Below are 56,531 nucleotides of genomic sequence, written 5' to 3' on the forward strand. Positions count from 1 at the left end.
GGAATACGGCTCTTGAGGACCGGAGTTCCCTACCCCTGCTCTACTGCTTCCAGGTTTTCAGGTTACCTCCAATGAATATGCATGAGTTAGATTCACAGGGATCTCAAAGTCTCAATCCAGTCGGGTTTTCAGGATTTCCCCAATGAATATGCATTGAAAGCAGTGCATGCACATGGATCTCATGCATATTCATTGGGGAAATCCTGAAAACCCGACTGGATTACGGCCCTCAAGGAGGGACTTTGAGACCCCTGGATCAGAGGTAATCAAAGTGACCTATGCAACTCCAGCTCATTCATAAGCGTTGAAACCCTGTCCTGGGGCTTCCTCCCTCTATTAAACAGGTTCTCAATCTCCTGAGATTTTCACACTGAAATTAAGAATTTGTGCCTTTCCATCTTGTGCTCCACCTTAATTCTCAGGTCCCCCCTGCAATTTTGCTAATTAGACTAAACAACCATAATCACTCTAATAGTATCCCTCCCAGAACAATCCTGTATAAACAAACTTAATTACATAATTGCACATCATCCATTGAAATAATAATCTTCATTTTGTATATGCAAGAACTGATTGAAAAGTAATGAGACTGGGGTGTTGTGTTTTGTTTTGTTTTTAATTTATTCAGAATCAGATGACTCCACAGGATCTGAACATTTTTCTTTTCCAGAGCAGTGTCCTTCACATTCAGTACATTTTTTTTGCAGCGTTTCAAAAATGATTCAAAGTCGTGCAATAATAGACTGTTTTGCGATATCACTTTTAATGCTGCGGCTGTAGCATTTTTCACTTCATCATCTGAAGAGAACTTCTTTCTGCCCAGTTGACTGATGGACCGTAGCATGTGAGTCTGCATTTCAGTGGCCATTGCAGCTGCCTGAATCCCTCATTCAGATGGAAAATTACCGTACCCACTTTTCAACTTCATGCCCTACAATAATACAAAGTGATGCATCTGGGCACGAAGAACAGGGAACATGAATATAATTTGTTAGGTGTGACTTTGGGCAAGAGCGAACAGGAAAGGGACCTGGGGGTACTGATAGACAGGAACCTGAAGCCGTCGGCTCAATGCGCAGTGGCGGCAAAGAAAGCCAACAGGATATTGGGCATGATAAAGAAGGGTATCACGAGTAGATCGGCGGATGTCATAATGCCGCTTTACAGAGCAATGGTCAGACCACACCTGGAATACTGTATCCAACACTGGTCTCCTTACCTAAAGAAGGATATAACCCTGCTGGAGAGGGTGCAGAGGCGAGCCACGAAACTAGTAGAAGGTATGGGAAATTTGAGCTACAAAGAACGCCTCGGAAAACTAAGCTTGTTCACCCTTGAGAAGAGGAGACTGCGAGGGGATATGATAGAGACTTTTAAAATACTAAAAGGTTTTGACAAAATAGAGCATGAAGCTTCGTCATTCACGCTGTCAAACGTAACTCGGAGAAGAGGTCATGGACTGAATTTGAGGGGTGACAGGCCCAGGACGAATGTCAGGAAGTTCTGTTTCGCACAGCGAGTGGTGGGCGTTTGGAATGCTCTCCCGGAGGCGGTTGTGATGGAAGCCTCCATTATGGGATTCAAGTGCAAGTTGGATGCACACCTCCTTGCAAATCACATTGAGGGATATGGTTAAATAAGGTCTCCATCAGGGAACACCTAGATTGGACTGGATGTACCAAAGGTCTGTTCCGGCGAGGGCATTTCTTATGTATGTTCTTATGTTCTACCGCCAATGGGATACGCCACGGGGTACTGTTTATATTCTCTTCCAAAACTACTGGTCCTCGTTCAAGGAAAATATGTACAGCTTCATCCACTCTTACAAAAAAATAAAATTTGTGAGCACAAAAGCAGTAACAATGTGCTCAGTTTGTTTTATGATAAAAACTGCTGGAGATTCCCCCCCCCCCCTCAAGGCCAGCTTTGGATCTGGAGTCATAGATTTATTTATTTTTTAACAGTATCTGTGAAATGATACACAAAAGATTCTGAAGTTAATAATTAGTCTTGCCAAAGCCAAATAAAGATCCTACTCTAGTTTCAAATTACAGGCCTATTTCCTTAATTAATGTAGATGGAAAACTTTTAGCTAAAACTTTGGCTAAAGCTCTCCCTTTTCTTATTGGAATGCACCAAACAGGATTTGTTGCTCAGAGACATTCTTCTAATAACACTAGGCTTGCCTTGCATATGTTGAATTTGTCAAAAGCCTTAAATGATCCGGCTTTTTCTGTATCCCTCGATGCAGAGAAGGCCTTTGATCGTGTTGAATGGACCTTCATGTATCAAGCGTTGGAGTGGTTTGCTATAGGTTCAGGATTTATACAAATGATTCAAACATTGTATTGCTCCCCTGTTGCTAAATTGTATATTAATAATAATTTCTCAGATGGCTTTAGGTTGCAGAGGGAGGTTAGACCAGGCTGTCCTTTATCTCCTCTGCTTTTTGATATTGTATTAGAACCCTTGTTATTAGCTATTCAGCAAGCGAAGGAGATACAGGGTATTCCTCGTAGAGATCGGGAATATAAGGTCTCTGCTTATGCGGATGATATACTGCTATATTTGAGAAATCCTGAGGCAGCCATTCCTTGCTTACTTGAAATGATAGAGAAATTTGGAAAATTTTCAGGATACAAGATAAATGGGAGTAAATCAAAAATTCTTCCACTTAGTGTCCACTGTACAAAAGGTTTGTTTGATTCATTTCCCTTTCTTTGGAAAGAGGATGGAATAAAGTATTTAGGCATTTGGATTAAAAATACGCTGGAAGAAACAATGAAAATAAATGAAAAATCTTTATTACAGAAGGTCACAGAAATGTGTGAGCAATGGAATCCTTTACATCTTTCATGGTGGGGGAGAGTCCAAACTATTAAGATGATGATCTTGCCTGTGGTTTGTTATCAGATGGGTATGTTGCCGGTTTATTTTCAAGGGTCCTTTTATAAAAAATTAAATAGTATTCTCATAAAATTTATTTGGCTGGGTAAAACTCCCACAGTAGCCTTGGTATCTTTACAAAGGCCAATTTCAGAGGGAGGGGTACATTTTCCCAATTTTTATAGGTATCATCAAGCCTATATTTTGCGCCAGGGTATGTATTGGGTCCTCCCAGAGCTCATGGAAAAACTCCCAGATTGGTTGTGGCTTGAACGGCAGCTCATGTCTCCTTTGCGCCTTTGTCATGTGCTCATTATCAGAATATTAGCTGATACATGGAAAACATTGCGTTATGTAAGTAATTGAACAACAATTCCAATTCACAAATCTACAAATCAATCTATATGGCTGAACTCCAAGATTCAAATTGGCGGAGAAAGCATTGGATGATAGCAGGAATATGTTTATTAGATGATGTTATCTCTAATGGTAAAATGCTTGAATTTTCACAGTTGCAAAATAAATGTGGTCTTAATAAATCAGAATGTTTTAGATCAGGGGTGTCAAAGTCCCTCCTCGAGGGCCGGAATCCAGTTGGGTTTTCTGGATTTCCCCAATGAATATGCATTGAAAGCAGTGCATGCAAATAGATCTCATGCAGATTCATTGGGGAAATCCTGAAAACCCGACTGGATTCTGGCCCTCGAGGACCGACTTTGACACCTGTGTTTTAGATGGTTGCAACTGAAGCAAGCCATTCAGGCGGGGTTCCCTGAATGGAAAAACCTTAGTAATCATTTTAGTACGGAGTTCTTATGCTTTCAGGCGGACTTCTTAGGGTCACCAGGCCGCACAGTGGTATAAATTGCTGACTGGATTTATTAAAAAGAAACTAAACATTGGTCTGAGAGACATTTGGAGTATTGAGATTATACTGCGTCTCAATGGCCACGAATTTGGTCTTGGAGGATGAGATGTATAGTCTCGGCATCTATGAGACAAACTTGGTTTTTTCTGTTACATAGAGCATTCTGGACCCCTGTTCGGTTACAAAAATTGGATAGCTCTAAGACTAATAGATGTTGGCACTGTCATCTCGAAGCAGGGAAAAAAAACAACCACTTGTAAAGAAGGCCCCAGAGAAAGGCCAGCAAGAAGCAGAAACGTATAACTAGAGCGTGATGGGGGGGGGGATTCAGGAAGGGGCAGATGCCAGGCTCCCAGAGGAAGAGAGGGGAGTGGGACACTGCCACGAATGAGTGGTCTTGGGTGCCACAGTACAGGCACCGAAATGCAATTTTGTTCGTGCTTGAAACTAAGGGCTCCTTTTACTAAGGTGCGCTGAGGCTTTAACGCACGGAACAGCGCCTGCTCCATTGCCACGGCGCGCTAGACCTCAACGCCAGCATTGAGCCGGCGTCAGTTCTAGAAGCGTAGCGCCGCGGTAATTTCTTGCGTGCGCTAAAAACGCTAGCGCACCTTCGTAAAAGGAGCTCCGAGGATGTAGCGAATAGGAAATGCGCCGCTCAAAGCGCCTACAACTTTCGTAACCTGGGGTGTTTTTAATGTTTCACTGCGTTGTAAGCCGACGTGGCATTTTGTATATTGCAGGATATCAAGTTTTTCATAAACATACGGTAATACTGGATTATTACAGTGGCTAAATTTAGTCCTTAATGCTATATTGGAACACCACTGAAGAGTCAGGTTACTTTTTTTTTTTTACTAAGCAGAAGATATTTTTAGACATATCCTATGGTTGTGCCCTGGGGAGGGAGGGGGGTTAAGCCTACTCCAAAAAGAGAATCTGTGGTCAAAGGCTAAAAGCATGCGAGGGGGATCAAGGACTTAGCCTGCTCCTGTGTGGTCCCACCATATAAGGGACATCCTTGAGACAGAGTTCTCAATGCCATTTGCCATGTCGCAGTGTCACTCTGTCACCGTAAGTGCAATTGTAACTTGATCGGCTTCGCTTCGCTAAGTATTTGGCCTAGACTGATTCGTTCCTGGCTTCTGGCTTTTGGCATTCAAGACTAGAAATGCTGTGGCTGTGTTGAAACTGTTCACATCCGGCACAGCTCGTTCCGAGAGGGTCCACGTGCCCTGCTGAAGTATGACTACTATGTAATGTCACATGGCTCTCCTGGGCTGGAATCTGGTTGTTTACCTCAAATACATCCACAGCAAAAACATGCAAAAACAGCTTTCTGCTCCCTTGACACAGCCTTTCCCCCAAAACTCTGAAGCGGCAGGGGGGATCCAGTAGAGAACGTACTGCAAAGTATAGTCTGTTTGGGCAGTTTTTTTGCTTTCTGGTCCTAGAGCAGGGGTGTCAAAGTCCTTCCTCGAGAGCCGCAATCCAGTCGGGTTTTCAGGATTTCCCCAATGAATATGCATGAGATCTATTAGCATACAATGAAAGCAGTGCATGCAGATAGGTCTCATGCGTATTCATGGAGGAAATCCTGAAAACCCGACTGGATTGCGGCCCTCGAGGAGGGACTTTGACACCCCTGTCCTAGAGGGAGGGAGAGGCTGAATCACATGCTGTGTTTGGGGCTATGGATCACCCACTAGATGACAATCCCTTTATCCCACCTACTTTTATCCCCTATGGTTCAAGACAGTAAGAATTAAAAGCATAATAGCTGGGAAAAATATGGAATAAATTAAATACAACAAATATATGTTAAAAAACCCAGGATACAGAGGGAGGAGCCTAAGGCCCTGATTGACTCAGACTCCTAAGGCCCTTCCCAATGGGTGGTACATTAGACATCCGAGCCAATCAGGGCCTTAGGCCACTCCCCATGCATCACATGATGCACCAGGGAAGGAAAGCCCCACCATTTGGAAGCGGCCAGCCTACGAGCAGGACGGACTGAGCTTCCATCCTGCTCTAACATCTCTGATAAGGTACGAGGGTGGTTCGGGGGACGGCAGGGAACCTCTGGTAGCAGGAGGGGTGGGCACCCCTCCTGCCTTTTTTTTCAGGGGGGGAGAGAAAGGGTGGGGGGGCACCTGGCGCCTTCAGTGGCAAGAGGGAGTGGGCATCCCTCCTGCCGTATAGCTGCTGTGTGGGGGTGGGGAAGAGTTGCATTGGCAGGAGGGAGTGGACATCCCTCCTGCCAATTTTCTTTCACGGGGGGGAGGGGTGTCAGCATGCAGCATGGCAGGAGGAAGAGCCATTTTTGCTGGTGCGAGGGGAGGGGGCATTGTGCGGTGCTGGTTTATCGGGGAGGGAGGGCCATTATTGGTGGTGGGGGGTGCTTTTTTCTTTTTTTCCTATCAGCGTCGGAGCTTTTACCACAGTGGTCTGCAATTTTTTTTTAAACCATACTTAGCTTGATAAAAGGGGGCCTAAGTTTGGTGCCTATCTTTATCACCACTTACAGAATTTCCCCCTATTGTCTACAGGCTTTAAACAATGGTAATTTCTAACGAAAACCAAAGCTACTATGTTGGAGCAGTGGGGGCACCATCTTCCCATCCAGCTACAATGATTCCAGGTGAGAAAATCACCCTTAAGCTCCAGGCTGCACATGCTCATTTCTGGTAAAACAGCTTTTGGAGTCCTGCTTGCAGATATCTTACTCCTGTGCATGATTTCCTTAGCTTCTGTGCATGCCCATTTCTCATTTCACTAGCCTTTTGCCCTACACTCAGAATACAGAACATAGTAACATGATGGCAGATAAATGCCAAATGGCCCATCCAGTCTGCCCATCCTCAGCATCCACTATCTACTTCTCTCCTTAAGGCAGGGACCAATGTGCTGTGGAGGCCGATGGCAGCCTGCTAGGATCGCTGCAGCCAACTGGTGATCCTCTGCAGGCTGCTTTGAAGGTGAGACCAGGAAGCTGGGAGAGAGATGGTGGACAATGGGATGGAGGGAAGGAAGGAACAAAAAGAGTATTTTCTAGCAGGCCACCACAGGCCTGAGTTTGACACCCCTGCCCTAAAGGAGCCCACATACCTGTTCCATACTTTCTAGAATTCAGACACGGTCTTTCTCACCACCACCTCTACCGGGAGACTATTAATATAATATAAAATAACATTACCCTTCAGATCTCTGCGGTTTAGCAAAAGTAAAATACTGCTAAATAAATAAGTCTTTAATAGTTTTGTAAATTTTTGATATGATGTAGATGTAAAGAATAATTGACGGAAATCTGTATCCCGAGTAGCTGCTTGAAATGACAGCAGTTGATTATGATATCTTTCATTGGGCGATGGAAAATCAAAAATGGGAAGCTATCCGAGTAGAACGTCTATGATGGGAAAAATGAACTAAATAGGTTGTAGCCATATCAGATATTACTTTGGAGCACTAACCAAACTTAAACTGCACTCGAGCTTCCAAACATCTACCACCCTTTCTGTAAAAAAGTATTTCCTTAGATTACTCCGGAGCCTCTCACCTCTTAACTTCATCCTATGGCCTCTCATTCCAGAGACTCGACTCATGCACATTCCTCTTTCTTGATGCTTTTGTAACTTAAACTGTCCCCTTAAGGACGACTTAGATTCAAGAAAGGTTTCTACTTATTGTTCCCCCCTCCTTTTGGTTTTCCCCTTAAGTGTTCTCTTTCTCTCTATCAGTTGTAGTTCCAATCCCTTCTTCCCTTTTTGTTTCCGTTTGTCATTGTCCTTAAAAAATTGTCTTTTCCCTTGGTTTGTTCTTTGTTTACATTGTATTATAATTGGCGCATTGTTATGGCGTTTTTTGTACACCGCCTAGAAGGTTCGAGTGGGCAGTAAAATAACTTTTAAATAAACTTGAAACACATTTACATCACGTAGGTATTTAAACGTCTCTATCATATCTCCCCTCTCCCGCCTTTCCTCCAAAGTATACAGATTGTCTATCTCCATACGCCTTATGACAAAGTCCACGCACCATTTTAGTAGCCTTCCTCTGGACAGACTCCATCCTTTTTATATCGTTTTGAAGGTGCAGCCTCCAGAATTGTACACAATATTCAAAATGAGGTCTCACCAGAGTCTTATACAGGGGCGTCAATACCTCCTTTTTCCTACTGGTCATTCCGCTCCCCATGCACCCTAGCATCCTTCTAGCTTTCGTTATCACATTTTCCAATCCGTTTGGCCACCTTAAGTTCATCACATAGAATCCCACCCAGGTCCTGCTCCTCTTTCATGCACAAAAGTTTTTCATCCCCTAAACTGTACTAGTTCCTCTGGTTTTTGTAGCCCAAATGCATGACCTTGCATCATAGCTGCCACATTTCAGACCATTCCTCAAGCTTCACTAGGTCCTTGCTCATGTTAGCAGGTTGGAGATGGAGTGGTCAAATTTTGCTGCTTGCGTCGCCAGAAGGTTGTCAAACATCTTGCGCTGAGTGGAAGGCAAAAGGGGTCAGGGTTCTTCTTTGTCTTGAGGTGAGGGTCCGATTTACGCGGTTGTTTAGGTAGGAGGGAGCAGATGCCTGTGTGGATCACTTTCACAGGCTTTGCTAAAATCTAAATACACCACTTCTAGTGCTCTCTCTCGATCCAATTGATCAGATTTGTCTGACAAGACCTGCCTCTAATGAACCCACGTTACCTCGAGTTCTGTAATTCATCAGATTCCAGAAACGTTACTGTTTTAAAAGCATTTCCATTCATTTACTTACCACAGAAGTCAGACCTACGGACCTGTAGCTCCCTATTTCTTCCTAACTTCCACCAGAACGTCCGTAAGTTCATTATTCCCCTCGGATGCACGCCATCCGGTCCCGTTGCTTTGTCCACCTTTAGTTTCGCTAGCTCTTCACGGACCACAATCCTCTGAAAATCAATCAGGATCTACCGCACCTCCATCCTTATTTGCGTTCGTTGACCTTGGCGCTTCAGCTGCGAGCACAGAACAGAAATATTTGTTAAGCAATCCAGCCATATCTTTTATCAGCATTTACATGTTTCTCCCTTTCCCCTTTGACTCTCACAATGACACTTTTGCACTCCCTCCCCCCTCCCGCCCCCCCCCCCCCCCGTTTTACCATGTCTGATGCTTTTTTTCTAATTTGACTGCCAGCACACCCAATCAGTTTGAGATTTTGACTTTTGCTATCGTACGTCAAAAGAGCGCCTTCTGGATGACTCTCCATGTACCCTAAAACATATTTATCACACCGTACATATGCGTAGGAACTGCTGGAAAGCTCATCTTTACAAGTTTTGTGAATGACTATGTTGAAAACTATTTAGGAAGGGCTTAACTCTAATAACAGAACAGAGATTTGGAGCGTAGCATTCCCATCCATTCCCGTCCATCAATAATAACTTTTTTTTTTTTGTATACCGCCATACCCGGAAGAGTTCTAGGCGGTTCACATCAATTAAACAAGGTTACAAGTGGTTTACATTAGTTGAGCGGGGTTACAAGCGGTTCAATAACAATAATAATAATAACTTTATTTTTGTATCCCGCCATACCCGGAAGAGTTCTAGGCGGTTCACATCAATTAAACAAGGTTACAAGTGGTTTACATCAGTTGAGCGGGGTTACAAGCGGTTCAATAACAAATTGATCAAAGTTGCCAGGGGGGGGGGGTGAGGGAAGGATGTAGAGGGGAGAGGGGTTGTTAGATAGAAGGGGCGTTGGGATCCTGGTCTTGGAAGAGGCGGGTTTTGAGTAGTTTTCTAAAGCCGAGGTAGTTGGGGGCCTTGAGGGCCATTTGGGATAACCATGGGTTTAGCTTAGTGGCTTGGAAGGCGAGGGTTTTGTCGAGGAATTTTTTAGAGTGGCAAAGCTTAAGGGAGGGGTAGGCGAAGAGTTGGATTCTGCGGGAGTCCTTGATGCTGTGATTCAGGGCGAAGTGAGGGATGATGTAGCTTGGGGATAAACCAAATACTGTTTTATAGCAGAAGCAGGCGAATTTGAATAGGACTCTGGATTCTAATGGCAGCCAATGGAGTTTGTGGTAGAAAGGGGTGATGTGTTCCAATTTTTTCAGGCCGAATATGAGGCGGACAGCAATGTTCTGGATCATTTTGAGTCTCCTGATGTTTTTTTTTGTGGAGCTTAAGTAAATGATATTGCAGTAGTCCAATATGCTAAGGATGGAAGATTGTACTAGCAGGCGGAATGAAGTGTCGTCAAAGTATTTTTTTATGGTGCGGAGTTTCCAAAGCACAGAGATACTTTTTCTGACGGTATTGTCCGTGTGTTTGTCAAGGGATAGATGTTTGTCTAGTGTGACGCCCAGTATTTTTAGGTTTTGTTCAAGGGGGAAAACGAATCCTTTTACTTGAATTGTGGTGTCTTTGATTTTATCTTTGGGGGTTGCTAGGAAGAATTTTGTTTTATCCGGGTTCAGGTGCAGGTCTGGACTGCGCTCAACGCTCTGCATTCCTACTGTCTGCCGTTGAGTCTTACTATTACACAAGTTTGCCGAGGCTTTAATTGGTTATCGCAGAGGGCTGGATTCAGGAACTTTTCCAATGATGTTTTCAGTGCCGTGAAAGGAACCTCTCATTTAGGAACCCGATTGGCCAAAACTGTGCCTGGTTTTATGCTTCCTTCTGGGCCACCCCAGAAAGAAGGTGGGAAATGAAAAAGGTCAGCGCCAGAGAATTAGGCTGTGGCAGCTCTCAGAGCCTGCCCTGGGGACCCTACAGTCACTTGGGCTTATCAGGAGAGCCCCAGCGGTAATGCAGGAGGTCATGGTGGCCACATTGGGTCTCCTGCATAGTCAGTGTGGCTATCCTGAAACCACAACTGGCTGTGGGATCGCTGAAACACATTTGCTTATAGCATCCATCACTTATAAAATCACTCCCCCTCCCCTGACAAGTTTATTTGTCTGCGGCTAATGCTAACGCTGGGCCCTGTTCAGGCTTTGGCATTGAATTTCTAGGTTAAAAAAAAAAAAATTGTTTTTTTTTAAGCCAGCTAGCACATGTTAATATTCAGACTTAACTGGTCTCGGGTTAGAGCTATTTATGTGGCCGGTTACATCTGAACATCAGGATGTAACTGGACTATAGCCCCAGAAGGCCCTGAACTTAGCCAGCTTGAAGTTTGGCATTAACTGGTCATTTTTAGTACAAAGCAGTGTCGCCTCTCCCCCCTGCATGACTCATCTACCAACCTCACCACGCTCATGCCATCCCTCTCCTTAAGTCACTTCACTGGCTCCCTATCCACCAACGCATACAGTTCAAGATCCTATTGCTGCCCCTCAAAATCTCTCCTCTCATCTCTCTCCTTATACACCTCCCCGCTCCTCAGATAAGCCGCCCATAGCTTTACCCTTCTCCTCCACTGCCAATTCCAGACTTTGTTCCTTTCATCTAACTGCCCCTAAGCCTGGAATAAATCACCCTTCCCTTCCCTTGTTTAAAAGCAGACTGAAACCCACCTTTTTGATATAGCTTTCAATCCTTAACCCTACTCCTCTGCCCTCCAACCCAGCCAGCAGATTAACCCTTCCCCTTAACTGTATCCATGACATCCCGTTTGTCTTTTTAGATTGTAAGCTCTTTGGAGCAGGGACTGCCTTCTTTGTGACTCAGTACAGTGCTGCGTGCGAGTGGTAGCGCTATAGAAATAATTCATAGTAGTAGTGTGAAGAGTTTCAGTCTTTGGGAAGCAGAGCTGAGCTTGTGATGTCATAATGCCTCATTCCACCAATAAGAGCCAACCTCGTCAATGATGTCACAATGGCTCAATTGTCCTGTACTCCCCTCTGCCCTCCAACCCAGCCAGCAGATTAATCCTTCCCCTTAACTGTATCCATGACATCCTGTTTCAGTCTTTGGGAAGCAGAGCTGAGCTTGTGATGTCATAATGCCTCATTCCACCAATAAGAGCTGACCTCAGCAGTGATGTCACAATGGCTCAATTGTCCTAGACTTGGCTCACATAAAAACATAACGATGTAAGATTTAATATTGTTTAGAGGGGAGTGTATGTTTTTTCACAAGCGCTTTGCTTTTGTTGAGAAGAACTAAATAGATTTGTTCAATCGCTTGATATGGCCAGGTATTGAATTTCCGGGTTCGCCTGGGAGTCAGCCTGGCTAATTTCTGCAGTCTGAATGTCGGGTTCTTTATGTTTATAATTGGTCATTTTACTATTGTTATGTTATCAAGAAAAATTGTAGGGTTTATGTCGAGCTGCACCTGCTGTACACTGCCTTGGGCAAATCTCTCATGCTCCAAGGCTGCCAAAACCGAAGACGGCATAAGATGCTGGCAGGTTTCAGGAGCCCATTGCAAGTTTCTTCCCTGGCCCCAACATGTTGTCCTGTGGCTCCACCCCCATAGTAGCTAAACCTCCCCCACCCCCGCAGAACCTATGACAAGGCAACATTGCAAATATTATACCTTAGAAAACAGAAGAAGCAAGATTCTCTTTATGTCAGCAGAATAGCTCACATACTGCGATACCGATTATTAGCGCAGGAATCCACGCTGAATGCTCCGCTCTGCTCCCGACGCTCATAGGAACGGTTTAGTAAAAGTGGGGGATAGTTACTAAATTAAATTATCAAATGAGCAATACTTTCTCATCGTAAGATTTATCATTCTTTATTTCTAAAATTATAATTAAATTCTGCATACATACAGAATTACCGTAGTAAACATCCTTCAGAAATATCCCAGAGGGTTCAGTAGGAACGGGAGCTGGCCACAAGGGGGCGACAGAAGGAAGGACAGAAAGAAAAGTCATTCTACAAACAAGTATTTTTATTAGCCGATTCCTTCTTCCAGGATCTGGATTTCTAATTCTGTCCACTTCTTCCTTAGTTGTTTTAATGCGCCTGAGAAAACAAAGAGAAGACCGTCTTTAGTTCTCCAGTAGAATGCAGTGCTGAACTCCACAATGGGATTTAAGACTCTCACCACCTGGCTAAGCCAGCCAGGTTGGCAGTGGCTAGGGTTACCAGATTTTTTCTGTTTGGAAAATCCGGAAACATAGACCCGCTCCCCCCCCCCCCGGCTCACCCAGTTCCACCCATCCCCGCCCTGTTACACGTGCGGTGTGTGCGTGGCATCCCCACGTGCACGAATGCCCTCTTGCCCGACAGCGATTTCTTCCAAGCTTTTCAAAACCTGGACAAAAGTGCCGGGTTCTGAAAAGCCGTCTGGACCCCCCCCCCAGGGAAATCCGGACATCTGGTAACCCTAGCGCTGGCTGATGCCTGAATTCTCACCAATCTCCCAGGATCTGTGTTATTTGCTATACTATCAGTGCTAGAGACGCCTAAAGATAGGCGCCTAGATTGGCACGCCTAGATTACCTGGGCACTTAATTTAACTGTTTAAAAAGTTGAACCAGTGCCCAAAAATTGGCAATTAACAACTCTCGATTGATGTTAATTGCACTTAATTGGATGGTAGGCACCTACCACAAAGTAGGCATGGTTGAGGGTGGGATTGTGGGTGCGTTTTTCATCTAGGCGCCTGTTTTGGACTTAGGCACACTCATTTAAGCCAAGAAAACCCTGGCATATACATGGTGCAGCTAATGTTGGGATGCCATAGGTGCGATGCCATAGAACACTGTTGGCATCATTCTATAAAATACGGCTAAATGGTTGAACCGTGCCTAAGCACCGCATTACTCAATGCCTACGTTTTACGCACCATTTCTAGACTGGGGCGCACTCTGAATGTCCCGCTATCCTCACATCTGAGCTTCTTACTAGAGAATGACACAGGGAAAAAAAATCTGTCCCCATCAGTGCCCCTTCACCGCCCCGTCCCCGCAGGATCCACCCTTCCCTCTCGCCATCTCACTGCCCTTCGGCACCCCTCACACGGTCCGTGCATCTCCCTCCCTCCCCTTTACCTTCGCAGCCCGTTTTAAGGTTTCAGACTTGTTGAAAGCCGCCGGAGTGTTCGTGCCGTCGCGTGCGTGTGCGGGTGGAAGCTTCTCCTCCGACACAATCAGAAGTTGCGTCAGAGGAGAAGCTTCTGCCCAAACACGCACGTGACGGCACGTACACTCCGGCTGAAACTTTAAAACGCGCCGCAAAGGTAAGGGGGAGGGAGGGAAATAGATAGATTCGGGTGGGTAGGTCGGAAGGAGGGAGGGGGCCGCGCATGATCAGTGACTGCGCGCATTCCCTCCCTTAACTACGGGGCCAAGGCCATTCGCTGCTCCATGGGGGTGGTGAATGGCCTTGTCCCCGTACCTGCGGTGAGCACCTTTCCCCCCTCCACCATTTTGGCGGGTTACCTGCAGCTACTCAAGGGTAACGTCCACCGTGCCATTCTCTACATCTTACCACTAATGAACTCTCAATTCCTAGGCCAGTTGTCCAGCGTTCTCCTTTCTTGATTTCCTTGGTCTCTCCATTCAGGGGCATAATAAGGGGGGGTGAGGTGGAAATCTGCCCTGGGCGCCAGCACCCCTCCTCCTCTCAGCCCCCTGCCATGTATACCACCTTTTTGTAGTTTTACAATCACACTGAAAGCGGTTTCCATGTCTGTCCTGGTGGGCTCACAATCTGTCTAATGTGCCTGGGGCAGTGGAGGATTAAGTGATTTGCCCAGGGTCACCAGGAGCCATGTGGGGTTTGAACCCACAGACTCAGGGTGCTGAGGCCCTAGCTCTAGCCACTGCGCCATGCTCTCCTCCAATGCAATAGCAGAAGTGAGCCAAGTATAGAACAATGAAGCCATTGTGACATCACTGATGAGGTTGGCTCTTATTGGTGGAATCAGGCATTATGACATCAGGGAAAGGGGTTGGGACTTGGAGACCACCTTTTTCTAGTTATACAATCACAACCAAAGTGGTTTATATATAGGTACTTCAAGTATTTTCCCTATTTGTCCCGGTGGGAGGATTAAGTGAGTTGCCCAGGGTCACCAGAAGCCATGTGGGGTTTGAACCCACAGATTCAGGGTGCTGTGGATGGAGCTCTAGCCACTACAGCACACGCTCCTCCAACTACTTTAACTATAAACACTATCAAATCCCATCCCCTTTATTCTAAGCCCCTCCCCCCCACCGAATTACAAGATACTGTACCTTTCCTGAACAGAAGGCTGCTGGGCAGGTGAACCGAACCGTATAGTCCTTGCAGTATCCTTGAGGTGGCGTGAGCTTATTCACACAGCCAAACCCGCTGGTGGTGTCAGAGCTGTACAGAGAAAACAGAGAGGTCAGTTGGTGGGGGGGGGGGGGGGGGAGAGGATGCAAAATGGCTACGATTTGTTAGGCGAAAGGATTCTGCTAGAATAGAAACACACGTCAACTCTACCTGTCCCTCACCCCCCCCCCCTCCCCTCATACCACTCCATTGCTGAAAATGTCCCGGTCATCCTATATCAAACTTCTCTCTCTCTCTGCCTAACTTTGGCCAGGGCAAGCGATTTCTCTCCCCAACCAACCATGACGTAAAATCAAGCCTGAGTAGCTGAGCTGAGAACTCAGTTGCATGAACCATGTGGCAGAGGAGGAAGGGGGGGAGAAGCTACGAGGGAGGGAGAAAGGGTGAAGAAAGGGGCTTTAAGGCAGCTCAAGCTATCATAAGACCATAAGAAGTTGCCTCCGCTGAGGCAGACCAGAGGTCCATCTCGCCCAGCGGTCCGCTCCCGCGGCGGCCCATCAGGCCTATTGCCTGAGCAGTGGTCCCTGACTAGCTCTATAACCTATCTCTACTCCTATCCCTATAACCTACCTCTACACCTAACCCTATAACCTACCTCAACACCTATCCCTATAACCTACCTCTACACCTAACCCTATAACCTACCTCTACACCTAACCCTATAACCTACCTCAACACCTATCCCTATAACCTACCTCTACACCTAACCCTATAACCTACCTCTACACCTAACCCTATAACCTACCTCTACTCCTATCCCTATAACCTACCTCTACACCTAACCCTATAACCTACCTCTACACCTAACCCTATAACCTACCTCTACACCTAACCCTATAACCTACCTCTACACCTAACCCTATAACCTACCTCTACACCTATCCCTATAACCTACCTCTACACCTAACCCTATAACCTACCTCAACACCTATCCCTATAACCTACCTCTACACCTAACCCTATAACCTACCTCTACACCTAACCCTATAACCTACCTCTACACCTAACCCTATAACCTACCTCTACACCTATCCCTATAACCTACCTCTACACCTAACCCTATAACCTACCTCTACACCTATCTGTACCCCTCAATCCCTTTGTCTTCTAGGAACCTATCCAAACCTTCTTTGAAGCCCTGTAACGTGCTCCGGCCTATCACAGCCTCCGGAAGCGCGTTCCATGTATCCACCACCCTCTGGGTGAAAAAGAACTTCCTGGCGTTTGTTCTAAACCTGTCCCCTTTCAATTTCTCCGAGTGCCCCCTTGTACTTGTGGTTCCCCATAATTTGAAAAATCTGTCCCTGTCCACTTTTTCTAGGCCCTTCAGGATCTTGAAGGTTTAAACATGACTGATTTTCATATTATCAGGTAGTTATAATGTACTTTTAGGGCTCCTTTTATCAAGCCACGCTAGCGGGGTTAGCGCTTCGGACATTTCATCACGTGCTAACCCCCGCGGCCGGGTAAAAAACTAACGTCTGCTCAATGCAGGCGTTAGTGGCTAGCGCAGCAGGCGGTTTGACGTGCGGTATTACGTGTGTTAAACCCCTACCGCAGCTTGATAAAAGGACCCCTAGCTCTACTTATTTTAGTTTATATTGTGTTTTTTAATTCATTAGTTTTAATGCTTGTATTAGTTACTTAGAATTTTATTATGTATGATGTTATTATTATATTGTATGCTGAGTACCTATGAACTGCTGGTTAGGCGGTATAGAAAAACAAATTATTATTTGCCTTAAATCCTCCTTATTAGTTCCCTATTCCTTGGTCTTTTTCAGTGTTTCGCACCTCTCCCCTGAACCACCAACACATTCTAATTTTAACAAAATTCTGATTGAAACTGGTCTGTCCAGATCAAGGCTAGAATCCAAGTATCGCTGGAGGAGTCTTTCCACACATTCTCTTTTCCCCAAATCCCTTCTTAACTATCAGGTCTGAACGTGCTTACAATTGAATGAGAGAGGTCTGCAGGGGGCTGCCATCAATTGTCCGCACCTCGATCCCGATAGGGTTAGTGCAGATCTGGCCGGGGTATTCTGTACGCAGATCACTCAGAGTTTCATAGTCTCCATATCCACTGGGATCATCCCGATCAAACCATTGAGTTGTGCACACTGCAGTAGAGAGGTAGAGTGAATGTGAGTTTCCTTACATTCCCTGCGTCTTTGGTCCTCAGGGCGAGGTGGAGTGCTTCCTCCAAAGTACAACCTCAGCCCACGCTTTAGTAAGAACAGACTGACAGCCTCCATCTTTCCTCCTTCCCTTGACCTTTGTTCATTACTTCTGCAGTGCCCCCAGACTAGGGTTACCATATGGCTCCAGAAAAGGGAGGATGAAATGAGACATCCATTGCTTTCAATGTCTCAATCCGCTCTATTCTCTGGAGCCATATGGTAACCCTACCCCTGACTCTACTAACAATAGTTATAAATAACCTTTGTAGGTGAGGATCCAAACTCAACAGCTCTTTGAACTACAGCTGATGCCTTCTGCATGTTGATCAATTAAAATATTTATTTAAAAAATTTACCCAATCAGATTCCTCCTGCTGCACTATATAGACTGACTGAAAGAGATACTACCCCAAAATTATAGCAGTCTCCTCCCTCTCCCTCCTCCTCCCCTGAACAAGAGTAGCCCCCCTCCCTCCCTCCCCCAAATAAAGGTAGCACCGCAGCTCCCTTCTTCTCCCAAATAAAGGTAGTGTTGCTGCCCCCCTTCCCGGACCTACCTCTCAGTCCCTGGTAGACAAGTAGCTAGACAGGGCAGGAGTGTCCCCAGTCAACTCCTGTTTCTGCTTTCTCTACCATCAAAATAGCTGTTAAGGGTAGACTGCTCCTGAAGGTCACAGCAGCCTTTTTGAGACTAAATCTGGCATGGGATCGCTCCTGCCCATTACGACTCCAATCTCAAAATGGCTTCCTCAGCATCCAGCTGCAAAGTACGAGACTAGGGCTGGGATTTGTGGCAACCATTTTGACCGTGGAGATGGCAGGGTATCTCTCCTTCCCAAACTAGCCACTAGACCACCAAGGACTCTAAGGAAGACCAGGGGGAGATCTACGGGTGGGTCGGGGGAAGAGGGAGCCAAGCTCGGTCTTGTGCAGGGGAGGGAAGGAAGGAGATTAGCCCACTCCTATTTGGGGGAGGGGAAACATATATTATGGGTAAAGAGTAAGTTGCAGTTTCAGTCTAAAATGTACCGAAACCAAAACCAGACCAAATACTGTGCTAAAACTGAAGGGTGGTCTCTACTCCACTGAACCTCCAGCTCTCCTGCAAGTAGCCTCTGCTGGGCCACAGCAGTGATCCTCAGCCCCAGTGGCATATGAGTGGATTGGCAGCCTCTCGGGCAGAGCACTCCCTCCGCTGGCTAGGAGCATCCTTTCCTCCAGGCAGTGGTGGTGGAGCATGGAGCAGTTACGGGGCTGCAGTCTAAATGCGCACAGCCATCGGCTCCATCGCTCTCTGCCCAGAACAGGTAATTGATGTTGGCAGGGGTCAGTGGGGGCCAGCAGAGCCAACAGCTGTGTGCATGCAGACCATGGCTTTGTGACCTCTCTACGCCCCCCCTCCTTACTTATCTGCACCCAGGGCAGACCACCCCCACTGCCCTAGCCTTGCTACACTAAAGCCAGTCTTCCAGGTTTTCAGGATATTCATAATGAATATGCATGAGGGAAATTAGCATACAACAGAAGCAGCATATGTAAATTTATTTCATGCATATTCATTGTGGATATCCTGAAAACCTAACTGGATGGGTATGTCCCAGGACTGGTTACAGCCTTCGAGCACAATGCCGAGACTTTCTACCTCATTTTTCACATCCCCTCCCATTTACTTTAACTGCGAAATTCCCTCCAGAAAACGTAATCAGAGGCTCTCTGAATGCGCCTTTGAAGCACCACAAGGCCTTTTACTCCTGAAGTTGTCTAGATTCTCAAGTCAAAAGAAATTCCCATATTTTTGTCCTTAAAAATTAAATTCACAGGCACACTCACAAAAAGTTTTAATAGGAAGATATTAAAAAAATATAGATCTCGTACATCTAATTACCCAAATAAATCAGTCTTTTAATATAGATCTTCAGAAGTGACTTTCAGAGGCACTCGTCAAACAGAATAGGTAGACATTGCAATCAGGTCACAATCTATACATGCAATAGTCTTCAGTTTTCAGAATTTAAATTCAGCTTCCAAGAAATAACCTTACTTATGTCTCATGCAATTGGAGCCAAAATCTACTTATACATCCCTGAATGCGGGCAGCGCATTTTCAGACACTTTCTGGACCTTACCTGAGCAGAAGCTGTCTGGGCAGGTGAACTGAACCTCATAATCCTTGCACATCCCCGCAGGTGAAAGAAAGTTATTCACACAGCCAAATCCACTGGTGGTATCAGAGCTAAGTGAGAAAAGAGACATTGAGAAAGGCAACGGGCCTGAATGCTTTGTGCTGCTCGGATACTCATAGGAACTCTGACCATCAGAGCAGTGCAGAGCTTTTAGTGCGTGGCCTCTTGCGTGGTTTTGCGAAAAGGGGTGGGGAGGGGAGGGATTGCTTGCTTCTTCAGATATCAAGATGGCTTAATCTGGAATAAAGGCTGACTATCCTGCTGTCCACGGAGAACCTACGTTACAGGTAAGTAACTACACTTGACTTGTAAAACAACAACACATTTTTTGTAAAAATTTCAAAATATTTCTGCCCTTGGTCATAGTCTAGTATCTTTTAAAATTATCATTCTGATTTTATGGTGGTAACACTGTGCAACAGAGGTTTTGGGGCATGAATTGTAGTGGGTGTTCTAGAGTGATTTGGGGGTCGCTGAATTCAAAACTGACCTTAATTTTTCAGTATAACCCTCTGTTTTTTGGAAAAAGAGCTTTTATTTATTATTTTTTTTTATTTATTCAATTTTCGATACTGTTCTCCCAGGGGAGCTCAGAACGGTTTACATGAATTTATTCAGGTACTCGAGCATTTTCCTCTGTCTGTCCTGGTGGGCTCACAATCTATCGAATGTACCTGGGGCAATGGGGGGGGGGGGATTAAGTGACTTGCCCAGGGTCACAGGGAGCAGCATGGGATTTGAACCCACAACCTCAGGGTGCTGAGGCTTTAGCTTTAACCACTGCACCACTCTAGAAATCAAAATGTAGTAAAAGTGAACCAAGTCTAGGACAATCAAGCCATTGTGACATCACTGCTGAGGTTGGCTCTTATTGGTGGAATGAGGCATTATGACGTCACAATCTCAGCTCTGGTTATCAGAGGCTGAAACTGTTTATTGATTCAGGTACTCAAGCATTTTCCTCTGTCTGTCCTGGTGGGCTCACAATCTATCTAATGTACCTGGGGCAATGGGGGGATTAAGTGACTTGCCCAGGGTCACAAGGAGCTGTATGGGTTTGAACCCACAACCTCAGGGTACTGAGGCTGTAGCTTTAACCACTACGCCAAACTCTCCCCCCTGCAAAACTTTTCTAATCTAATCTAATCCTTAGGTTTGTATACCGCATTATCTCCACATTCGTAGAGCTCGGCGCGGTTTATAGTAGATGAAATAGGAAGGAACTACAACAAAGGGTTAGAGGTAGAAGTGTGAAAAATATTTAGAGGACTTGGGTTGCCAGATATAAGAGTTTTTTTGATACCTAAGTTGGAGAGAGGCTTACATTTTTGAGAAAAGCCAGGTTTCTAATGTTATATAACAATCTCTGAAATAGTCAAACAGTTGGCCTCAAATTAGATTTTTAAGCTAAAGTATTCATTTTAATGATGATGTAATAATGTGCTCTATATAATTCAATTATTATGGGTGAGGACTGTTCCCTCTAAGCTGAGCAGGAGTCCTCCACCCACAGTCTCACCAATAGAGGGTGCTGTTTTACTGTCACATTTTTCAATTGTGAGGGACAGGCAAGTTCTGCAGGACTCCAGGGAACATACCTGTCCTTAGCGACTGAAAATATTCCACCCCCTAGTGGTAGCAATGCAGCTGGAGGACACCTGCTCAGCTTAGAGGGAACCTTTCTGCCGGCCTATTGCATCATCGGCGGTTTTCACGCTTCATCAGCGCCGGTGAGATTAAGGGCTCCTTTTACTGAGCTGCGATAGCGTTTTCAGCGCAGCACAGACTTTTAGGCCGCGCTCAACCCGCGCTTCGCGGCTAGAACGAACGCCGGCTCAATGCTGGCGTTAGCGTCTAGCGGGCGGGGCAATCTCTGCGCCCGCTAAGTGCGCGCCAAAACCGCTATCGCAGATTAGTTAAAGGAACCTTAAATTGTCGATTTTTGTATCAGGGTTTTTTGCTTCTTAGTTAAATTGGCGCAATGCGTTACATTATGACTTTTCTCATGCTATAAATATTTGCGATTTGCTCAAAAACTATACGTGACAGGAGAAAACTGAGGCTATTTCCATACACAGCGGGTCCAGTTCTATAAAGTAAACCTCATTTTCTTCATGCCGCAGATAAAAATGTCACAATTTGTTGCGCAGTGTGATTGGGAGAACATTTGATTAGGACAATGGACACTGCTTTGAGCCTCTTGGGATTCTGTGGTTTATAAATTCTGGAGAACAGAATAGAATAGTGTGTGGAGCAGTGGTTGGAGCTACAGCCTCAGCACCCTGAGGTTGCGGGTTCAAATCTCTCACTGCTCCTTGTGACCCTGGGCAAGTCACTTAATCCCTCCCCATTGCCCCAGGTACATTAAATAGAGTTGGAGCCCACCAGGACAGGTAGGGAAATATGATAAAGTACCTTGCAAATGAACTAGGGAAACCCGGACGTCCATGAAAACCCAGCATCCATGTATGTTCAGAGGTCCTTCAGACATGGCCCAGAGGTTGGGAAAGAAGTGACAAAGCTTTGTGGGGGCAGAGCTGGAGGCAGAATGGGGAGGGTTGTAGGCGGGGCCACACAGCCAGCATTATCCAGCTCTAAATATGGTAACTCTATGGCAGCCCTTTTCTCCCACTGCCAGCTTTGGTCCCCCCCCCTTCTCTGAGCTCCAGTCCCATTATTGGCTCAATTGTAGACACAGCTCCAGTGCCAGTAGCAGCATTAGCCCTCTTCGAGGCCAAGCCACAAATCCTACCTCAGCATCCGTGCCAAACCCCTGAAAACCGTGGATCTCGTTGCTTCCTTCTGTCACTCTCTGAGAAGCAGGAAGTGCTTTGTCTACTATTTCAACACTGCCCTGGTGCAGGCAGATAACAGCAGCTTTGGAGAAGAGTGGCAAAGAGAAGCCACACTCTCCTACCGCTAGCCTTCTTAAGAAAGCACACTGGCTCCCAGTCGCGCAACGTATAATGTAGAAACGTAGTCCGCTTACTTTCAAATCTTTGCTATACAAAACCCCGGCTTTTACTCATAAATGACTGATTCCTTATACCTCAACTAGATTATTGAGGTCCAATGATCAACATTTGCTAGTTATTCCCTCACTTCAAATTATTAACACACGGTGGCAAGCCATCTTTTCTGTCACAGCCCCTCAAACATGGAATTCCCTCCCTATTTATTTAAGGGCCGAACACAATTTGGATAAATTTAAGAGCAAATTAAAAAGCTTTCTTTTTAAGGATGCATTTGATAATTAGAAAGCCGGAGTAGGAGTCTCATTTCAAGTCCATTCTATAACTTCCCTGTAGTACATTGCTCTCTCCCTCCTTATTGTTTTTTTCCCTTGTCTTATCTACTCTCAACAATTGGTATTTCTTTTCCCACTCTCCCCTCTTGTTTTAAATATGTTTGTAAGATTAGTCTTCAATATGTTCTGCAAAGTTTGGTTTTTCGTTTGTTTTGTTATCCCCTACAATTTTGCAATTTTATTGATTTGCACGTCGCTTAGAGTTTTGAATAACCGATTAATCAAATTTATAATACACTTGAAACTTGAACTAACTGATGAGCCAGTGCCTGACTTGATGCATTCTGCAAGCTGCCCTGTCTAAGGTCCTCCTTAACCTTGAGGTATAAAATACTTACAATTGAACGAGAGAGGTTTGGAGGGGGCTGCCATCCAGTGTCCGCACCTTGATCCCGATAGGGTTAGTGCAAATCTGGCCGGGGTATTCCTTAACGAGATGAGTCAGAGTTTCATAGTCTCCTTTTCCACTGGGATCATCCCGATCAAACCAGCGTGTCTTACAACCTTAAACATGGAGGGGAGAAAGGCGGTCTACGTTAACATGTCATGCTTGTTATACATATAACACGAATGTCTACACCACAGGTGTCAAAGTCGGTCCTCGAGGGCCACAATCCAGTCGGTTTTTCAGGATTTCCCCAATGAATATGCATGACATCTATTAGCATACAATGAAAGCAGTGCGTGCAAATAGATCTCATGCATATTCATTGGGGAAATCCTGAAAACCCGACTGGATTGCGGCCCTCGAGGAGGGACTTTGACACCCCTGTCCTAGAGGGAGGGAGAGGCTGAATCACATGCTGTGTTTGGGGCTAAGGATCACCCACTAGATGACAATCCCTTTATCCCACCTACTTTTATCCCCTATGGTTCAAGACAGTAAGAATTAAAAGCATAATAGCTGGGAAAAATATGGAATAAATTAAATACAACAAATATATGTTAAAAAACCCAGGATACAGAGGGAGGAGCCTAAGGCCCTGATTGACTCAGACTCCTAAGGCCCTTCCCAATGGGTGGTACATTAGACATCCGAGCCAATCAGGGCCTTAGGCCACTCCCCATGCATCACATGATGCACCAGGGAAGGAAAGCCCCACCATTTGGAAGCGGCCAGCCTACGAGCAGGACGGACTGAGCTTCCATCCTGCTCTAACATCTCTGATAAGGTACGAGGGTGGTTCGGGGGACGGCAGGGAACCTCTGGTAGCAGGAGGGGTGACAGCCTCCATCTTTCCTCCTTCCTCCTTCCCTTGACCTTTGTTCATTACTTCTGCAGTGCTTTCAATGTCTCAATCCGCTCTATTCTCTGGAGCCATATGGTAACCCTACCCCTGACTCTACTAACAATAGTTATAAATAACCTTTGTAGGTGAGGATCCAAACCCAACAGCTCTTTGAACTACAGCTGATGCCTTCTGCATGTTGATCAATTAAAATATTACTTAAATTTACCCAATCAGATTCCTCCTGCTGTACTATATAGACTGACTGAAAGAGGTACTACCCCAAAATTATAGCAGTCTCCTCCCTCTCCCTCCTCCTCCCCTGAACAAGAGTAGCCCCCCTCCCTCCCTCCCCCAAATAAAGGTAGCACCGCAGCTCCCTTCTTCTCCCAAATAAAGGTAGTGTTGCTGCCCCCCTTCCCGGACCTACCTCTCAGTCCCTGGTAGACAAGTAGCTAGACAGGGCAGGAGTGTCCCCAGTCAACTCCTGTTTCTGCTTTCTCTGCCATCAAAATAGCTGTCAAGGGTAGACTGCTCCTGAAGGTCACAGCAGCCTTTTTGAGACTGAATCTGGCATGGGATCGCTCCTGCCCATTACGACTCCAATCTCAAAATGGCTTCCTCAGCATCCAGCTGCAAAGTACGAGACTAGGGCTGGGATTTGTGGCAACCATTTTGACCGTGGAGAAGGCAGGGTATCTCTCCTTCCCAAACTAGCCACTAGACCACCAAGGACTCTAAGGAAGACCAGGGGAAGATCTACGGGTGGGTCGGGGGAAGAGGGAGCTAAGCTCGGTCTTGTGCAGGGGAGGGAAGGAAGGAGATTAGCCCACTCCTATTTGGGGGAGGGGAAACATACATTATGGGTAAAGAGTAAGTTGCAGTTTCAGTCTAAAATGTACCGAAACCAAAACCAGACCAAATACTGTGCTAAAACTGAAGGGTGGTCTCTACTCCACTGAACCTCCAGCTCTCCTGCAAGTAGCCTCTGCTGGGCCACAGCAGTGATCCTCAGCCCCAGTGGCATATGAGTGGATTGGCAGCCTCTCGGGCAGAGCACTCCCTCCGCTGGCTAGGAGCATCCTTTCCTCCAGGCAGTGGGGGTGGAGCATGGAGCAGTTACGGGGCTGCAGTCTAAATGCGCACAGCCATCGGCTCCATCGCTCTCTGCCCAGAACAGGTAATTGATGTTGGCAGGGGTCAGTGGGGGCCAGCAGAGCCAACAGCTGTGTGCATGCAGACCATGGCTTTGTGACCTCTCTACGCCCCCCCCTCCTTCCTTATCTGCACCCAGGGCAGACCACCCCCACTGCCCTAGCCTTGCTACACTAAAGCCAGTCTTCCAGGTTTTCAGGATATTCATAATGAATATGCATGAGGGAAATTAGCATACAACAGAAGCAGCATATGTAAATTTATTTCATGCATATTCATTGTGGATATCCTGAAAACCTAACTGGATGGGTATGTCCCAGGACTGGTTACAGCCTTCGAGCACAATGCCGAGACTTTCTACCTCATTTTCCACATCCCCTCCCATTTACTTTAACTGCGAAATTCCCTCCAGAAAACGTAATCAGAGGCTCTCTGAATGCGCCTTTGAAGCACCACAAGGCCTTTTACTCCTGAAGTTGTCTAGATTCTCAAGTCAAAAGAAATTCCCATATTTTTGTCCTTAAAAATTAAATTCACAGGCACACTCACAAAAAGTTTTAATAGGAAGATATTAAAAAAATATAGATCTCGTACATCTAATTACCCAAATAAATCAGTCTTTTAATATAGATCTTCAGAAGTGACTTTCAGAGGCACTCGTCAAACAGAATAGGTAGACATTGCAATCAGGTCACAATCTATACATGCAATAGTCTTCAGTTTTCAGAATTTAAATTCAGCTTCCAAGAAATAACCTTACTTATGTCTCATGCAATTGGAGCCAAAATCTACTTATACATCCCTGAATGCGGGCAGCGCATTTTCAGACACTTTCTGGACCTTACCTGAGCAGAAGCTGTCTGGGCAGGTGAACTGAACCTCATAATCCTTGCACATCCCCGCAGGTGAAAGAAAGTTATTCACACAGCCAAATCCACTGGTGGTATCAGAGCTAAGTGAGAAAAGAGACATTGAGAAAGGCAACGGGCCTGAATGCTTTGTGCTGCTCGGATACTCATAGGAACTCTGACCATCAGAGCAGTGCAGAGCTTTTAGTGCGTGGCCTCTTGCGTGGTTTTGCGAAAAGGGGTGGGGAGGGGAGGGATTGCTTGCTTCTTCAGATATCAAGATGGCTTAATCTGGAATAAAGGCTGACTATCCTGCTGTCCACGGAGAACCTACGTTACAGGTAAGTAACTACACTTGACTTGTAAAACAACAACACATTTTTTGTAAAAATTTCAAAATATTTCTGCCCTTGGTCATAGTCTAGTATCTTTTAAAATTATCATTCTGATTTTATGGTGGTAACACTGTGCAACAGAGATTTTGGGGCATGAATTGTAGTGGGTGTTCTATAGTGATTTGGGGGTCGCTAAATTCAAAACTGACCTTAATTTTTCAGTATAACCCTCTGGTTTTTGGCCAAAGAGCATTATAATGCAAAACTTTTTCTAATGTTATAACAATCTCTGAAATATTCAAACAGTTTGCCTCAAATTAGATTTTTAAGCTAAAGTATTCATTTTAATGATAATGTAATAATGTGCTCTATATAATTCAATTATTATGGGTGAGGAGGCGGAGCTGGAATATGTCGGCCTATTGCATCATCGGCGGTTTTCACGCTTCATCAGCGCCGGTGAGATTAAGGGCTCCTTTTACTGAGCTGCGATAGCGTTTTCAGCGCAGCACAGAATTTTAGGGCGTGCTCAACCCACGCTACGCGGCTAGAACGAACACCGGCTCAATGCTGGCATTAGCGTCTAGCGGGCGGGGCAATTCTGCGCACGCTAAGTGCGCGCCAAAACCGCTATCGCAGATTAGTTAAAGGAACCTTAAATTGTCGATTTTTGTATCAGGGTTTTTGCTTCTTAGTTAAATTGGCGCAATGCGTTACATTATGACTTTTCTCATGCTATAAATATTTGCGATTTGCTCAAAAACTATACGTGACAGGAGAAAACTGAGGCTATTTCCATACACAGCGGGTCCAGTTCTATAAAGTAAACCTCATTTTCTTCATGCCGCAGATAAAAATGTCACAATTTGTTGCGCAGTGTGATTGGGAGAACATTTGATTAGGACAATGGACACTGCTTTGAGCCTCTTGGGATTCTGTGGTTTATAAATTCTGGAGAACAGAATAGAATAGTGTGTGGAGCAGTGGTTGGAGCTACAGCCTCAGCACCCTGAGGTTGCGGGTTCAAATCTCTCACTGCTCCTTGTGACCCTGGGCAAGTCACTTAATCCCTCCCCATTGCCCCAGGTACATTAAATAGAGTTGGAGCCCACCAGGACAGGTAGGGAAATATGATAAAGTACCTTGCAAATGAACTAGGGAAACCCGGACGTCCATGAAAACCCAGCATCCATGTATGTTCAGAGGTCCTTCAGACATGGCCCAGAGGTTGGGAAAGAAGTGACAAAGCTTTGTGGGGGCAGAGCTGGAGGCAGAATGGGGAGGGTTGTAGGCGGGGCCACACAGCCAGCATTATCCAGCTCTAAATATGGTAACTCTATGGCAGCCCTTTTCTCCCACTGCCAGCTTTGGTCCCCCCCCCTTCTCTGAGCTCCAGTCCCATTATTGGCTCAATTGTAGACACAGCTCCAGTGCCAGTAGCAGCATTAGCCCTCTTCGAGGCCAAGCCACAAATCCTACCTCAGCATCCGTGCCAAACCCCTGAAAACCGTGGATCTCGTTGCTTCCTTCTGTCACTCTCTGAGAAGCAGGAAGTGCTTTGTCTACTATTTCAACACTGCCCTGGTGCAGGCAGATAACAGCAGCTTTGGAGAAGAGTGGCAAAGAGAAGCCACACTCTCCTACCGCTAGCCTTCTTAAGAAAGCACACTGGCTCCCAGTCGCGCAACGTATAATGTAGAAACGTAGTCCGCTTACTTTCAAATCTTTGCTATACAAAACCCCGGCTTTTACTCATAAATGACTGATTCCTTATACCTCAACTAGATTATTGAGGTCCAATGATCAACATTTGCTAGTTATTCCCTCACTTCAAATTATTAACACACGGTGGCAAGCCATCTTTTCTGTCACAGCCCCTCAAACATGGAATTCCCTCCCTATTTATTTAAGGGCCGAACACAATTTGGATAAATTTAAGAGCAAATTAAAAAGCTTTCTTTTTAAGGATGCATTTGATAATTAGAAAGCCGGAGTAGGAGTCTCATTTCAAGTCCATTCTATAACTTCCCTGTAGTACATTGCTCTCTCCCTCCTTATTGTTTTTTTCCCTTGTCTTATCTACTCTCAACAATTGGTATTTCTTTTCCCACTCTCCCCTCTTGTTTTAAATATGTTTGTAAGATTAGTCTTCAATATGTTCTGCAAAGTTTGGTTTTTCGTTTGTTTTGTTATCCCCTACAATTTTGCAATTTTATTGATTTGCAAGTCGCTTAGAATTTTGAATAAGCGATTAATCAAATTTATAATACACTTGAAACTTGAACTAACTGATGAGCCAGTGCCTGACTTGACGCATTCTGTAAGCTGCCCTGTCTAAGGTCCTCCTTAACCTTGAGGTATAAAATACTTACAATTGAACGAGAGAGGTTTGGAGGGGGCTGCCATCCAGTGTCCGCACCTTGATCCCGATAGGGTTAGTGCAAATCTGGCCGGGGTATTCCTTAACGAGATGAGTCAGAGTTTCATAGTCTCCTTTTCCACTGGGATCATCCCGATCAAACCAGCGTGTCTTACAGCCTTAAACATGGAGGGGAGAAAGAGAATGGAGAAAGGCGGTCTATGTTAACAAGTCATGCTTGTTTTACATATAACACGAATGTCTACACCTTACCCCTACCTTGCTCTGGAGCTTTACTGCACTCTGCACCTATAAAAGCAAGAAACACCTATTAGTCCTTGACCAATCTCCTCTCTCAAACTCTGCTTATTAAACCATAAGGGCAGTAACTTTCCAGATAACAGCAGAATTGTGAAAACAACTCAACATTCAAACAGAATTTATACAGGTACCTTGTGGTTAACATAGTAACACAGTAAATGATGGCAGATAAAAAGCCTGTAAGGTCCGTCCAGTCTGCCCAGCAAAGCGACCAGAGTTAAACCTACTGCTCTGAACGTATTACACCCCTCTAGACCAGGGGTGGGCAACTCCGGTCCTCGAGGGCCGGAATCCAGTTGGGGTTTCAGGATTTCCCCAATGACTATGCGTTCCCTATCTAAGTTACTCGAACCAGCTGCACTAAATACACTAATTCATTCTTTGGTGATTTCATGCATAGATTATTGCAACGCTCTGTATAAGGGCATTACAAAAAAGGAGATTAGACGACTACAGATCATCCAAAACACTGCTATTAAGATCATTAGCGGGGCAAAAAAAATATGATCACATCTCCCCCCCTCTTGATCAATGCTCATTGGTTACCAGTCGAACACACAATTGGCTATAAAATTTTAATTTTAACACTCACAACTAAACTGAACAATCAACCCGATTTCATTCATAGACTTCTAATCCCGTATAGCACACCAAAATCTCTCCGTTCAGTTTCCCAAAATCTTTTAGTCATACCTTTGTTAAAATCTATTAATACATTGCGCTCCAATAACTTTGCACTCTGTGGAATTCATTACCGATTCATCTGCGCTACGAATCTGATATAAAACAATTTAAAACTAAATTAAAAACATTTCTATTCCAAGATGCTATTGGATAATAATTGCCCTTTCAAGGGCTAAATTTAAATTTAAACTTCTGCTACGTTAGGGGTGGGAGGTGGTATTTATTGGAGAGAGATGGGCTTGTAGCCTTTTTTTAAAAAGAAATGCACTTACCTCTAAGAAGAAGAATCAAAAGCTGAAAGGAATTGAGAGACGTTAATAACTGTACACAGAAAGGGTTGAACCCCTCCAACCCTCCACCACCGCAGCTATATTTTCAGCCCCTCCCCATCCCAACACATAGGTGCCAACATTTCAAACTAATTGGAAGTGCCAAATATTTATTCATGTATTCAGTCTTCTATACCAGTGTTTCCCAACCCTGTCCTGGAGGAACACCAGGCCAAACGGGTTTTCAGGCTAGCCCTAATGAATATGTATGGTTCAGATTTGCATGCCTCTCACTTCCATTATATGCAAATCTCTCTCATACATATTCATTAGGGCTAGCCTGAAAACCCGTTTGGCCTGGTGTTCCTCCAGGACAGGGTTGGGAAACACTGTTCTATACTGTTCTCCCAGAGGAGCTCAGAACGGTTTATAGCACAGATTACTCCTCCCTGGACACAGTAAAGGGGTTTGTCAAATATTAGGAGTACACAGCAGCCACTGGCTCCTAAGTCTCAGTGGATGGAATTCCAATCAGGAATTTAATTAAAAAACAAACCAACCCAAAACTCTTGGGCCCTCTTTAACTAAGGTGCGCTAATTGATTTAGCGAACGCTGTACGCTAACGCACTTTGTCCAGGTTTTGAAAAGCCTCCTCTCAATCGTGCCAGGCAGGAGGCAATCCGAGCAGGCACGGATGCCAAGGGAAAATGCCAGCTTTTCCATTTATCATTTTTATTGATTTTATATAACTTATACAAAGTGCAAGAAAATATCATAATAAAATCAAACTTTCATACTACATCAAATTCTTAAAACAACCCAAACTTCCTCCCACCCATCCCCCCCTTACCCCTCCTGGATGTGTATAAATGTTACGCCACTTATTTCTGACAGATGGGATGATCAGTGACACTCAGAAAAGCACACAGACAATATAAAAGCATAGACAATAACCCTTTATTATATTTATATATATATAGATGAATATAAAAATAGAATAATTTCACCGTGATCCCAAGCATCACCATCCTTCACGATCGGGAATCCCTGCGATTGATAGGTGGGTGGGGCATGGGACTGCCCTGTGGTTGCAATGAGATGGATTCTGATTCTGAGGGATAGTCCCGTTTCTTATATAGGGTGAAAACTGCTGAGTTCATAGTTATACAAGCCGATCCTGCAGTAACCAGCTTCCTTCACTACGACTCAGGCACACCCGGTCCTGTTCTTTTGTTCTTTGTGTTGGCAACACTCAGGTCACATTTGGTCAGGATAGCAGATAAGCAACTTGAGGAGACATAACACTTAGTATGCTGAGTTTCAGTTACCCCCTGGCCATAGGCATAACAATAAAGAATATGAATAATACAATAAATAATCTGAATAAAAGAAAAGAAACCATCATATACCGCCACGGTCTTTAACAAACATATCCAGTGGGCTCCAAATGTCGTCACATCAAGCAGCACTATGGGGTAAGGATCTAGAACAGGGGTAGGGAACTCCGGTCCTCAAGAGCCATATTCCAGTCGGGTTTTCAGGATTTCCCCAATAAATATGCATTGAAAGCAGTGCATGCAAATAGATCTCATGCATATTCATTGGGGAAAATCCTGAAAACCCGAATGGAATATGGCTCTCGAGGACCGGAGTTCCCTACCCTTGATGTAGAACAATTGCTCACGCCTTCCAGTTATGGGAAATTTAGGAAATGCCTAAACACAGATCTGTTCCTGAAGTATCTAGACAGCTGACCCGTACAATTCTTTCTCATAGTAACATAGTAGATGACAGCAGATAAAGACCCGAATGGTCCATCCAGTCTGCCCAACCTGATTCAATTTAAATTAATTTTTTTTATTTTTTCTTCTTTGCTATTTCTGGGCAAGAATCCAAAGCTTTGGGTTCCTACTGCCAAAATCTCCGTTAAAACCTACTCCAGCCCATCTATACCCTCCCAGCCATTGAAATCCTCCCCAGCCCATCCTCCACCAAATGGCCATATACAGACACAGATAGTGCAAGTCTGCCCAGTACTGGCCTTAGTTCAGTTTTTAATATTATTTTCTGATTCTAGATCCTCTGTGTTCATCCCACGCTTCTTTGAACTCAGTCACAGTTTTACTCTCCACCACCTCTCTCGGGAGCGCATTCCAGGCATCCACCACCCTCTCCGTAAAGTAGAATTTCCTAACATTGCCCCTGAATCTACCACCCCTCAACCTCAAATTATGTCCTCTGGTTTTACCATTTTCCTTTCTCTGGAAAAGATTTTGTTCTACGTTAATACCCTTCAAGTATCTGAACGTCTGAATCATATCTCCCCTGTCTCTCCTTTCCTCTAGGGTATACATATTCAGGGCTTCCAGTCTCTCCTCATACGTCTTCTGGCGCAAACCTCCTATCATTTTCGTCGCCCTCCTCTGGACCGCCTCAAGTCTTCTTACGTCCTTCGCCAGATATGGTCTCCAAAATTGAACACAATACTCCAAGTGGGGCCTTACTAATGACCTGTACAGGGGCATCAACATCTTCTTCCTTCTACTGACTACGCCTCTCTTTATACAGCCCAGCATCCTTCTGGCAGCAGCCACTGCCTTGTCACACTGTTTTTTCGCCTTTAGATCTTCGGACACTATCACCCCAAGGTCCCTCTCCCCGTCTGTGCATATCAGCTTCTCTCCTCCCAGCATATACGGTTCCTTCCTATTATTAATCCCCAAATGCATTACTCTGCATTTCTTTGCATTGAATTTTAGTTGCCAGGCATTAGACCATTCCTCTAACTTTTGCAGATCCTTGTTCATATTTTCCACACCCTCATCGGTGTCTACTCTGTTACAAATCTTGGTATCATCTGCGAAAAGGCACACTTTTCCTTCTAACCCTTCAGCAATGTCACTCACAAACATATTGAACAGGATTGGCCCCAGCACCGAACCCTGAGGGACTCCACTACTCACCTTTCCTTCCTCCGAGTGACTTCCATTAACCACCACCCTCTATCCGATAGCCAGTTTTTAACCAAGTTCACCACTTTGGGTCCTAACTTCAGCCCTTCAAGTTAACCACCATCTTTCACCTCTGTTAAGTTCTTTCAATTTGTACCATCTTTTAATCTTTGTGAACCGCATAGAACTTCATGGTCCTGCAGTATATAAACTGTTATTATTATTATTAAATGCCCGGAACTGACCATTTTGCTCTGCTAACATTCGTTCATACCGATAATACAAACACAGTGACCCCCACCAGAATGCGAAGTTTAGACGACCCCAATTTTTCCAGTTCCTTGTGATTAACTACAATCCAACTCCAGACATTACCAAGAGAAGCTTATCTTTGTGAGTTTCAAGCGGACTCTCAGGCATAATTGACGTTCCAAATAAAATGGTCCCATATGATAATGGAATAGGAACACCGAGAATTGAAGTCATTTTGCCCCACATGGATTTCCAATAGGCCTTAATTAACGGGCAATGAAATAACAAATGATCTAAAGTGCCTGGCTCAAGCTGACAATGGCAACATTTATTGGAGCGATTTTTATCTGCTTTTTGTAACCTCACTGGAGTCCAGAATACTCTGTATGGCAAAAAGTACAGAGTCTGCCTCATTGCAGCAGAGACTGTGCATTTCACTCTGCGATTCCATATTCTGGACCACTGAGACAGTGGGATGACATATTGAAAATGTCACATGCGTGCGTGCACTTGTGTGACATCATTGCGCCGATTGCCTCCTGCCCAACCAAAACAGGCAGTGGAGGGGGGAAGGTCTAGGGCAGTGGTTCTCAACCCCGTCCTGGGGACCCCCCAGCCAGTCGGGTTTTCAAGATATCCCTAATGAATATGCATGAGAGAAATTTGCATACCTGCCACTTCCATTATATGCAAATCTCTCTCATGCATATTCATTAGGGATATCTTGAAAACCCGACTAGCTGGGGGGTCCCCAGGACGGGGTTGAGAACCATTGGTCTAGGGCAGGGGTAGGGAACTCCGGTCCTCGAGAGCCGTATTCCAGTCAGGTTTTCAGGATTTCCCCCAATGACTATGCATTGAAAGCAGTGCATGTAAATAGATCTCATGCATAGTCATTGGGGAAATCCTGAAAACCCAACTGGAATACGGTTCTCGAGGACCGGAGTTCCCTACCCCTGGTCTAGGGTGTCCGGATCTGGCAATCCTAAGTAATAGGAGTTTGAACTGTATGCGAAGGCAGATAGGGAACCAGTGAAGGGGTTTGACGTGAGGGGTGAGGTGAATGTAGTGAGGTTGGCAGAAGATAAGTGTGTGGGGGGGGGGGGGGGAAGAGGCGGTTCAGTGGGAGACCTGTTAGTAGACTGCAGGAATCTAAGCGTGAGGTTACAAGAGTGTAAAGAAAGGTTCAGGAAGTGTGTTCAAAGAGGAAGGGGTGAATTTTCCGATGTTGTAAAGATAGAAGCGACAGGCTTTAGCAGTCTGTTGGATGTGGGTGGAAAATGAGAGATCAAAATCAAAGACGATTCCAAGGTTACGAGCAGAGGAGACAGGAGTGATAATGGTATTATTTACAGAGGCGGAGAGCGGGTTTAGGAGGAAAGAGGAGCCGTTAAGTCTTAGATATGTTGAGTTTTAGGCGGCAGGACATCCAGGCAGACAGGCTGAGGCTTTTTCTTGGATTTTAGGTAGAATCTCGGGTGCAGAGAGGTAGATCTGGAAATCCCCTGTAACCATTTTGTGGGCGGCCCAGTGGTATTGATTCGGTGACTTCAACTGTGATTTAGGCTTTTGAATGATGCTTGAGCTAGGAATACCAGTGAGCCACACCTCGCACACAAGAAAAACCTCCATAGACTTCAGCTAATTCAGAACGCCGCGGCTAAGCTTATTTTCACAAAAGGCAAGTTCGATCACGTCTCCCCATTCCTCTCCAAGCTTCACTGGCTCCCAGTATACTCCAGAGTCCTCTATAAATGTGCCTGCATAGCCTTCAAGATCCTACACGGCGTCCTCCCTCCCGTTATCCCACTCTTTTGGAATTCCTCAAAACCACACTCCACCAGACCCTCCCAAAAACTGAAACTATCATTCCCCTCTGCAAAAGGTATATCCCGTGCAGGAAAACTCGGAACATCCCTCCCCTTTAGAACCACGGAACTCTGGAACAACCTCTCATCCCCGCTCAGAAATTCAAGCTCCTTCCAGTCCTTCCGCAAACACTTGAAAACTTGGCTCTTCTCAAAAATCTAATCACTTCCCGTTCTCTAGCACCCGGTCCCTCTCTATCTTCTTAGTCCCTCTCCTATATCCCTTCATTGTAGTTCCTTTCCTCTTAACTTCTGTAAACCGTGCCGAGCTCTACGCTTGCGGAGATGGCGCGGTATACAAACCTAAGGTTTAGTTTAGTTTAGTAACAGGTTCATTGGAATGCATCTAGTGTTATAAATGTATATACCAGGGGGTGCTGAAAGATCCTCAGCCCAACCTACCAACTTTCCAAATTCTGAGCATTATTTTGCCACTGGAGCTGAAAAAAGTGTCCCATTATTTCGTCAAGTGCCAATTTGCAAAATTAAATTCTATACTTTGACATTGTTTCAGATCATTGATTGAACCATAGCCACATCATTCTCTTTTGGGTTGGGCTCAACACTTTACAGCACCCCCCGTCGTAGGTGTGGAATGTGATCAAACAATCTGGAAAACTGCTTTACAATGACTTTATGTCCATTTTTGTTCATTTGTATATCGATTATGCCTTTCCCTGAGCTGCGTTCTATCTCCTGTGCTCCCTTTTCAAATATTTGCAGCAAACCGACCTTTCCTGACATACTCCCATCCCCATTTGCCTTTTCGTCTCTCTGAAGTCACATTACAAACCTTACCATGCCTTGAATCAGCGTCATGATGGACAGGTTCCTGACTTCCATGTCAACTGTCCTGCGCTGGTGGTAAGTGTGGAAGCTTTATATAGGCAAATAGCCTGGCTTTCATAATGGCTTGTGGCTCCAAGTGCATTCCATCCAGACCTGTAATTCAGGTCCTCAGCATTCTTTTTAAATAGCCCTTTCTTTCTACATGGAGCTTTCAGGAAGGGGTCAGGGTGATCAAAGTCCCGTGGTGAGTATAAGCTCTCAGGTAAATAAATCACCAAATACCTCTACAAGGTAGGGCGAACGAGAGGGCACTCTCTAAAGTTGAAAGGGGATAGATTCCGTCCGAACATAAGGAAGTTCTTCTTCACACAGAGAGTGGTAGAAAACTGGAACGCTCTTCAGGAGGCTGCTATAGGGGAAAACACCCTCCAGGGATTCAAGGCAAAGTTAGACAAGTTCCTGCTGAACCAGAACGTACGCAGGTAGGGCTAATCTCAGTTAGGGCACTGGTCTTTGACCAAAGGGCCACCGTGTGAGCGGACTGCTGGGCACGATGGACCACTGGTCTGACCCAGCAGCAACAATTCTTATGTTCTTACCTTGTTTTTATCTACTAAGCCTATTCCCTTCATGATCTTGAATGTTTCGATCATGTCCCCTCTCAGTCTCCACTTTTCAAGGGCGAAGAGGCCCAGTTTCTCTAATCATCAAAATCATCAGATCCACAGTCACTCTCCTGCTCTCCTTGTGAAACTCTTTGGTGGAGTGTTGTTGGTTCTTCTCTCTGCCCATCTACCTTCCAAGTTGGCGGCACGCGATAATTTTTGAAGTATTAAAATTTAAGACTTATTGGGAACTTCCTGTGGCTGAAAGGAGCTGTGCAGTATTTAGAATTCAGTTCACTAAGGTGTAACTTAGCTGGGTTGTGTCATGAATTGCACAGAATGTAAGGAATTGTGCTTTAAGGCAAAGTTCACCTGCTTCCTTGTTCTTTTGCAAGGGGATTTCTACCCTTTGAAGGATGCTATTATCTAAAAGGTTATCCCGTTAATCAAGATTGTTGGCGGTATATAAGAATAAAGTTATTATTATTATTATCACCTGCTTCCTTGTTCTTGTGCAAGGGGATTTCTACCCTTTGAAGGATGCTATTATCTAAAAGGTTATCCCGTTAATCAAGATTGTTGGCGGTATATAAGAATAAAGTTATTATTATTATCACCTGCTTCCTTGTTCTTGTGCAAGGGGATTTCTACCCTTTGAAGGATGCTTCTTTGCTATACAAAACTTCGGCTTTCATTTATAAATCATTGATTCCCTATACCTCAACTAGACTACTGAGGTCTAATGATCAACATTTACTACACGGCGGCATTTCATCTTCTCTGTTACAGCTCCTCAAACATGGAATTCCCTTCCTATTTACTTAAGGGAAGAAAACCATTTGGATAAATTTAAGAGTAAACTAAAAAGCTTTCTTTTTAAAGACGCATTTAATAATTTGAAAGCCCTACTAGGAGTTTCATTCTTATCCCAAAACCTCTCCGAGATTCATTGTTCTCTCCCTTCCTATTGCTTGGGAAGGGGTAAAACGCGGACCTCACGGACCTGACGGACCTCGCGGATCTAAACCCGTACGGCCTTAAAATCTGAGGTCCGTGTCGGTCCGTGTCGCTTGTAGTTTCTGTCGTTGACAGACCTTGATGAGATTTTAGCGCTGACGGATCCGTCTCAGCATAGGGAGGGAAAAGTGTTAGGATCCGTCAGCGCTCAAAATCTCTTCGAGGTCTGTCAGAGCCAGAGACTAGTGCTGGAGTTTGGAGACTTCTTTTCCCCGCTCTCTTGGCTTCTGCTCTGCCGCTCCAGCACTAGTCTCTGGCTCTGACAGACCTCGAAGAGATTTTGAGCGCTGACGGATCCTAACACTTTTCCCTCCCTATGCTGAGACGGATCCGTCAGCGCTAAAATCTCATCAAGGTCTGTACCTCTTTCATTTTTCCTGCATGAGCAGCGTTACGAACTTGCTGCCCACGTCAGTGTCGCCTCCCTCTGATGTCACTTCCGGGCCCCGCACCTAGCAAGTGACATCAGAGGGATAGCCGACATGACACGGGCAGCAAGTTCATGTGTAGTCTGCTGCTACCTCTCCGTCCCCTCTGTACGGCATCGGTGGTCGCATATATATATATGACATCACAGCGTTGCATTGTCTGCCTATGACTGACATAGCAAATCTGGCACATGCGTCCGTTGTCACTGTATCGACTGGAGTATTCTGCGCATGTGTGAGCAGTTGCTCTCGTATCGATTGATCGGACAAGGTCAAACAGAGATGACGACGAACCTCTGTGCAAATCAGTGGCTTTGAGCGACCCCAGGACTTTTTAAAAATTATTTTTTGATCAAGCACAATCAAGTTGATGGGAAAACTTCAATTCGCACAGGTTTTCCAACTTTAGCTTTTTCTGGACACCCCTACTCTCTAGACTAGCCGAAAATGGAGAGAATCCCCAAAGGGAACTAGAAGGAATGGGGGAGGGACCTAACCACCCAGGTGTTAACACCCCAGGAGCAACAGAGACCCCTCACAGGCCTCAACTCCTGTCTAGCAGCTAACAAAATAAAATGCAAATAGAGCCAAGTTCTTTATCGGTCAAAGGGAACACTATTCTAACCCCCACATAACACCCTCTTGAGATTGCCCAGGTTTACCAGGTCTACCGTCTGCTGTGACTGAGAACAGATTGGCTTCCAGGGGACTGCACAGCCCACTTATAGAATGCATTGGAAGCTCAGTGGTTCTCAGTCTCCATCTCCTGGTAGGAGTGTGTATTACCCATCTGTGCCGGTCTAGACGGAAGCCATAAAAAATACTCATTGTGGGTATCCAGACTGGTTGAATATGGCCCAAGGACCAGGCTGAGAACCACTTATCTAGTCTTTTTGCAATATTCCAGGCCTCCTGCCTTTCTCTGTTTCAAGATTAAAGAGAAACTCAGTAGTTGGAAATATTTAATTTCAAAGGAGAGACACAAACACAGTATCAAAGTAGACCTAGGCTCAGCCAAGTAACGTTTATTGTCTAAAGTCAGAGAGGAAAGTAGAAAAAGCACAATAGAAGTGCTTTCCAAGGTGTAAAAAAAAATCATCTTGAAAAGCAGCTGCATGGCTTTCAAGTCCATATTTGTCAGTCTTTATTAGCAATTTTTTTGTTCTCACGTTAACATTGATAACAATCTAAGGCCACAGGGAATGATTTTGGCCAGTTACATTAAGAAGAGCCCCATTAAAATCAGAAGACAAGTTTTTATTTCCTCCCCATTGTGAAAATGGTACCCAGGAGCAGTAGGCAGGTGTGTACGACCGCTGGGCTACAGTAAAAGAAAAAGGTTTCTTGAGAAGGAAAATGGAGCTGTGTGACTCCAGGATGTAAGTTACAAAGCAGAAGGAGAGATTAAGTGTCGTAAGCAGAGGATGGGAACAGCAGTACAGGCCTTGTGTGAGCAGGAAATGCCTGGGGCTCAAGGTGAAGGCCTTGTGTACCTCCAGTACTGATGTACATCTACCTATTATTCAGAGGCCTGGAAATGTGGAAAAAAGGTCTGAGGTTTTAGCTTATAGCAGGCAGGCAAAAGAGAAACCGATCTTTTACTCCCAAATGGCACTTCAAACGAGTCTGAAAAATCTCAGCCACAGCAACTTATCCTAACTGAGAAGTCAGTTCATGCCATAACTCAGGGGTGTCAAAGTCTCTCCTCAAGGGCCTCAATCCAGTCAGGTTGTCAGGATTTCCCCAATGAATATGCATGAGATCTATTTGCATGCACTGCTTTCATTGTATGCTAATAGATCTCGTGCATATTCATTGGGGAAATCCTGAAAACCCGACTGGATTGCGGTCCTCGAGGAGGGACTTTGACATCCCTGCGGCATAACTGGAGACAGGATGCCAGAACCTCCAGGCTCCCCCTAGCCCAGGGCTTCTCAACCCAGCCAGGTTTTCAGCACACAGTGGACGCAGGGCTGGCTCAACCTATGGACCAGGTGATAAAGGCTGTGGAAATCCTTCTAGAGGGATAGATGCCGGACTGGGATTTTGGCACCTTTTATTATCTGTGCCCTGAGCCAGCAGGAGGGGGAAGACTTGAGAGAGAGCGAGAGAGAGAGGGGTATCAAAAATTATCATCTGTTCCCTCTTTGAGGATAATTGGTATTAAACGTCTAGAAATGTTTTCTGTCACTGCAGCTCAGCTGTGGAACGCTTTACCTCGCTATCTAAGAGAAGAAAGAATACTCGGTCATTTGAAGAGTAAACTAAAAAGTTTTTTATTTAAGGATGCTTTTCTGTCTTAATTCAATACAGTGCTCCCCTGAAATTCGCAGAGTTTCTGTTCCAGGAACCCCTGTGAATTTTGAAAAACCATGAATACGGTTAAAAGGCAGGAGAGGGCAGCTGGGACGCCGGCAGGTGCAAAATCACTCATGGTCTGCTCCGACCGCCTCTTCATGTTACTAAAGTCAAGCTACACCAATCAGGAGCTGATTTGAAAAGCAGCTCCTGATTGGTGTAGCCTGAATTTAGCACAGGAAGAGGCGGTCGGAGAATACCGCGAATTAGTGAGTCCGCGATTCGCAAAATCGCGGGGGAACACTGTACAGCTTTTTAAATATTTCTTTTATGTTTCCATTTTTTTTTTCCTTTTTTCTTACATTTACGAGAACATTTTTCTTTTTATCCCTACTCCTAGCTGTGTTTAACTTTATATCATTTTCTATCCTATAACTATTGTATTTTTCCCTCCATGTTCCCCCTTTTAATATTTTCATTTTACGTACATTTGTATTTTACATACTGGTATTGTTTTAACCTGTATTTTTTATGTACTTGTACTTTGCCCAGAAATTTATGGCTAGGCGATTATACCAAATTTTAATCAAAACTTGGAACTAGAGAGAGGAAAATACCAGATCACAGGTTGTGGGGGAGCAGGAGAAAGACACCAGACTATGGGGTTTGGGGGCCAATGCAAAAGTTGGCTCACAGTGCCACAGTCCTTTGAGCCAGCCCCGAGTGCATGCAAATCTCTCTCAAATGTCTCCACGGGGTGTCTTGAAAGCCTCACTGCCTGGGTGTGTCCCAAGGACCGATTTGAGAAACCCCTGCTCTACCTAAAGCAGCACCAAATTCCAAGCAGAGGCAGAACCCCTTCCATCAGCTACGAAAACCTCGCCCCCCCCCCCCGCTTGCACAGGTCCTTATCGATCCTCTGTTCATACTTTGTGCCCCATCCGCGCCCCCTCACAACTGACGGTCACTTTCAGGGTCCCGGTCCATTCTGCGTGTTCTCCAGGGCGCAGGGATAAATTAAATACTGAAAACTCCTTTGTCGTGGAAAAGCAGAAACCAGAGGACAGTAGAGATAAATAGAAAAAGTCCGACAGGCCCAATGCTTATACCCCCACTAGTCCCAGGGTATGCGTTTGTTACTTTCTCCTGCCTCCGGGGTATTTGTTGTTGAACAAACTGACTTTGGCTCCGGGTGAAGACGTGGAGATGGACGGAGACTCCTGCTGGACCTTACTGAGGGTGGTCTTCTTAATAGCCGCAGCAGGGATTTTCTCCTGATCGGCGAGGAACTGGAGCTCTCTGCAAGGAAGGAAAGAGATAATATGCAGGAGATGGAACGGGGACATTGAATTTGGTTGTAGTCTATAGATTTATAGGTCCTCGTCCAATCCATCATCCTCTCCAAACTTGACTATTGCAATGCCATTTACTTATGCCTAACAAAAAAAAAGCCTTCAAAGACTCCAGCTAATCCAGATTACTGCAGCCAAGTTGATCTTTGCAAAACGCAAATCCATGTCTCCCCACTCCTGTCCAATCTTCACTGGCTCCCAGTGATTTCCAGAATCCAATTCAAATGCTCCTTCCTGGCTTTTAAGATCATTCAGGGCATCCTTCTTCCCCTAATCCCACTATCCTTTAACTCCTCGAGTCCTGACTCCTCCAGACCCGCCCAAAGATATAAATTATCCTTCCCCTCTCTACGCGGTATTCTCTATGCAGGTAAACTTGGAAAATCCCTCCTCTACAAAATCACAGGTCTCTGGAACGACCTTACTATCCCGTTGCGGAACCCGGGCTCTGTCCAACTATTCCACAAGCAACTGAAAACTTGGCTCTTCTCTAACATGTAATTCTATTTCCCCCCTTACTCTTCCATTCTCTATATAAGCTCGTGTAAACCTTTTCCTTTCTCTTCTTATATTTTAAGTTCTTGTAAACCAGGGATCTCAAAGTCCCTCCTCGAGGGCCGCAATCCAGTCGGGTTTTCAGGATTTCCCCAATGAATATGCATTGAAAGCAGTGCATGCACATAGATCTCATGCATATTCATTGGGGAAATCCTGAAAGCCCGACTGGATTGCGGCCCTCAAGGAGGGACTTTGAGACCCCTGTAATGTAAACCGTGCCGAGCTCCACTTCCGTGGAGAGGATGAGGTATATAAACTTAAGGTTTAGTTTACACATACACAATCAATGGCAAACAAATACAAACGGTAAAAGTAGTTTAGAGACCAGCGCTCTTTCATAGAATATAAAAGACATAATTCAGAATCCATGCTTCATTTTGCAAAAAAAAGGTGTTTCTGCAACAGTTTTGTTTTTTAATTCTGTAAATTGTTCTGCTGACGAATATACAAGGGAAGCCTATTCCACTCGCTGGGACCCAGGCAAGAGACATTGGCAGCTTCAACTCTTTAAAAGTATCAGAATTGAATCTTCCACCTATACAGAAAATTTATTATTTAAAGAATGCTCAAAAAGAAAAAGTTTTAGAAGGTGGAACCGAGCAATTAGATGTATCAGCAATACTGCAATCCTCTGAAACTGAATTACTGGGTCGGGCAACATTACTAGTTTCCCTTGTATTCTTACAAGATAAAGAAATGCTGTTGAAATTAAACTTTAAGTTGAAACAAGTCACCTTTTTAGGTGAAAGGGTATACATATTTCCTGACGTCTCGAAATGGACACAATCCAGGAGGAAAGAATTTTTGCAATATCGTCCTAAAGTTATTTCATTGGGGGCAATTTTTCAGTTAAGATTTCCTTGTAAATGTTTTATTACCTATCAAGGGAATAAATATATATTTTTTGAGCCTGCCCAATTAGGTTTTTTCTTAGAGAGTAAAGGGACTCCATTGCAGCCAGAATGAATCAAGCGATTTAGAGCGGAATTTAGTTTAATAGTAGGTTAATATCTAAGTACTGCTATTTCCTTTATGCTTTTGATGTATCCCTTCTCTCCAGGGGGTTTTCCTTTATGTCTTGCCTTCCTCCCCATTTGAGGACTATAATAATGAGTATATTGCCTGTATATTGTTTTCAGTCTGTATTGACTTAATATGTGTATTTCAGTATTTCTCTGTACCATTTTCATTGGTTGTACAAAAATTATAAATAAATAATAATTAAAAAAAAAAAAAAAAATAACCAGAACTTCAACACACTCTTGGGGCACTGGTTAGGGCTTTATCGTGCGGAATGGCGCATGCTACAATGCCGTGCCGTGGGGGTGGGTCAGTAGAGTGGGCAGACCTGATGGGCTATGGCCCTCATCTGCCGTCATCTTCTATGCGCACTAGACACTAACGCCAGCATTGAGCTGGCGTTAGTTCTAGCTGCGTAGCGGGGGGGGGGGGGGGGGTTAGCGCGCGCTAATCTGTGTGCTAAAAACGCTAGCGCACCTTAGTAAAAAGGAGCCCCTAATGTTCCTTCGCTAAAAATAATTGGCACCCGCCGTGCATACATTTTTCCGGTAGCGGCACCTTCAATTTGGAACTCGCTTCCCTTATACTTAAGAGCAGAACAAAGGGCTCCTTTTATCAAGGCGCGCCACGGGGGTTTAGCGCGTCGGACATTTCATCACGCGCTAACCCCCGTGGCAAGCCAAAAAAACGAATGCCTCGTCGATGGAGGCGTTAGCGACTAGCGCGGTATTCCGCCCGTTAAACCCCTTACCGCTCCTTGATAAAAGGACCCCAAAGTCCGGATAAATTTAAGAGTAGCTTAAAATGCTTTCTTTTTAAAGATGCCAACAATTGATTCATCTTCACGTTTTACAAATTTTAAATAATTCCCAATACTTTTCCTTTGTTTTTAAGAACATAAGAAATTGCCTCCGCTGGGTCAGACCAGGGGTCCATCACACCCAGCAGTCCACTCCCGCGGCGGCCCATCAGGTCCATGACCTGTAAGTGATCCTTTGACTAAAACCTTTCAGTCCTCATATCTATACCCTTTTATGAACCTATCTCTATCTCTACCTCTATCTATATCCCTCAATCCCTGTATCCTTCAGGAACTTGTCCAATCCCTCTTTGAATCCCCTTAATGTACTCTGTTCTATCACATCCTCCGGAAGTGCATTCCAGGTGCCCACCACCCTCTGAGTGAAGAAAGATTTCCTAGCATTGGTTCTAAACCTGTCCCCTTTCAGTTTCTGAGTGGCCCCTTGTTCTTGTAGTTCCCAATAGGCTGAAGAATCTGTCCCTCTCCACCCTCTCTATGCCTTTCATGATCTTGTAAGTCTCTATCATGTCTCCTCTGAGTCTCCGCTTTTCCAGGGTGAAGAGCCCCAGCCTTTCTAGCCTCTCAAGGTATGAAAGGCTTTCCTCTGTTTTTTCTTAAGAATTGTAATTTTTCCCCTTCTATCCTTTTTGACTTACCCTTTCTCCCCCCTCTCCCTCCGAGTTAATCTGTTTTGTTCGGTTTTTGTTTATTTTAAATTTTAATGTACAACGCTTTGAAATCTTATGTTAAGCGTTGAATCAAATTTTAATCAACTATGAAACAAGTAGAGCAAACACTGAAGAACCAAACACGACTCGTTTTTTGACACTAGAAAAGATACAATCTGAAAAATCCCCCAAACACCCTCCCCTTCAGAAGCCCAAGTCCAGAAAACAAAACCCATAGAACTCAAATGCAAAGGCAGAACAGTCAATATACAATTCAATATCCGACTCCGTGCATTGCCCCCTGGAAACGAGAGCCCTTGTGAGAGGACAAGTCTGTAATGTTACGGCGTTCCCAAGTCAATAAATTAATCAACTGTGTTCTCCACAGAGTAAAAGAGGCAGCCAGCCACTTGATCAGGAAACATTTGGGATAGGCACGTAGGATCTCTTGGAGAGAGTAAGAGATTGTGGTTACTGCGGATGGGTTTTTAGCGCAGGGAGCCTAGGAGCATTGGGAGCAGTGCAGGGCATTCACCGCAGCTCCCTGCGCTAAAAAACGCTATCGTGGTTTAGTAAAAGTGGAGGGGGTATCTTTGTCTATTTTTGTATAGTTGTTACTGAGGTGACATTGCATATTTTAAAGTCATCTGCCTTGACCTCTTTAAAAATTACCCCCCCCCCCCCGAAATATAAATGATAGGTCATATTTTCTCTGCGTACAGTGTGCTTTGTGGTTTTTAAAAATTTTATTGTTGGTAGATCAATTTGACTTGGTCATTTTAAAAGTAGCTCGCAAGCCCAAAAAATGTGGTCTAGGGTATCAGATTTTTGAATGGAGGACAACCACTGAAAGCAGAAATGGAAGAGACCAGTACAGCTAAAGTCCCTTTACTGTTAAAAATTGTATATACGAGATCCCAATGCAGCCCTGTTTCACCAATTGCATTTGTCATAGGGGAAAACACCCTCCAGGGATTCAAGACAAAGTTAGACAAGTTCCTGCTGAACCAGAACGTGCGCAAGTTAGGCTAGACTCAGTTAGGTCAGTTAGGCTAGACTCAGTTAGGTCATAGGTCAGTTAGGCTAGACTCAGTTAGGTCTTAGGTCAGTTAGGCTAGACTCAGTTAGGTCAGATCAGTTAGGCTAGACTCAGATAGGTCATAGGTCAGTTAGGCTAGACTCAGTTAGGTCATAGGTCAGTTAGGCTAGACTCAGATAGGTCTTAGGTCAGTTAGGCTAGGCTCAGTTAGGTCTTAGGTCAGTTAGGCTAGACTCAGTTAGGTCAGGTCAGTTAGGCTAGACTCAGATAGGTCATAGGTCAGTTAGGCTAGACTCAGTTAGGTCATAGGTCAGTTAGGCTAGACTCAGTTAGGTCTTAGGTCAGTTAGGCTAGACTCAGATAGGTCTTAGGTCAGTTAGGCTAGGCTCAGTTAGGTCTTAGGTCAGTTAGGCTAGGCTCAGTTAGGTCTTAGGTCAGTTAGGCTAGACTCAGTTAGGTCAGGTCAGTTAGGCTAGACTCAGATAGGTCATAGGTCAGTTAGGCTAGACTCAGTTAGGTCTTAGGTCAGTTAGGCTAGACTCAGTTAAGTCTTTGACCTAAGGGCCGCCGCGTGAGCGGACTGCTGGGCACGATGGACCACTGGGCTGACCCAGCAGCGGCAATTCTTATGTTCTAAATTTAATAAACCAGGCTATAAACAAAAATATAAGACCCCTGGACTAAGCTATTAGTAAGAGATGCTGGAACAATCAAGAGGAAACAAACCAGATCCTAATGCTGCCCTTTAGCACAGCTCATTAGATATTGCCTTTGGAATTCATTTCCATATAGAAAAGGATAGCGTAGCTGGTTTTAAGAAAGGGTTGGACAAATTCCTGGAGGAAAAGTCCACAGTCTGTTATTAAGACATGGGGGAAGCCACTGCTTGCCCTGGATCAGTAACATGGAATGTTGCTAATATTTGGGATTCTATATGGAATCCACATGGAATGTTGCTACTTTGGGTTTTGGCCAGGTACTAGTGACCTGGATTGGCCGCCGTGAGAACGGGCCACTGGGTTTCATGGACCACTGGTCGGACCCAGTAAGGCTATTCTTATGCTCTAATTATATTGACTTTTGTCATTCCCCTAAAGTAGGCCTTTACCGAAACGGGGCTGCTTCAGGATCTTGTATTCGAGATTTTCTGCTTTGACTGGTTATCACAAAAAAAAAAAAAAAGATCCCGCACCTGGTTATTTTCAGCACCACCATGACACCAAGGTCTTCCTCTGGTCTCCTTCTGGCTCTCCAGCCTTTTTTGGATCTCTGACATCAGCCCCACCCCAGTTCTCTGGGATCATCTGGCTGGTTTTGCCTACAGAAGCCAAAATCTTGAAAACCAGCCCTGCCGAGAAGCCTAAATTCTGAAGACAAGACTCTGCCTCCCAAACCTGAAACCCACCTGGTCCTGATGCAGGAGGCTTCGACAGCATTGATCAGTAGGGAGCGAAAGCCCCCGCTCTCCAGGAAATGAAGAGCATGGATAGTGGCGCCCCCTGGTGAGCAGACGTTGTCCTTCAGCTGTCCGGGGTGCTGCTCAGAGTCCAGGAGCATTTTTGCAGCTCCCTGTATCAGTAAATAGAGAGGATATTAGACGCTTCATGTATAATCACCATTGCAGACAGCAACAGAGCCACCCTTTGATGTCTGAGCATGAGGCAGAAGGGGGAGGGGTTCATCTTTGGGTCCCTCAGCCCAGGTGAGATGAGAGCGAGAGCAAGAGAGTGAGAGAGAGAGTGAGAAAGTGAGTGAGAGAGTGAGCTAGCGAGAGAGAGAGAGAACGAGAGAGCGAGTGAGTGAGAGAGAGAATTATCTTCCCATGCTATATTTAGCCTTAGAGCATGAAAACTGATGCAGATATGCAGGCTCTGTTGCTGACGTCACTCCCTAGGTGCGGGTCCAGGATGTGACGTCGGAAGAAGAGCCGACGCTGGCGCAAGCAGGTTGGGGGTGCTGCTCACGCCGCAAATGTTAAAAAGGTATGGGGGAAGGGAAGTGGCTGTGCACGCAGTAGTGGAGAAGGGGGGGGGGTGGGGAAAGGGGGCAGGGAGGAGAACAGGTATCGGCGCCCCCAGCAAGAGGGCACGGGGGGGTATTGGGGGGATAGGGAGGAGGTCAGGAGCTGACGCCCCCACCAAGAGGGTGTCCAGAGTGGTATTGGGGGGGGGGGGGAGAGCGGGTGTTGGCGCCCCCACCAAGAGGACACCTGGGGCGGTATTGGAGGGATAGGGAGGAGGTCAGGAGCTGGCACCCCCACCAAGAGGGTGTCCAGGGTGGTATTGGGGGGGGAGAACGGGTGTTGGTGCCCCCACCAAGAGGGCACCTGGGGCGGTATTGGGGGGATAGGGAGGAGGTCAGGAGCTGGCACCCCCACCAAGAGGACACCTGGGGCGGTATTGGAGGGATAGGGAGGAGGTCAGGAGCTGGCACCCCCACCAAGAGGGTGTCCAGGGTGGTATTGGGGGGGGGAGAACGGGTGTTGGTGCCCCCACCAAGAGGGCACCTGGGGCGGTATTGGGGGGATAGGGAGGAGGTCAGGAGCTGGTGCCCCCACCAAGAGAGTGTCCAGGGTGGTATTGGGGGGGTGGGTTGAACGGGTGTTGGCACTCCCACCAAGAGGGCACCTGGGGCGGTATTGGGGGAATAGGGAGGAGGTCAGGAGCTGGCGCCCCCACCAAGAGGATGTCCAGGGTGGTATTGGGGGGGGTGGGGAGAATGGGTGTTGGCGCCTCCACCAAGAGGGCACCTGGGGCGGACCGCCCCTCCCCTCCATACTGCGCCACTGCCTCTTCCTAATGTCACCGATTAAGCACAGTTCTTGTGAATAACTCGGATCTCGAGTGAGAAGCTCTACAGAAAGAAAGAGGGTGTGGGACGGACTCTGCCCCCTTTACCTTCTCCGGGAGTCAATACTGACCAGTAAAGCCTGAGCCCCCAGCCGCACAGCCAGTCTGCGGGGAAGTCCCATCTTTACCCCTCCATCTGCCAGCGCATCCAGGGCTGTGAAGGCCTGAGGATGAAAGACCAAAAACATAATTAAGATCGGGGTGGTCCAGTCTCCGAAATAAACAGATGTGCGAGAAGAAGATGGACCTGGAGGAGAAAGAGCAGGTGAGGGAGAGAGTGCACAAGAGGAGAGATCATGCGATGGGAGAGAGAGCGCACACAGCCAAGAGGCGAAAGAGAAAGCAGAGTAGACGGGAGCCTCTCATTAGAGGCTTAGAAATAGATTTGCTCCATTATCAGTCAATGCCAAGTCCCACCGTTTTATCTGACTTCCTTACACATCCAGGGTGGGTGGATGGGGGGAGGGGAATGTATTATTGTTTGCTATACTTAATTATCTATATCAGTGTTTTTCAACCTTTTTACACCTATGGACCGGCAGAAATAAAATAATTATTCTGTGGACCGGCGGTTGAAGAACACTGGGCTAAGTTGTGGGCCAGACCCCACCAATCTCTCCCCAATCTCCACTCCAGACTCCGCCCCCATAATAGTACTAATTGCACCTTGTACGTCCCGTGCCTCATCTGGAAGCCTTCCCTCTGACGTTGCTGTACATCAGCGGTTCCCAACCCTGTGTCCTGGAGGACCACCAAGCCAATCGGGTTTTCAGGCTAGCCCTAATGAATATGCATGAGAGAAATTTGCATATAATGGAAGTGACAGGCATGCAAATCTGCTTCATGCATATTCATTAGGGCTCCTCCAGGACAGGGTTGGGAACCACTGCTCTACATTTTTCCATAACCTACAATATTATAACTGGTGCCAATCTTTTGCCTTATTCAGTACTTATATGACTATGGTCTGGGGTAGAAAATGCTTTTAATTAATGGCTGTTATGTCTTTATATCTATGCCGACTCTTTGAACCCTTGCGTTTATTCTCCCCAGCTCCCGCCCCAGGTGCTCGTACATAAGCAGGTCCACTGCCACTGAGTCCGGTCACTGCATCAATCAAGTCTTCTTCCACCTCTGTGCAGAAGCCGACGCTGGCCATCAACTGCTCGAGGAGCTGGCCATCCTCCACCTCTGCGTGTGTACCTGTGGCGTAGACCGTGGCGCCCTCCCGAACGATGACCGGTGTATTGGTCATACATCGGATCACCTTGGGGGCAGGATGAAACGAACTGAGTTTCTGGAGAGAGAGAAAGAGAGGGGGTAAAAACTGAACCCACTGCAAGAAAAAGATAAGGTTACTAGTACACAAATATATGATGGTAGGCAGTGGCGGGAGAGAGGACGAAACGACGTCGTGATCTGGTCCACGACTGCATCATAGAACTGCCTATATGAGGCCGGCAAGGTGGCAAGTTGCCTAGTTTTCGATGCCAGGGTTGAACCATGAAGAAGTTAGAACTTTTTGCAAAGTGCCGGATATAAGTTTAGTCACCTTTCTGGGCAGGTTGGATGGACCGCGCAGGTCTTCATCTGCCGACATTGACTACATAATTAAATGGAACACTGATGAATTTAATTTTCGGTTATCACACGAATGGCCCTTTTGAACTGCCATCTTTTCCAGCTGCTTCCTCCTCTCTCTCACCAAAATGACAACTGTACTTCTCACCAGGGCTGTGGAGTCGGTACAGCAAACCTGCAACTTTGATGTCTCCACCCCACCTCTTACTGATCTTAGGCTTTCAATTTTTTTATTTTTTTGTTCTGGATCTAAAGTGCTGGTAAATATAATGTGTCAGAAAGAGAGAGGGAGCGTGCACGAGTGTGTATGCGTGTGCGAGAGCATGCTTTTTGTCGGTACATTTTTACTGAGCCTGATCACACAAAATTGCTTCCAACTCCAGCTTCACGGCCCTGCTTCTCACACTGCCTAATTCAGGCTGTTTCTTAAATCCCTCAACAAAACGCACTGGAAATCTGCAGATCACATCTGCAACCCAGCGATAAACCAGGCAACTCCCTATTACTCGGCTAAAAATTATTGTATAAGGAAAGCTGAACTGAAATGCTCTTCAACGCTGGGACGGTGCCCGCAGCGGGCGATGAGGCTTATATGACGGAGAAGACACAACCTTTCACCCCACAGTCCTGCCCCCCTCTGCAGTACCTTCTCAATGGAGCTGATGGTGACCCCAGCGGCACAAGAAACTACAATGTGCCGATCCTCGATATCGGAGCCGATCTCATCCAGGACAAAGGGAATTATGGGAGGTTTCACCGCCAGGAACAATACATCGCTGCTCTTTACCGTTTCCTTGTTGCTCGTGGTGAAGTTGATACCGCTTTTCTGGAATAATTGTAAAATTAAAGGGCATGGTACTCACAAAACAGCCCCGTAAGGGCCTAGTTCATACATAACCTGAGCCCACCTCATCCCACAATCGTCCACACAGCTATATCTCTCACTTCCTCATCCCCAAAAGCCACTCCCATACACTGAACCCCTCCAAAATCCAGTCGCCCCTGAACCCAAACGCATCCTTCCAACCTTCTAAACCTTGCTCTTCTATCCCATGTTCACTTTTGGTTTTCTTTTTTTTTAAAAATTTAGATTTTTACACACATATTCCATAAGCGATATAAAACACAAAAAAATAAGAACAAAACACAATCAATCCAGTCCACATCGACCACCTCCTAGGCCAAGGGTGTCAAAGTCCCTCCTCGAGGGCCGCAATCCAGTCGGGTTTTCAGGATTTCCCAAATCAATATGCATGAGATCTATTAGCATGCAATGAAAGCAGTGCTGGCAAATAGATCTCATGCATATTCATTGGGGAAGTCCTGAAAACCCGACTGGATTGCGGCTCTCGAGGAGGGACTTTGACAGCCCTGTCCTAGGCTTTACCTGTTTGTCCACCCCACTCCCCATCCCATACTCACCCTCAGGCTTGATACGGTGGGGAGATCAGTGTCCGGAGAGCTCGCTGTGATCTTGTGAGCAGCCAAAACCCCTAGAAGAGGCAAAGCGTGTTAGAACGCATCAAGCTCCGGGCCTAGAACTATTCCAAGCCAGAGCAAAAGCCCACCTCTTGGAGAACGCATTCAACTCATAACCCGCTCACCCTAAGTCCAGGATTTTTAAGCAGTGAGGGTGTATACTTAGGCTGCTATTTGATATTGTATAATGAAATGTATTATGTTTTGTAAGAGTGGGGAATAAGCATATTTATAAAATACCAAAAAATATATTTATGGTAACGGTGGGACAAATTTAATAAATAGATTTGATAAATTAATTAATTATAGTAGTTAGCTTCTTCTGTTTTTATGGTATGAGTTACAACTTTGGTATTGTGGAAGCTTTTTATATATAATCTCCTAAGTGTATATTGATTGGTTTACCATGCATAATCCTTAGGCAGATCTTGAAAACCTGACTGGATGGGGGTCCCCCAGGACATTCTGGTACATTCTGGTTTTGCCCCGATTGTAAAGTTTAGAAACTCAGCTTGCCATGAGCTCCAAGTGAATGCAAAATCCCCTCCTGGTGCTTCTCAGCCCTTCATAAGACCAGGATCGTTTCCAAAGCGGCCAATCAAGGTCTTAAGTACCTGGCAAAAACTCAGAGTAGCAAGGTTTGGAATGCCAAAGAGTAGCAACATTCCATGCGGAATCCCCCCAGAGTAGCAACATTCCAAATGGAATCCCCCCAGAGTAGAAACATTCCAAATGGAATCCCCAGAGTAGCAGCATTCCATGCGGAATCCCCCCAGAGTAGAAACATTCCAAATGGAATCCCCAGAGTAGCAGCATTCCATGCGGAATCCCCCCAGAGTAGCAACATTCCAAATGGAATCCCCAGAGTAGCAGCATTCCATGCGGAATCCCCCCAGAGTAAAACATTCCAAATGGAATCCCCCAGAGTAGCAACATTCCAAATGGAATCCCCCCAGAGTAGCAACATTCCAAATGGAATCCCCCCAGAGTAGCAGCATTCCATGGTACCGAGGCACTGGCTTCCCCAATCTCTTGCCTCCTCCTACCCCGATGCTTTTATATTTGCCTCGAGAGCCCTCGTTCCAAGCCCCCCCTTTGCATTCCTCTGTCCCGCCCCACTGAACCCCCAAAGCGTCACCTACCGGCGGCGGTGAAGCCCCGAACCAGGGCGTAGGTCAGTTGCCCGGCTCCGATAAAGCCCACACTCATGATGGCTCCAGCTGCTGCCGGCGCTTCTCCCCCTGTGCCACGTCTCGGCCGGCCGGAAACAGGAAGTGGCGTCCGAGGGGGGCGGGGTCGAGGCTGCCTTTGACTCAAGCTTGGAAATGGAACGAAGGGGGGCAGAGGGGTTGAAAGACGGAGAGATGCTGGGCTGGGGGGGGGAAGGAGAGGGACAGATGGCAGAATAAAGGGCAGGGAAAGGGGTAAGAGAGAGGAAGAAATTGTAGAGCAGAGGGCAGGGAGAAGGAGGAGACAGAGGCAGGAGATGCCAAGTAAAGGGGGAAAGATGCCAGGGGACGAGGAGCGAGGAGGGGTGAGAGGGAAAGATGCCAGGCCACAGGAATACCAGACTGGGGGGGGGGGCAGAGAGGGACATGTCAGGTTGAAGAAGGGAGCAGGGAGAGGGGTAAGAGAGAGGAAGAGATTGTAGAGCAGAGGACAGGGAGAAGGAGGAGACAGAGGGAGGAGATGCCAGGTAAAGGGGGAAAGGAGAGATGCCGGGGGACGAGGAGGGGGGTGAGAGGGAAAGATGCCAGGCTGGAGGGACAGGGAAGGGGGGAGGGGAGGGGGGACATAGAGGGTTGAGATGCCAGGTTGAGGATGGAAGTAGGGAGAGGGGTAATAGAGAGGAAGAGATTGTAGAGTAGAGGGCAGGGAGGAGGAGATGCCAGGCAAAGGGGGAAAGGAGAGATGCCAGGGGGACAAGGAGGGGGTGAGAGGGAAAGATGCCAGTCCACAGGGACACCAGACTGGGGGGGCAGAGAGGGACAGATGCCAGGTTGAAGAAGGGAGCAGGGAGAGGGGTAATAGAGAGGAAGAGATTGTAGAGAGAGGGCAGGGAGAAGGAGGAGACAGAGGGAGGAGATGCCAGGCAAAGGGGGAAAGGAGAGATGCCAGGGGGATGAGGAGGGAGTGAGAGGGAAAGATGCCAGGCCACAGGAACACCAGACTGGGGTGGGGGAGGGCTGAGAGGGACAGATGCCTGGTTGAGGAAGGGATTTTTCACTTAGAACTCAAAAATGTGCTCAGAGACACCAAGGCAAAAACAAGGAGCCAAAGCCCCAAGAGAAATTGCCTCACCACCCAATCATCGCATATTGCAAAGTCAAGTGAATAATAAAACTCATTGCTGCAATCTAGCATGAAAAATTCATAGCTTATACTTTAAACTGTTGCAAGCATAACACTTAGCTTGATCAAAGGTTTTGACGGGGCCCGTTTCGATCCGGCATCAGGGAACCAAATGGAGCATTCAACAAACTCAAAAAATTAAAGTTTCCTTCAAACGCACGAGCCTCCTCCACTGATTTCTCGCGATGGCGTTTGATTTCACCGAGCAGTATTTTGACCCCTACACTTCTATAGCAGATTCAGGAATGACGCATGGACACATTAAGAACAGTGTAGCGGGAACACTGGTAGGGGCACTTGGCCCTTTTGTCAGCTGGGAGCAGAGGTAAGCAGCAAGAACCTTAAAATCTACAGGTTCTGAGTTACAGACAAATCTGACTTAAGAACCACCTTAAAAACATAACTCGTTCTTAACCCGGGGACTGCCTGTATAGGAATAATCAAGCCATTGTGACATCACTGATGAGGTTGGCTCTTAGGCATTGGTGGAATGTGGCCATTATGACATCACAATATCAGCTCTAAAACGTTGCTACTCCTTGGGATCTTGCAGTCTTTCCAGTGGCCTAGACTCCACTTCTCCTGCAGCATATTCAGGAATGACGCATGGCCACATTAAGAACAGTGTGTGGTTGTGCATTTTGTACCTTAGAGGGAACACTGCCGCAGTTGGCCCTTTTGTCAGCTGGGAGCAGGATCTGAAAATCTACAGGTTCCGAGTTACAGACAAATCCGACTTAAGAACAGCTTTAAAAACTCAACTCATTCTTAACCTGGGGACTGCCTGCAAATAAATAAGGATTCGTTTTTAATTATGTAGCATGAGGCTATACATTCATGCAATGTTTACATTTTTTGGTAGGTCTTGATGGATGGAGTAAGGTCCAGAATGATCTTGTTGTATATGCCAGTAGAACAATGGAAGAAAGGAAAGTCTTTCTTACGGAAACAATTTATACAGCAGAGGGGAGATATGAGACGTTTAAATACCTATGTAATGTAAATGCACATGAGTCGAGTCTCTTTCATTTGAAAGGAAACTCTGCAATGAGAGGGCATAGGATGAAGTTAAGAGGTGAGAGGCTCAGGATTGGAGAATCTCGCAAGCCTGCACCAGACCGCATGTGGTGCATCTGCAGTCTACCTGTAGCCATGCAACAGGAGAAGCTCTGGCTGCTTTCAGGCATGTCGCTCTGCGTTCTCCATGTCCGAATCCTTCTCATGTGAGGTGACGGCTGAAAACAGCACTCTGTGGCCTAGACTTCTTGTCAGGCATCTTTTGTCCCAAATTAATCTTTCTGTGATCAATTGTACTGATCGTGCTTCTGGCAGCAGATACTGTGTGGTGCTTGGACACCCCCCCCCCCCCCCCCCCGGATGCTAGGGGCTTCCAACTAATGGAATTTCTGTAAGCCTCTATACTGAGCTCTGCAGCTGCAGCTCATGTCTCAGCTCACTAGGTATAAATAGCAGCTGTATTAAAAATAGTGGCAAGGAATGAATCCATTGTGACCCTATGAGGCTGTCATGTACTCGTGTAGTTTGCACTCTGACTTCCCTTTATAAGCTTTAATTTGCCCCTAGCTCTCCCTTTCAATTAGTGCATGAGAGGATCTTTGCAGAAAACTTCAGCAAGTTATTTATCCAACCAACTTGTAGCATTCATTGGCAGGGCAGGATTAATTTGTCGAGGGCCCCTAGGCACCCAAGTACACTGGGCCCCCCCTCCCCACCCCACCATGTGCCCAGGCAGAAACAGGAAGCTGCGTCAGAGGGAAGCTTTGGGCAAGCAGCACCGTTTGCAAAATTACAGTTCCCGTTGCTTTTCTTTCTCGCGTTGCTTGCTTGTCTTACTTTCCGTTGATGGGGGGGGGGCCACGTTGCTGATCGGGGTGGGGCTCGCATTGCCGATTTAGGGGGGGCCGCATTGGCGATCAGTGCTGGAGGGGCCCATCGCCGTTTGGAAAAAAATAATGTTGATGCCCTCCTTCATCGGGCCCCCCTGATCATTTTGGGCCCTAGGCACGTGCCTATTTGGCCTATTGGTTAATCCTGCCCTGTTCATTGGGGTGGGTGGGAAGTGGGGGACACAGCAGAGGTGCAAAATATGGTCCAGGGTGCCACAACCTCTTGAGACTGCAGCTAGAGAATGACAGAGTGACCTGTTCACCCGGTAAACTGCAGGAATGGGAAAAGAATGGAGCAAAGCTTTACACCACTCCATGGAACGGGGGGGCAGGGGCGGGGGGGGGGGGAACCCTTGCTTAGCGCTCCCTGAGTCTTCTTTTCTCTCTCCGTCCTGCTGGCACATGCCTTCCAGAGCCAGGCCAATCCCACACAGGCCTGTTCATGACCTCCCCTCGGCTAGGTCCCGTCCTGATGATGCAACTTCCTGTTTTCACGAGGGAGAGAAGGCTTTGCAGTGCTTGACACAGGAAGGGAGGGGGGTGGGGGTGATGGAGGTGCTGAGCACTGGACATGGAGGGAGTGCTGGAGCTGTTGGACCTACGAGGAAGGTAGCTGGAGATGGGCCACCGTGAGGACGGGCTACCGGGCTTGATGGACCATTGGTCTGACTTGTGGCACTTGTTTACACAATGTGCTCTCATTTCTTATCTGTGTTATAAAGTAATTAAGAGTTACGTTCAATTATTGACCTGCTGAAAACAATATGCCCTACTGACACAGACCAAAGGTCCATCAAGCCCAGAATCCTGTTTCCAACAGTGGCCAACCCGGGTCCCAAGTACCTGTCAGAAACCCAAAGAGGAGCAACATTCCAGAGCTGA

General features: G+C 45.9%; 2 protein-coding genes across 3 annotated transcripts; both read right to left on the minus strand.

Moving 5' to 3' along the window:
- Positions 1–12,413: 12,413 nt before the first annotated feature.
- LOC117348843 (cartilage intermediate layer protein 1-like) lies at positions 12,414–35,925 on the minus strand. 2 transcript variants are annotated; one of them, XM_033921384.1, is made up of 10 exons: positions 35,704–35,925; positions 29,837–29,858; positions 28,839–28,868; positions 28,573–28,738; positions 25,863–25,969; positions 22,972–23,137; positions 19,270–19,376; positions 16,918–17,083; positions 14,882–14,993; positions 12,414–12,662 (listed from the first exon to the last, which is right to left on the minus strand). In XM_033921384.1, the coding sequence occupies exons 1-10, from the start codon at positions 35,746–35,748 to the stop codon at positions 12,654–12,656; spliced, it is 930 nt and encodes a 309-aa protein (XP_033777275.1). In that variant the 5' UTR covers positions 35,749–35,925; the 3' UTR covers positions 12,414–12,653. The 2 variants fall into 2 exon arrangements, with proteins under 2 accessions (XP_033777275.1, XP_033777276.1); XM_033921385.1 differs by lacking the exon at positions 35,704–35,925 and adding an exon at positions 30,842–31,199.
- Positions 35,926–40,318: 4,393 nt separating this feature from the next.
- Positions 40,319–52,688, minus strand: LOC117348842 (pyrroline-5-carboxylate reductase 2-like). Its single transcript, XM_033921382.1, has 7 exons — positions 52,533–52,688; positions 51,334–51,404; positions 50,558–50,737; positions 49,406–49,627; positions 48,402–48,494; positions 46,887–47,050; positions 40,319–41,341 (listed from the first exon to the last, which is right to left on the minus strand). The coding sequence occupies exons 1-7, from the start codon at positions 52,597–52,599 to the stop codon at positions 41,179–41,181; spliced, it is 960 nt and encodes a 319-aa protein (XP_033777273.1). The 5' UTR covers positions 52,600–52,688; the 3' UTR covers positions 40,319–41,178.
- Positions 52,689–56,531: the final 3,843 nt, after the last annotated feature.

Source organism: Geotrypetes seraphini, chromosome 15, assembly GCF_902459505.1.
Source record: "Geotrypetes seraphini chromosome 15, aGeoSer1.1, whole genome shotgun sequence".
NCBI lineage: Eukaryota > Metazoa > Chordata > Amphibia > Gymnophiona > Dermophiidae > Geotrypetes > Geotrypetes seraphini.

What these genes read in the sequence shown, in the direction of transcription:
- LOC117348842 (XM_033921382.1), bottom strand. Translation starts at nt 52,599, where the DNA reads ATGAGTGTGGGCTTTATCGGAGCCGGGCAACTGACCTACGCCCTGGTT. An exon ending in GTGGCAGTGGACCTGCTTAT is followed by an intron (nt 48,495 to 49,405) that starts GTACGAGCACCT and finishes TTTCATCCTCAG; the next exon opens with GCCTTCACAGCCCTGGATGC. An exon ending in GCCTCCTGCATCAGGACCAG is followed by an intron (nt 41,342 to 46,886) that starts GTGGGTTTCAGG and finishes CCTTCCTTGCAG; the next exon opens with AGAGCTCCAGTTCCTCGCCG.
- LOC117348843 (XM_033921384.1), bottom strand. Translation starts at nt 35,748, where the DNA reads ATGGAAGTCAGGAACCTGTCCATCATGACGCTGATTCAAGGCATG. An exon ending in CAGTAAAGCTCCAGAGCAAG is followed by an intron (nt 28,739 to 28,838) that starts GTAGGGGTAAGG and finishes TCCATGTTTAAG; the next exon opens with GCTGTAAGACACGCTGGTTT. An exon ending in CAGACCTCTCTCATTCAATT is followed by an intron (nt 14,994 to 16,917) that starts GTAAGCACGTTC and finishes TTCTCTGTACAG; the next exon opens with CTCTGACACCACCAGCGGGT.